This window comes from Medicago sativa, chromosome 8 (genome assembly GCF_051527215.1).
Source record: "Medicago sativa cultivar Bolivia chromosome 8, Bolivia_mono, whole genome shotgun sequence".
Taxonomy (NCBI): Eukaryota; Viridiplantae; Streptophyta; class Magnoliopsida; order Fabales; family Fabaceae; genus Medicago; species Medicago sativa.
In genome coordinates this window covers 56,053,292-56,114,239 of record NC_140756.1, presented here as the reverse complement: position 1 = coordinate 56,114,239, position 60,948 = coordinate 56,053,292, and the positions used below count along the sequence as shown (strand labels likewise).

The window sequence follows — 60,948 nt, the reverse complement described above, 5'->3', positions numbered from 1 at the left end:
ACAACACATGGGTTGGAAAAGCAGTACCCCGGCAATAAGACATGGGAGTGAGATGCCCCCTAACAACAGAATCAGTTATAGCTCTACTAAGAACCTCTTCAGCCAAACAAAATAGCAAAGGGGAGAGAGGACCTCCTTGTCGAACCCTGCGAAAGAAGCCAACCGCCTTACCATTAACCAAAATAGATAAACGAGCTGAATTTAAAATGGTAAGAATCCAGTTAATGAAAGTTGCGGAGAAACCGAAATTGCTTAGGACCATCATCAAAAAATTTCAATCTAAAGTATCAAATGCCTTGGATATGTCAACCTTGAGAGCAATGTTCCCCTCATACTGATTTTTTCCGAGAGTGTTAATCGCTTCGGAGGCAATAATAACACAATCAGAAATGTTGCGATCTCTGACAAAACCCCGTTGCTCCATAGAAATAATACGTGTAGTAATACAGGCAAGTCAATCCGCCACTATTTTTGTAACAATTTTTAAGTGAAAATTAGCAAGCGCAATAGGATGATAATTTCCTATAGAACTAGAACCTGGCACCTTCGGAATTAAGACAATCATATTTGAATTAATGTTATGTGGCAGCAGCCCACCATGAAAGAATTCTTGAACGAATTTTACCACATCTGGACCAATAATGTCCCAATAAGTTTGATAAAAATGTCCTCCAAACCCATCCGGACCCGGTGTTGAATCACCATTGAGGGCAAACACCGCATCTTTGATACCCATACTCGAAGGGAAGCGCAGCAACATTTGATTATCTGCATCTGTCACTAGAGAAGGGATTGTATCATCAACCAAAGTATTTTGTGCACAATTGTTCTCCATGCTGAATATTGCCTGAAAATAAGATAAAATATGCATTTCTATAGTCGTGGGATCAGTTATAGTATTATCACCATCCTGTAAAAAAGAGATAGATTTTGTTGATGCCCGGTTTTTAGAAATCCTGTGAAAGTATGCAGTGTTATGGTCTCCACTAACAAAATGCTGGTCTCGAGCTTTTTCTCTCCATAATTGTTCCTGAAAGTTTAAAGCTTTTGTTAACATTAGTTGTGCCTCAAGGTCTTGCATGTACAGCTGATCAGAAAAACCATCTGAGTCAATTAATTGCTGAATTCTATTTACTTCATCCATAGCAAGTTTAACTTGTCTGCCAACATCTCCAAACACCATTCTGTTCCAAAGCTTAAAAGCATTTTTTAAATTCTGAAGTTTAGCTTGAAACCGAAGCATACATTGGCCTCGAACACCTTGATTCCAACTATCCAAAACCAATTCACGACAGCCACTATGGGAAGACCATACCTTAAAAAATTTGAAGGGGGTAGCATGCTTCATCGAGGAGAAAACAACAAAAACCAAGAACGGGTTATGATCAGATTGGTGCCGCACCAAGGTTGAACAGGAAATACTACGCCAAAAATTAATCCAATCTTCGTTGCAAACTGCCCTATCAAGACGAAGAGCGACATTTTCATTACCAAATCTGCTATTTGTCCAAGTAAAGAATGATCCCAAAGTTGGCAAGTGATTCAGAATATTCGAATTAGTCCAATGCAAGAAATTCTCACACGACAAAGATGGGGGGAGGACGCCTGCCCCTTTTCTCATGGGCGCCCAAAACAACGTTGAAATCACCAATAAAAAGCCACGTCCCTTGAAAACATCCTTGAAGATGAGTTAAATCAGCCCAAAGATGTCAACGACCAATGTAGTAGGTGCTAGCATAAACAACGGCTATGTAAACAGTGGACTGATAACAAGAAATTTCCAAAGCTAAACATTGATCAAACATAAAAATTACTGTAGCAATTACATCATTCCCCCAAAGAGCCCATAGATTGGGCAATAAAGTTCCTCTATTTAGTAACACCAATTGTCGGCCAATACCAAGCAGGAATATTTACAAAGTCAATCTTTGGCTCCGCAATAAAAATAAGCATAGGTTTGTGAGTCAAATATAAATTTTTCAAAGCAGTGCGAGTCTCAGAGTTACCTATATTTCTAATATTCCAATAAAGAATATTCATTAAGCAGTCGGATGAGTGTCACCCCGTGCACGGGATTTGGGAGGCTGCTTTGATACATGTTGCACCTTAAGTTTTTGCTTCTGATTTCTAGTAAGGACAGGCATGAAACCCGCGGAAGCTTCGGCAGCCGACCTTGCATCATACTCACGGACTCTATCCCACAATTCTAAACCATGTTGGATATTCTTGCTAGGATGAACCTCTTGTCTCTGAGGAAAAAACTCATTCTGATCCTTAGCCAATGACACACCGCCATCAATCACACTAGAATCTTTGGTAACCAAAGATGTTTTTAATGCTTGTGAACCAGCATATACATCCACTATATTTTGAATAGACCCATCAGAATTTGCAGTTGTAACAATTGGGTGATCCGTGAGAGGACTATCTTGATGGTCTGGTAAAATAGCCAACACCTCTTGCATGTCATCATGCTCATCATTGGATGGTCTTGCAACACTTTCACGAGCACCCTTGGGACTCTCCACCAGCTCTCGTGGGCTCACATGATCATGTTCCACACCATCCTGAAGCGGTTCAGAAATATCATCTATCACGGGGATCTCCAACTCCTCCCGCAATGTCTGATGTATCTGTTCCACTCCGTCGGGTCGTACGTCCTCACGCCCAATAGAGGATGAATGTGTAGCACGCTCAATAGAACCATTGGGACTCTCCCCCAGCTCCCTCTGGTTCACATGATTGTGTTTCACACTATCCAGAAACGGGTTGGTAACAACAGTCACCGTGGGGTTCTCTAACACCTCCTGCGATGTCTGATGAGACCTTCCCACTTCTACGGGTTGCACGTCAACGTGCGCTACAGGGGAAACAACCTTCTCCAACACCGGCATATTCAATGCTAACTCATCAGTCGAGGTACGCTTAATACGGTCGAAAACATTGTGAAGCGGCGAACTGAAAGAGCTTGATGATATGTCTGAAATCGGCACTGCAGGTAAAGAAACCAGAATTGATTGAGTGGTAGTGTTGACAGGGAGCGGAGCTGAAGTAACGGGTTGTGGAGCTGGGACCGTCATCCTGGTAGTGGTCGTAACAGTGGAAGTAATAGGAACCCAAGGCCGAGGTAGAAGCACCCCCACCAAAATGTTGTCGTTTAGGGGGCGCACCAATATTCTCCTTTGCCGGCTGTTTCCCACGATCAAGTTTCTCTTTGGCTGCTTGCGGATGTAACCATCGACAAGTAGAGATGTTATGCCCAATGGAATAACAATGATGACAAAACAAAGGCCTCCGTTCATATTGTATCTCCACCTTGAACGCAAACCCATCACGTTCAACAAGAACCTCATCATATGCTTTCTTCGATAAATCAATGTCCACTAAAATGCGAGCATAATGACCAAAGGTACGATTTCTACTTGTCCCATCGATATCTATAGGTGTTCCAACTGCGCTTGCAATTTCCTTCAAGGTTCTCTCTCGCCGATATTCTTGCGGTAATTCTACCAAACGGATCCAAAGCGAAACATGAGTTTGTAATTGCACCAAAAGCTTAAAGTATTTGGTCCATTGAGAGAATCTCAACAAACTAGGCTTGAGATTAACCGTGCCTGCTGCCCAAATTTTTTTTAAATCCTCCACCGATTCAAAATTAAAATCGTAGAAACCCTTACCAAGCGGCACCATTTTCCAACCTACCGTTGTCTTCCAAACCTTCCCAATTTTTGCACCGAGTTCACATGCAGAAAAAGGCTTATCCCCTTTGTTGAGAGTCAGACGCGCCCTCAACACTTTCCAACAATCTTTAACTCCATTTTGGTACTCTTCCTGACATATTTTGATGCTTAACGCATCACCCTTAATGCACGGAGTAGGGAATGGTCTATCGTCGACGTCCTTCGTCCCCGCAAGAGTTGCTGCAAAGTATAGCAGTTGTGCTGAACTAGAAATAATTATTGTCGATATTGGAGCTGAAACAAGAGGCACCATAGCTGAAGAATGCACCGTTATCGAAGATGGTGCAATTTCTGACACACATGGCCACTAACACGCAAACGCCATATTGTTGTTTCGATCCACCGTGCCAATTCTAGTATTGATACACGCGTGAGTCAACCTTTGTAATGCACAGAGGCATTAACGCGGTTGCGCGACCCCAATTTTAAGAATCAGTCACAATGAATGAAACGAAGCAATTGAAAATTTCTGCCAATAGGAAGCGGTACCCAGGAAACGTAAATAGAACAATCCGAGAACAGAAAGAATGAAATGGAAACAGAATCCAGAGCTTGCAATCTCAGAACCCTAAATCGCCCAGAACCTCATCATCATGTTTGGAGTATAATAATTATTCTCAATTCTAGTAATATAGTATTTAAAAGTATTTAAATTTACTAAATTTTAAATACTTAAACAATAATTGTTAAAAATTTAGTATGAATTAATAATATTCTTTTATGTCATTTTACATTTATCAGAGAGTTGAACCGCTAGTTTTACCAAACACCTTGATTAGTTTATTAACTATAAATCACTAGCCATAATCTAGCAATCATAAACTATCAATCATCAATCATCGGCAGTAAATTATAGCTTTACTTTTACCAAACAACTCAAAAGGGGCATCACGGTCATGAGGACGAGCAAAGCCAGAAGTTTCTAGTTTCTACATTTACGGGATGGCATCCATCATGGTTTATACAAATCGACTCACTTTAAACCATTTCTAACATTTACCCTCATAGAGATAGCAATTTTTTTTAGGGTACCAAATATAAAATTTAATTTAATTCATAAGAAAAAAATTCACACAATTCTTTTTAATATAAAATTTAAATTAAAGAAAAACCAAGAAAATAAAAAGTGTTAATAGCTTTGTCAACAACGAAAAAATGGCAAGACAAAATTTACAAAAATATATTTTAATTTTTTATTTATATTTATTCACGACACTTATTAACATGGTATACAATTAATATCAAAAGAAACCCCATAAATTAAACAAATATAAAGCCATTATAGTTTTTTTTAAGGTAAAGTCATTATAGTTTTAATACAGTTAAAGCCAATTTCTTTTGAAAACCTGAAATGTTGGCATATAGGGATTATTGTTAACATGCTTGATAATATTTTGATAGTGTAAATGTACGGACAAATCAAAAGAACGAGTAAATTTAAATATAGAGATTAACACAAAAAAGATGACTAACGTTGACTTTATTAATAACTTTTTTTTAACAAACAAAATAGGATAAATTTATCGATAAAGGCATTAGATATGCTAGAGAAACCACATAATGCTAAATGTGTAAAAAGCTGTATCTATACAAAACATCATCTTGTGTTTTATTTTTATTTTTTAACAAGCATCTTGTGTTTTGACTTTATAGTTTTCTAAATACGAAACTTCCTTCCCGTTTCCTATCTTGGACAATACACAATAAATAAATGTTTTTTAGGGAACAATAAATGTTTCTTGAAATGCAAACGTGAATCAAAGAAAAATATTAGATAATACTGTTTAATTTAGGGATGTCAATGAGTATCCATGGGTACGGGTAGTATGATATCCGTCCCCGTCCCGTTAGATAAATATGGTACCCGTGCCCGTCCCCATACCCGTGCGGGTATCTCTATACGGGTAATCCACGGGTATTTAGATACCCACGGATATTCGCGGGTACCCATGGATTTTGGAATTTTTTTTTTCTAGTACAAAGAAAAATACTTTTTTAATTACCTACAAGCTTCAACTTTTAAAGATCCATACATAACATATTCTATTCAAATTTCATAATCCATATACCATAATCCAATAAATATCATGATTCTTACATAATCTCAAGCAAATTTATCATACCATAATGCATATGATTCTTACATAATCTATACAAATTTTTGAAGTAAAATAAAAGGATAAAAACATCCAACATCCAAAAACCATAAAAACCTCCAAATAAAAGCTAGAAAAAACTAAAATCTAAATAAACATCCAAAAATTCATATGCATTCCAAGCTATTTTATATATACACATAGATATTTTAGTAATTTATTTAATTTATTAACGGGTACGGATACCCGCGGGCACGGGTATCATTAAATCCTTGTCCATGTCCATAAAGTAACGGGTGTCATACCCCAATTTTTGACCCAAGATATTACAGACACGTGTCCTCGAACCCTAATCAGTCTTTGACTTTTCAGCGAAATATTCGACAGAGAGGTATTTTAAAATACCTCATATTTGGTTCCGAGTCGGGCCCTCTTCTCTCATTTTCTTATTTATTATTACTTTTATTATTATTATTATTATTATTATTATTATTATTATTATTATTATTATTCATTTATTATTTTTTAGTCCAAATTAAGTCCCAAAATATCCAAGCCAGCAGAAAACAGGCTGTCTTTGTCCCCTCCAAACCAAGCAAGGCAGTTTCGGTTGCTTCTTAACAGACCATATGTCTCAAACCCACTCTATAAAATGCAATCAGCAACACACAACAAGAGGAGGAGAATTTCGACACAGAAAATTTTCCAGCAAAAAAACCAACACACAAACAACCATTTTCATAGCTATTTTCAATCAAAAGAATACCTGCAAAAAAAATTATTACAACACAAAAAAGGAACACAGCCGATTCATACGAACTCCTCAACACAAAAAAACGAATCTCATCACAAATAACACTAACCAAACCGCAAATACCACCAAAACCAACATCAAACCCAAAACCTGCAGCAATACACACAGAGAGAAATCAACATAAACAGACCCATCATCATCGAACCTTTCACAAACTCACAACACAGCAGCCTTAATCACAAATCCAAACAAGTAAACACACACACACTGAACCGCAACACAACAAAACACAATAAAAGGTAGTATTTATAATTCCTAGATCTAGGTTTCTTGGGTTAGGTTTTGTGAATTTTGAGCTTGGAATCGGATAGAGGGAGTGAAAAGAAGTAGAAAGGACAAAAAAAAAAGGGTGGCTCTAGCGGCGGCGCCGCCACCTAAGGTGGTCGGCCACCGCGTCGGAGCCACCTCCGGCCGTCGCCCTCCTCATCGGAGAAGAAAGAGAGAGATGGGAGTCTCTCTCTCTAGAATAAGGGAAGAGAGAAGGAAAGAAGAAAAATGAGAAAAAAACCGGTCAATAGCATATATATAGTGCTCTGAACCGGTTCGGTTCTCTTGAACCGAACCGGTCTAACCAAAGCCCATGTGCGCCCCAACCCTTTCTTGAAGCCCAGTTTGCTTCTTTTATTTTCTACACCCCCTTTACCACTTGCACACCCCTCCTGCTTATTTATTTTGTTTCTTGCATACATTTTTTGGCACTTCGTTTTCTTTTCTTTTGTATCTTTATTTACTATTATTAGTTTAAGTTTGTCATCATGCATTTTTATTTCTTACTCACATCTCATTTTTATCATTTATAAATTATCGCATGCATTTTAATTTCTTTAGCATTTTTACTTTCGTTCTCATGCATTTTTTATTTATTTCTTGCTCGTATCTCATTTTATTATTTATAAATTATCTCATGAATTTTTATTTTATTTTCGCATTGCATTCCATTATCTACTATTATTATATGCATATTTAAATTTTGTCATTAAATACACACCTCAATCCAGAGTGCTCTGGTCCTAATTTAACTATTAATATTATATTATTCTCCAGAACAATCTGGTCCTTGTTAATTAAATTAATCCAGAGTGCTCTGGTCCTAATTAACTGTTAATATTATATTTTTGTTTAATTTAATCATTCTCCAGAACGATCTGGTCCTTGTTTAATTAAATTAATCCAGAGTGCTCTGGTCCTAAATCAACTTTTAATATTATATTTCTGCTTATATAATTTTCATATCATTATTCAAAAAATAACAAAAACATTCAAATAATCAAATCGCAAAAAAATATTTTCACAAACAAACCTTGATCTAAAATCAAGTGATCGTTCTTTTTACTTTCTTTCTTAATCAAACATCAAACAATTTAACTACATTTCGAGTCTATTTCCTTTCAATATTAAAAATACAAACAAATTCCGATTTGCCACTTGGCTTTTTATTTCAAACCTTTTTCAAAACTCATAAAAAACACAAAACCCATCAAACGTCAATTTCTACCCCGAACTACGAGGTTTTGATCCTTCACGGGTACGTAGGCAGAGGACGTGCGTCCTTCCAAATCAATAAAAACGTAGATAATTTAGGTCTCTAATTTTCTTTTATCATTGCTAATTCCATTTTTTAAAGCAAGCAAGTTTATAGCACAAAAGTTAAATAAAATCAAGAGGTTCTCGTAGAGTACTACGAATATTTAGGGTGCTTAACACCTTCCCTAAATATAACCGACCCCCGAACCCTTAATCCCTAAAAAATGTGGTATTTGAACCTTTTTCCACTTTCTTTTTGAAAAGAATTAAATGTTCAGTCGTGAAACAATTTAGTGAGTCAAAGGCTAATGAAATGGCCTGATCACCGAAAAATGACGCGACAACGGGTATTTAAATACCCGTTTATTATACCCGCGGGTACCCGTTTAGCTACCCGCCCCGTGCCCATGACGGATTTTATCCGCGGATACCCACGGGCACGGATTTTTTTGCCACCCCTAGTTTAATTTCTTCTTCAAAAGTCATATAGCGACGGACAAATCTACTTGTTAAGATGTGGGACACTAGCCTGCACTTAACTTTCAACATTTTTTTTTACATAAATTATAAAGTAGTATAACATTTTTTTTCGTGGTGGTCGGGGTTCGATATGCATTGTCCATACCAATTGAGCTAAGCTCACGAGGACATGGTAGTATAACATTTGAAATATGGAAACTATTTTGAATTTCACTTGTTAAATTACATAAATGTATGTGAAGGAAGGAATTGAAATTCCAAATCTTTGATCTACTAGTAAAAAAAATATGTCTTCACTTGAGATGTCTCTAGTTCGAGCCTCTTTAGTATTGTAACAAGGTAAATATAAATATATTTTTTTGAGTACGAATGTCTTCCATACTTTCAATTGAACATCATCCCTTCCTAGTTTTAAAAAATAACAACAAAGTCAATTTCCCATTCCCACAACACAAACAATAGGCACATGTTGTCTTAGTCCGACATACAAAGCATGTAAACTTATATCTTGAGTCAATCATAAATTTACAAAGAAAAATAAATATTGACACGAAAACCAAAACAATATAAAGAAAAAATAAAAAATATAACATAAATATAAAATAAAAAGTTGTCACAAATTAAAAAAAAAAAATTTGTTGTCCAAATTTTTGTTTCTTTTCTCAAATTCTATATAGGTAATTGAAGGAAAGAAGCGACGAAGTCAAGTCTTCCTTTGAGTATCCACTCCCACATGCCACGCAGTGCTGTCTCTGTTTGATGATTATCATATAGTTACAGTGCAATTCAAGAAACAAAGTTATACTTTGAGTCAACCAATTAACAAAGGTAAAGTAAATGCTATTACTACTAAATATCCAATTTCACGTAATATTAGATTTACTTCTCTTAAGAAACCAAAATCATAATCACAAAAGTAGAAGTGGTAATTAACATAAACCAACCATGATGATGTCATCATCTTCTTCAGGCGGAGGAGCATTCAGGCTACGTTGGGATGTGTTTTTGAGTTTCCGAGGAGAAGACACTCGCGAATGTTTCACCAAAAAACTGTATGAATCCCTACACAAACAAGGTGTTCGTGCTTTCATGGATGATGAGGGTTTGGACCGTGGGGACCACATAGCTACCACTCTTCTTGAAGCCATTGATGACTCTGCTGCTTCCATTGTTATCATTTCACCTAAATATGCTGATTCTCATTGGTGTCTTGATGAACTCAATAGGATTTGTGATCTTCAAAGGCTTATTATTCCTGTTTTCTATAAGGTTGATCCATCTGATGTCAGGAAACAATTGGGTCCTTTTGAAAAAGGGTTTAAGGATCTTCAAAACAGGTTTGGGGAAGATAAAATTTCGAAGTGGAGTCGCTCTATGCTTAAAATAGGTGGTCTTGCTGGCTTTGTTTTCAATTCTAGGTATATCTATACTTTGTTATCACCATTTTTTTTTTTTTTTTTGTAATTGTAGTTGAAGTAGTGTCACTTACACAGACACCACACACCGATACCACTAATAACTCAAGATCAGACACCACAGATTTCAAGTAGATGCTCATCTTGAAATCTGCATTGTCTGATCTCGATCCAACGGTCCCTGACTGTGTGAATGCGTAACTTTGGTGACTACATAGAATTATATATCAACATGCGTTGCCCCCTCAATCTGAAGTGTCGGTGCTGCATCACTCTTTTTCGTATTATGCTCGTTGAAGCACGCTTAATTTTAATTAAAACTATTGTTGAAATTACTTGAATAACAAGTTTTATTCAGTGTTGCTTACTGTCTATATTCTCAAGGATTGTTCTTTTGATTCTGCTACACTTTCTTTTTCTGTTTGTTTAACTCTTTGTATTTTTTGTTGCTCAGTGATGATGGCAAGCATGAGAATCTGATACGTCGTTTGGTGAAAAGGGTTTTGAAGGAGTTGAGTAATACTCCAATGGTTGTGTCTGAGTTTGCTGTGGGGATCAATGAACGTGTTGAGAAGGTGATGGATTTGTTACAACTCCAATCCAACAATGTCAAGGTTTTGGGGTTGTATGGGATGGGTGGTGTTGGCAAGACAACCCTTGCTAAGGCTCTCTTCAATAGTCTTGTTGGTCGTTTCGAGCGCAGATGCTTCATATCAAATGTGAGACAATTTGCATCTAAAGAAGATGGTTTGGTTTCTATTCAAAGCAATATAATTAAAGATCTTGCTTCTCAAGAAGGAACGCAAAGTTTTATCAGTGATGTCAGTGCTGGTATTTCTTCCATCAGAAGAATAGTTCGTGAAAATCGAGTTCTGCTAGTGTTGGATGATGTTGATCATGTAAATCAGCTTGATGCTTTGATTGGTAAAAGGGAATGGTTTCATGAAGGAAGCTGTATAATAATTACAACAAGAGATACAACTGTTTTGCCTGAAAAACTTGTCAATAAGCTGTTTGAAGTTACAGAATTGTATCCTAAAGAAGCCTTAGAGTTATTCAGTTACCATGCATTGAGGAAAAAGGATCCTCCACCAGACTTTCGGAGTTGTTCAGAGCAAATTGTGTCTCTTACGGGAAGAATGCCATTGGCTTTGGAAGTGTTCGGTTGCTTTCTGTTTGGGAAGAGAAGGGTGGAAGAATGGGAGGATGTTGTTGAGAAGCTGAAAACAATTCGCCCCGGGAATCTTCATGATGTGTTGAAGATAAGTTATGATGGGTTGGACGAACAAGAAAAGTGTATATTCCTTGATATTGCATGTTTCTTTGTTCAGATGGGCATGAAGCGTGACGATGTGATTGATGTATTGAGAGGCTGTGGTTTTAGAGGAGAGATAGCCATGACGGTCCTTGTAGAAAAATGCTTAATTAAAGTAAGACAGGACAATACCTTGTGGATGCATGATCAAATTAGGGATATGGGAAGACAGATTGTTCTTGATGAAAACCATGTTGATCCTGGGATGCGTAGCAGATTGTGGGATCGTGCTGAAATCATGTCTGTTTTGAAGAGTAGGAAGGTAAAGATTCAGAAACATTGCAAAATGCATGCATGGATTAAGATACAATAGTTGGATTTTATATAAAGAAAAAGAAAACAAATCCTACACAAAGTGCTTCAGCAGCCATATAAGACACTTTAAGCTGCAAAGCCTTAGATATAATTAAACAAAAAGTGTCCAAAATCATTCATTAATATTTTATTCAAAAATGTATTTTCATTTTTGCTGGTGCTCTTGTGCAGCCAAGTGGAGAATGGGCAAGACAATAAAATAAGACAAACAGACAAAACTGGACTTTTGAGACCAAATTTTTATAATAATGCAGAAACACAAGAGACTAACTTTGTTGGGCTTAGTGTTTTGCTAACGGGTCTTTTTTGGATAATATAAAAAAACTGCATGCTATTGTTTTATAGATTAAAACAATTCAAATATGTCAATTTTCATAAGCATACAAAAACTTCGATCCGTTTGAGTTTTTTTTTTTTTTTTTTGGAAAATGGTTGTTGTCATAAGAGTCAACCAACACATATGATTGGTTCATTACAATTTTTTCTTTCCATATATGGTTGTTGTCATAAGAAGGAAGTAACTGAATTTGGGTAACTTGTGGTTACAAATTACACGCATTGACGCAGCCAGCACATTGGTGGCTATTGGATCAAGATATCATAATTGAAATTTAAAGTTCAGTATTTTAGAGTTAAAAATCTGTTCGCTTTTTGGACTGTCCGATCTCAATCTAACGACCACCGATGTCCTGACGGCGTGAATACATTAAATAACTGTATGATAATGCATAAATAAATATACATATATGTTTGTGTTTCGTGAAATTCATGAGAATAATTCTCTGATATTCAACACTCCTCTTTGTTTTTTAATGTAGGGAACAAGATCCATACAAGGAATTGTACTAGACTTCAAGGAAAGATCAAACCAGTGGAGTAAAAATTATCCTCCTCAACCTCAAGCAGAGAAATATAACCAAGTTATGCTTGATACAAAATCGTTTGAACCGATGGTTAGCTTGAGATTGCTTCAGATCAATAATCTGAGTTTGGAAGGTAAGTTTCTTCCGGATGAACTTAAGTGGCTACAATGGCGAGGTTGTCCTTTAGAATGCATACGTTTGGACACTTTGCCACGTGAATTGGCCGTCCTTGATCTCTCAAATGGCCAGAAAATTAAAAGCTTGTGGGGATTGAAAAGTCACAAGGTATATGCTTCAGCTATATTTTGCATAATTTAATCATGATTGCACAATCTTTGGTGATTGCAACCCCTTATTCACAATTATTTTCTTTAGTGAATCAGGAGTATGTTATACCAGTTTTTGAAATTTCAAAGTTCACTTCAAAATAATTTTCTGACATCACAGTTGTTAAAAATGCTTAACAAGGCGGTCAAGATTCTCTCCATTTCTCACAAGAAATGAAGCGCTTATGAGAGATAGACACACATGAGGAATTGGTGGAACTTAATCTTAAAAATATTATTAAAAATGGGTTCTATCATCATCTCGTTTGTATATATTTTCACATAAATGAAGTCCGCCATTTCCTTTCCAAAACCGAGAGGATCTCAACTCCTTCACTAGCATGGGTGTAGCCTTGGCTACTCAAAAAAAGAATTTAGTTTAGTAAGTATATATTTTATATTTAGCTACTCTAATAATAATGTATTAGTAGCTACCCCAAACAAGTTTATTTGCCAAAGGAGATAGACTATTGATAAAATCCTTTCTTTTTTTTTTTTTTTTTTTTTTTTTTTTGTTACCATGCTTATGATTTCCTTATTTAATAGAGTCTAGTACTAGAATAAAATATAGATATCAGTGGTCTTTTGCATACAAAAAATATATCATTTCTTATCAAATAAATATCATTTTCGACATCAATAACATCATCACATTGTTTAGCAGGTGCCAGAGAACCTAATGGTCATGAACCTCTCCGACTGCTACCAACTTGCTGCAATCCCTGATTTATCTTGGTGTCTCAGCCTAGAAAAAATTAATTTGGCGAACTGCATTAATCTAACAAGGATTCATGAATCCATTGGCAGTTTAACTACTTTGCGTAATTTGAATTTGACACGTTGTGAAAACTTCATTGAACTTCCTAGTGATGTATCTGGACTGAAACATCTGGAGAGCCTCATTCTTTCTGAATGCTACAAGTTGAAAGCATTACCAGAAAACATAGGCATGCTTAAATCACTGAAAACACTTGCTGCTGATAAAACTGCCATAGTAAAATTGCCCGAGTCCATTTTTCGCTTGACCAAACTTGAACGACTTGTTTTAGATCGTTGCTCACATTTGAGAAGACTACCAAACTGCATTGGAAAACTATGTGCTTTGCAAGAATTATCTCTTTATGAAACAGGTTTACAAGAATTACCCAACACTGTCGGTTTCTTGAAAAACCTTGAGAAATTAAGTTTGATGGGGTGTGAAGGTCTCACTCTAATGCCTGATTCTATAGGAAATCTCGAATCGTTGACAGAACTTTTGGCTTCCAACAGTGGGATTAAAGAACTCCCTTCCACCATTGGTCGTTTATCCTATCTGAGGACTTTATTAGTTGGAAAGTGTAAACTCAGTAAATTGCCCGACTCATTTATAACTCTGGCCTCAATTATTGAACTTGACTTAGATGGAACTTATATCAGATCTCTGCCAGATCAGATTGGAGAGTTGAAACAACTTAGGAAACTTGAGATTGGGAATTGTAGCAATCTTGAATCATTACCAGAATCCATTGGCCACCTAACATCTCTTAATACGCTGAACATAATCAATGGAAATATCAGAGAATTGCCAGTGTCAATTGGATTATTGGAAAATCTTGTTAACTTAACATTGAGCAGATGTAGAATGCTTAAACAGCTTCCAGCTTCTATAGGAAACCTGAAGTCTCTATGTCATTTAAAGATGGAGGAAACAGCTATGGTAGACTTGCCTGAAAGTTTCGGTATGCTCTCAAGCTTGAGAACACTCAGAATGGCAAAGAGGCCTCATTTAGTTCCAATGTCAGTGGAGAACACTGGCTCTTTTGTGTTACCGTCTTCTTTCTGTAATCTGACCTTGCTGCATGAGTTGGATGCCCGTGCCTGGAGATTATCGGGAAAAATTCCGGACGATTTCGAGAAGCTATCACTATTAGAGACTTTAAAGTTGGACCAAAACAATTTTCACAGCCTTCCTTCTAGCTTGAAAGGCCTTTCCATTCTCAAGGAATTCTCACTGCCAAATTGCACGGAGCTGATTTCTCTCCCCTTACTTCCTTCAAGCTTGATCAAGCTAAATGCTAGTAATTGCTATGCATTGGAAACTATTCACGACATGTCAAGTTTAGAGAGTTTGGAGGAGTTGGAACTAACAAACTGCGAGAAAGTGGCTGATATTCCAGGTCTTGAATGCTTGAAGTCCTTGAAAAGATTGTACCTGAGCGGTTGCAATGCATGCTCCTCCAAAGTATGCAAAAGACTTTCAAAGGTTGTTCTCTCATTCTCTTTGCTCATAAATTTCGATTCATTGAAAAAATGTCAAAATTGTTTTTAATATTTTGGGAAATGCATTCTCTCTGGTTTGCTTCAATCTTCTATATTTCACAATTAAAAAGAAAAATCTATAACAAAATGTCATTTCAGCCACCAACATATGTAGTGAAAATTGAAAATGCTTTTAAAAAGTAAACAGACTGAAATTGCTTCTTGTTGGTTATTACTTGTAACTAATGAATGATTTGTATTACAGGTTGCACTGAGAAATTTTGAGAACTTGAGCATGCCAGGAACCAAGTTACCTGAATGGTTTTCAGGAGAAACTGTAAGCTTTTCCAATCACAAAAATCTCGAGCTAACAAGTGTAGTTGTAGGTGTTATTGTTTCAATTAATCACAATATTCATATACCTATAAAGAGAGAAGAAATGCCTGGAATCATTGATGTTGAAGCAAAAGTTTTCAAACTTGGGAAACAAAAGTTTAGTACTGCGTTAAACATACGTGGGGTGCCAAGGACAAATGTAAATCACATACACTTGTGTAGGTTCCAGAATTACCATCAATTAGTAGCCTTTTTAAAAGATGCTGATACATTTTGTGTGACTACGAGAAGTCCTCCTTTTGATAAAGGATTGAAGTTGAAGAAATGCGGAGTTCATTTAATCTTTGAAGGGGATGATGATTATGATGGAGATGAAGAATCGTTGGACAAAGGCTTACAATCTGTTTCAGAAAGGTTGGCCAGGTTTTTTAACACTTGTAATGAAGGTGGTGATGCTACCTGTGCCACTGAGAGTGAAGATGAGTTTCAACATGAATTGGAACATGAAAATGGAGAGCCTGGAACCAGATCACTTCGTGTTAAAGACAATTAGATTATTCTCTTCCTGTTTAGTCTATTATTTGTGTTGTTTAGTTGGTTTTGGTTGAGGTGTATGTCAAGTTCTGAATGAAAAGATTGATACATACTATCTATCTAGTTCATTGAGATAATGATTGCTTTTCCAGCAAAAAGAGAAATCAGTTATGTCAAAAGATGATCCATTGATGATCTATGGTGTGTAACAGAAGACATTGATTTGTAAGGTTTTTCTTGTAGGAATGAACGTGAGAGACCTTGTCTATGAGGTATTAGCTTTGTGGTAGGAGTTAAAATTATTCTAGTAAATTTATTGAGCTGAAACCAGATGGTTTAGCAATGAGCTGAATGAATTGATTTCTTGTGTCAACTAAATGCTATGAAATATTTTGAAATGGAAACCAAGTCCAGCATCACCTTTAGCATGTCCCTTTTTACAACTTGCGTTCATGTCCCTTTTGTGTTTAGGACTAAATTGTCACTTTTTTGCCTTCTTACATTGTTCATTTCACATCACAAACTTTGCTGTCTACGTCATTGTTAACATTGTTAATATTGATTCAAGAACTAAATTATTTTGATTTAGTTTTGTAAAGGATCAAAAAGGTTTTGATCAAAATGCATATCAAGTTATCAAGTGGTTTTGATTTTATTCAAGCCTTTAGTGGCTAAACGAGGTAGAGGTTAATAATTAAAGTTCTAATGTTCCTTGCCTTTTCTTTGAAGCTCTGAAATGTTTGCATATATGGATTATTGTTTTTTTGAAGAAATACATATATGGATTATTGTTAACATTAGATAGTGTAAATCTTGCTGATCAACGCAAGTACTACTATTTGTAATCATCGATTTAGTTTCTATAGCAAATTTACATAGGATGAAAACTAAATATCCTACAAAATGTTCACATTAGAACACAAGCTATAAGGGCAAGACTTAGGTTGTCCAAACTGTCACGAGCAGACTCGAGCCATCCCTTCTAAACAACCAGAACACAACCAGATCCTGTTGCTGAGTATGGTTCCCCTTGAATGCCAGGAGTTTTGAAAGTTCACTAATTCTACCATCTTTATTAAAGTAAGGTTTGACGATCCAACAACAATAAAGCAAGGTTTTTATAAGTGATTCCTATGTTCTTAATTACTGCCACAATTATTTGAGCTATTCATATACAAAACAAGCTTAGCGGCATCATCAATGTCATTAAATTAAAAGTGCAAGCTCAACAAACTATCATTAAATTGACGATAATGCTTAACATAAGCAGTTGAAACTCCATCAATATGACATTTCAATTCCATCATTTCATCTCTCAAACCATTCATATCCGAAATCTGCAAAATTATCACAATCCAGTGTGCATCAGCTACTGTCCCCATCAGCAGCATTAACTCAATCAGACACGGTACTTTCAAACACAACTTAAGCCTCACACAAGCATCAAGAAAAAGGTTAAATATCAAAGTATCTGGCGTCAACACAATTGCATGTTGCGCCTTTTTATCCCTCAAACTACTATTAAAATCACAAACTCGAGACAAATAATTAGATACAAGACATGTTCCAATTACTGTCTTCACAATATGAAAAACAATCAAGGACAAAAATTGCACAGATGGCACAAACCCTTTGTTAGGCATCAACCTAGGTATAACTGTTGCAGGAGACGGCATTTGCATTTTAGCCAAAGATAAATTACATGGATCAACATGGATCAAACCTGAATTCTCTTCAACAATTTTCACAGTTAAATCACATGATTTTCTCACCAAAACACGATTTGAAATTTGAAGAAAAATTATGGTTCACCTAACTTGGCAGAAAATTCCAATAATTGAGAAAGGGCAAAGCAGAAGCAGAGTAACCAGTAATGTATGCTGCTGCAACAATTGCTTCCTAAGATCAGCTTAGTGGATTTAATTATTTTCAATTCAAATTTGTCCAACAACTACCTTAGATGATGAATGTATAATGATCCCATTCCGACTTAATATTCTTTGGCTAGTAGTTTTATGAATTTCTGACAAACTACCATACTAAAATTCAAATGCCAAGGTCAAAATTTCACATTAAATGATATAATAATTATTTTGAAAAAAAAATTATATTTTGTAACATATAACAAAAAGTCGTCCGCCGTGACTCGTGAGCTTAACTCACATTGCATATTATATGCAGAGGCCGACGTTCGAACCCCATACACCTCACTTATTCCCCTTAAAAAGGTGAATTTCTGCGGAACACCTCTGGAGCAATATATCCTATAGCCCTCTTCTCAGCAATGGTGTTTTGGGCAAAACAACTCATCTAACAGTATGTAATGATAACTTCGAGGTCCATATGCAAAGACATGCTAAAGTTTGCAATTCTAAATGAAAAATGATAATTCCAAGGTCCAAATGCCATTTGAGCTTTTCTTGTTAAAATAAGCAAATTAAAAATCTGTCATTGACACAATGGGTTCTGACATGATAAAACATAAACAGCATTTCTACACAAAACTCTGAACATCTATTGGCCTTGTGAAGGTTTAACAGATTCTAAGCTTATACTGTAACTGTATATAACACAAAACTCTAAACTCAAACTTCGCCTAAGCAACAAATATAGAACAAAATATTGTCATTGCCATCATATAATTTCAAACTTCCATCCTATGAACACATTGGCATTGCCCTTTACGGGAATTGCTGCTTTCAGATAACCAACAGTAATTTTAAGATCTCTGGTACAAAAGAAATCAGTGCAAATGTTAAATTTCATATATTGTTTATCCATTATCTATATAGTGACTTAAATAATGACATGAGTTCATTTCTTGCAACATGTTATTGAATAGAATAGCAATGGTGGAGTAATTAAGGATGATATTCCTATCAAAGGATAAAAAAAGTACTATCAAGTATAATATAATTGTAAAGCAATATTAAACCAATAAAACTTACAATATCAACATGCGGAAGCACATTCAAAATAAGCATAAACAACTTAGGAGGTTTGTTCGTGCAATTGAGAACATTGGTTTTCTCACCCATAGACGAATTAACTGCCTCCTCTGTTGCAAAAATATATCAATTCAGATTTCAGACCAATGGTCTGAAGCATGTTTCCTCATTTTCATTGACATTTGTCTCCATTGTTTCTACATCTGAATTTAAATTGGCCTTGCCAACACCTTTTCGCACCCTCTCAGCCCCAATATCAAGTAATTTCCACATAATATTTTGAGCTTCTTTGCTGTCTTGACTTTCCGAAACTAGATGGTAGAATGACTTCATAATAGCATTGCGATAAAGAATACCGGCATCATCATCATTGATCACTGAAATGGAGGTAGAATCTTCTCCCATACCCCTAGGCATGTGCTCATAAATCACGGACCTTGCATTTTTTGACCATCTTTTTAAGAAGTATTGGTCAGGTATTCTTAAAATACCTTTAATGTTATAAATCCGCAAAGCATGACTACAAAGAATGCCCATTGAATCAAACTTGCGGCAACTACAATTAATCTTCATATTGGAAGAGTCAAATGTCACCACATATTTTTTATTAGGCTTATGGTTCAACATGACTTCATGATTTGACAGATTATTAGATTGACTAATCTCTATAGAAGTGCTTCCACCTGTTCCTTCAAGATACTCATTTAGAAAAATATTGAAGACTTTGTGAGTATATACCGTAGATGCATGCCGTAATGTTTCACTAATATTTATAACAAGAGGAGGTGTACTTTGGCTGTTTTTGAATTCCTCCTCAACCTCTATGCGGCGCCACTTTTTCAACATCTTCTCAAATGCTACTAAAAATTGTGTGAGAGTTGTCGTTTTCTCTCTAATCTCATCCAACACATTGTTTGTACTCTCAATCCTTTGGCAGGACTTGATACCAGCAGAGAATACATTCTTGCTATAAGCAGTGCTCCACTTATGGCGAATTTCATACATATTGATCAACCATTGATGATCTTGAAGCTTATACACATTCACCATCTCATCCCAAGTTCTTAGAAATTCTTCTTCTGAATCACAACCTTCCATGCATTTACTAAATAAGTTTTGAAATTTTTGATCAGAAATGAGAGAACCCAAATGTGAAGGAGCATTCTTAGCTATGTGCCATAAACATAAACGATGACATGCATTTGGCATTACCTCTCCAATAGCTTTAGCCATGACTGGATGATGAGCTGTAAAGATTGTTTTTGGTTGTTGGTTTCCCATACTCTCCAAAAATGCTTTGAACAACCAAGCAAAAGAAATTTCACTTTCATCAAATAACAAAGCACAACCGAACATGACATTTTGCCAGTGATGATTTACACCAACAAAGGGGGCACAAATCAAGTTGTATTTATTACTACGATATGTAGTGTCAAAAATCACAACATCCCCAAAGCAATTATAATCAACTACAGATTTACCATCTCTCCAAAAGACATTGGTCAAACGTGATTCATGGTCTAACTGTACACTGTAATAGAACATGGAATCTTGTGCTTGTTTACTTTGTAAGTGATTCAATAAAGATTGAGCATCTCCGGCTTCGATAAATTTCAACTTTCCAGTGGAGACATAATTATGCATATCTTTCAACATTACACCATGTTTGTCAACTCCACCAACTTCTTTCCCTAAATAACCCCCAATATTTGTAACTCTAATGGCATCATTCACCAAAGACTTTATGCGGTCTTCTTTGAGATTTGACATATTTCTCATAGAACGCAACAAATATCTTTGCTGAAGTGGTACAAATTCATGATTGTGATCCAATATCAACTTGGTAACTTTCCACACTCCTTCTTTGGTCACATTAAATCTGACCATAGCTAAGCAATTTGTTCTTGAATCAGCTCTTTTATAAGCCACTTCACCATCAGGTTCATTGTTTTTAAACCCTTGTTTGGAACAATAAAAGTCCTTCAAACGTGTTTTCTTTTTCTCATTATCGTAATATAACTCCTTCCCCTTTCTTACACTAAAACCTGTTTTGAAAGCATGCTCTTGGTATAAGTCATAAGCTTCATCTTTGCTATTTACAACTTGACCAAGATAAATATCTCTAGGCTCATCAGTTTCAATTGGTTGACATTCATTTATCTCCATATTTTCCCTACATAAAAATGAAACATACATAGACTTAAAAGACAAAGAGCAAATATATATCCAGAAAATGCAAAGTCACCTTCAAATCTAGTTTATATAAGTTGAGTTGGAAAACATATTTTAAAAATGTAAACATTCATTTTGGTTTACTGTAGTTGGGCTTGGGCCTAACACAGTCCCACAAAACCGGCTTGTAAGGTTGAAGATTGCCCCGTTTATAAACAGTTACTTATTCAGGCCAACCAATGTGGGACTCTTTTTAACAGTTTCCGAACATGTGAGACAGTGTCATTATAGTCTACTAGTGTATCGAAATTGCAAATACATCCTCAAGTGTCTCTTTAGTTAGTCATTTTGGGTTTAGTCCATAAAATTACAAACAAATGTGACCCGTGAGGATCTATTCGCAATCAATACTCTAACTACAGCGTCTCACACATTCAAATTCAGGAACAAAATTGGTTGTTACCAAAAACCCATGCCCTAACTGAAATCTACTACTGGTGATACTCAAGAACGAACAGTGAATTGATAAATTAGGGGAAAAGGAAATTTATACTAAAGTTTTGAATTTAATTTCACATCGAATTCATCATATCTATGGTCCAAAAAAAGATAATATTAAAAAGAGAAATGTATAACTTACTGTATGAGGGGGGAAGAACGAGAACGTGAGAGCGACAATCGACGACGGCAATGGAGGAAGAAAGAGGGGAACTTATGATTAAACTATCAAAGAGGGGAAAAATATTTTAAGTTCTTAAACTTTATAAATATTTTAAGCAAATATTAAATTCACAAATTTTATATGTTTTTTTTTTTTTTAAGGAACAAATTTTATATGTTGATCCAATTGATAATAATGATTTAATCCTACAAAAATTCAGGTTTACGTTTTTTTTTTTTTTAGAGAAAATTTAGGTTTACTTTTTGTTTTCAATGTATGAAAAAAAAATGTAAGTACTCTATATACCTTAAAGTTATTTTAAATATTTTAAGCAAAAATTTATAAAAAATATATATATTTTAAGCAAAAATTAAATTGTCAAATTTTATATGTTGATCCAATTGATAATGATTTAATCCTACAATGATTTAAGTTTAATTTTTGTTATCAACGTATGTCCCTTGATAATGATGTTATATGTCGGGAATTCATAGATGAATGTTTGTTATTGTCTTCTACGTAAAGAGCCTCGGGTGTGTGGGAACAAGCGTGAGGACTTTAACAGACAACAAACGGCGTTAAACAAAAGATTGAGGTATTTGTCAATTGAAAAGTTAAATAAGGGAGGCGAGTGTCTAATTTAAAATTAGAGGGGATGTTTGTGACATTCAATGAAACTTCAAGGGGGTGAGTGCAATTTCCCCAATTTTTTATGATTGCATATTATTATTCCCTCTATAATATCCATGAGAATAATCACATTTGTAAATGAGTCGCATAGTTTTAAATGAAACGGTGATCATAAAAGAGTCATGGACCTTCCATCAACACCCTACACCGAATTTCTAGATTCGTAAAAGTGACTAAGAAAAACAAAACAAAAAGTGAGATCTACTATTTGAATGACACCTTTAGGAATTCACAATAACAAGTTCCTGTAAATATGGAATTGTGATTGATAAGAATAACATTAATAAAACATGAGAAATGATACATTGACAACCACTTTTTGACAATTTTTGGACAACTTTCTCTCTCATACTCACATGATGTTGTTATCCTCTCTCTTCCTTTTTCTCTCTCCATTGTTTTTGACCAATAAGAAGTGAGAAAAACAAGGTTATCAACAAAGTTGTCATCAAATGGATGTCAAAATATCATTACTCATAAAACATCAACCATTGAGAGGGGGCGAGTTGTCCTCACCTAACAAGTGGGTTGAGACACATTGACAATGGCTACATTGGCTAGAAGAGGGAGCATGAAGATTGGGTCAAAAATTTGATGGAGCTTATAATTTGGGTGTATCTCAAAACATTAAGTTAGTTATGTTTATCGAATTATCGTAGTCATCCTAAATAAAATGGCTATGGTGGGGACTCTGGAGGTAGTGACAACAGTAAACTTTTGATAGAATTGTCATTAGCAGTGACAAGCTTGTGACACTTGATATGCTTCTTGTTAGATTGCATGAAACCAAGTATCGTGTTAAATGTAGGATACATTGGCACAGTATTTCTCACTTAGAGGGTTTCAATTTCAAAGACTTGATGGCAGTACAAAATCTGAACATGAGGGTTTGGTTGCTGGTTTTTAGCAGTTCATAAGATCATGTTCCAAACCCTCATGATCTTTGGAAGTTTGATACCTTAGAGGAATTTGGTTCATTAGCTAGAAATGTAAAATGTTTTCTATTTTTTCTCCTACAGTGGTTGATATATAACTTTGATCTCTTCAGAAATTTTCTAACTCAAATTTATTGTCTAAAATGAAGACAAAGACCCAAAAATAAAATCCTTCAAGATGCAATAATAAGAATATTGGTTTACATGAACAAATGACAGGTCTTTTGCAAAAAATGAAACAAAAAACCGAAATAACTTGTTCCTAGATTTTTGGACTCAAAATAATTCCATTTTCAAACAATATTAACCATTTTGACTATATATAAACTTTACAAACCTTATTCAAAGAAGTTTATAATAATCACAAAGTGAACATGATTGAGATTGTCAACATTTTTTCAACAAGCGAAAATGTTATTGTACTAAGTGGGGGATTCAATTTCACTTCATGGATCAAATGACACTAACATCTGGTCATGAATTTATTAAATCACGACAAATTAAAAATTGACGATCTTTTTCTCTCTGAAGCTTTCCACAGTCTCCTTGAGGCTGACTTCCAAAGGAGTAAACTCGATTCCCAAACTCTTAGCCTTTTCCTTAGAAATCTGATACGTTGGCATATATGGCCCGTCATCCTCACACCTTATAAAGTTGTAGAGATTGCATATGTTAGTACTGAACTTCTATAATATAAACTAACTGCTAGGCCGAACCAAAATAAACAAAAATTAATTGATGAATCTTTACTGTCCATGTTATTTTACGAACTTAAGGTCCATTTGTGAAAATATTTTCTATTTTTATGTCGAGTGTTTCAAACAAGAATCAAGCAAAGAACTAAAAACAGCGGTTTTCAAAAAATGCAGATCCCAATTCATATTTTATATGCAATCTTGAGAGGTATAGCAGTTGAACTTACTTGTCTGAAATTTGTAAAGTTGGGTACAGATCACGTAAAATCATAGCAAGTTCTGAATAGTGTGCTACTCTCTCAGCCAAACAATATCTTCCACTAGCTGAAGCAGTCTCATATGCCAGAATATGGGCGTTAGCAACATCTTTCACATTGCACCATCCATATGCTTTATTTGGAAAAGGTATACCTGCATCCAAGTTGTTATGTTATGCAAGAGGACAATTCTTGTCTGGAATAAATATGACATTACTTAATATGTCTCACATTGCAAATCCACTATTATTGATTAATCAAAGAAACATATAAATTAATCAATCAGTAACCATTCAATGACATATTAAAGACAAATATTGGCAGATTATGACTGATAGCAAGAGGGAAAAAAGATCTCCAACAATCACTATAAATGCTATTCACCTTCAATAGTTGTAACAATGAATCAGAGATTCTTTAGTCATTAAACACCTAAATCTTATCTAATATCAATACAAAATTGATAAAAATAATATTTGGTAATACTCTTGTAGTCTCAGTCAGGCATGACAAGAAGTGTAATTATTATAAAATTGTACATACGTTGAGGTATAATGATACGAACCAGGGAGTAACTCAACAGGAAAAATAAGGAAAATAACACAAATGAGAGGAATTAAGAGCTTTATTGATGATAATGGAGTAATAACAGACTTAGGACTCAATGAACCTAATTCTGACCAGAGCAAGGCTCCTATAGGGTAGCTACAGCCCCCTATTCATTTCTGACAGATCTAGCAATAATCTTGGATCCCCTCTCTTCTAACTGCCTACTCCTTATAAAGTGGAAAATGACATGCTCTCCTCACTCTCTGCCATGTTACTGACTGCTAGCCACTATTGACTTTCTTACCCCTTCTAGAATATACTTGCCATATCTTGGGCCCTCCTGGTGTCAGAAGTGGGATTACAGACTGTGATTCATTCACTTGCCATATCTTGGGCCCTCCTGGTGTCAGAAGTGGGATTACAGACTGTGATTCATTCACTTGGGTCTTATCAATACTTCCCTCTTCAATTTCAACCTTGTCCCTAAGGTTGAATTTAGGAAATTGACTTTTGAACATCAATAAGTCCTCCCAAGTTGCCTCTTCTATCGCCTTCCCTTTCCAATGCACAAGCAATTGCTGCACCTCCTCTCCCTGATTCTGTACCTTCCTGGAAGCGAGCACTGCTTCCGGTTCAGCTGTGTCAGTCATATCTCCCTCCATATGATCAGGGAGTTCCTCCTCTTCATGATATTGCCCTACTGCTTTCTTTAACAACGAGACATGGAAAACTGGATGGACTTTTGATCCTTCAGGAAGCTTTAACTTGTAGGCTACAGCTCCAATCCTCTCTATAATGGGATAAGGCCCATAATAACGAGCAGCTAATTTGGCGTTGATCCTGGAAACAACAGAGTTCTGCCTATGTGCTCTGAGTTTCACAAAAACCCATTCTCCTATGACAAAGCTTATGTCACGGCGCTTCTTATCAGCCTGGCTCTTCATTCTGTCTTGTGCTCTTTTTAACTGAAGTTTTAACTGCCTAAGTGCTTCATCTCTATCCATGAGGTCTCGCTGCACAGCCTCTACCCTTGTTTCACCTTGTCCCCACCTGATCATTGCTGGCGGTGGTCTCCCATAAACTACTTCAAAAGGAGTCTTCTCAGTGGTACTATGAAAAGTGGTATTAAACCAATATTCTGCCCAGTGAACCCAGTTCATCCATGTTCTGGGCTGATCAGAAATGAAACATCTGAGGTACGTCTCCAAGCATCTGTTAACCACCTCTGTCAGCCCATCAGATTCTGGGTGATAGGCAGAGCTTACCCTCAGCTGTGTCCCCTGCAGCTTGAACAACTCCCTCCAAAAACTGCTCATGAACACTGGATCTCTGTCACTTACTATAGAGACTGGAATTCCATGCAACCTGACCACTTCCTTGCTAAAAACCTCAGCCAGACTTCTTGCAGTATAAGGGTGCTTGAGGGGAATAAAATGACAGTATTTTGATAGCCTGTCAACCACCACAAATATGGCTTCATACCCTTTAGATTTTGGCAATCCAGTGATGAAGTCCATTGAAATGTCCTCCCATATGCGTTTAGGGATGGGTAATGGCTGCAAAAGACCCCCAGGTGAGCAAGCTAAGTACTTCTGCCTCTGGCAGACATCACAACTCCTGACAAACTCCTGAACCGTGCTTTTCATACCTATCCAATACACATTCTCAGCTATCCTTCGGTAAGTCTTATAGAAACCTGAATGTCCACTTTGAGGGGTTGCGTGAAACTCATGTAACAATTGCGGGATTAAAGTGGAATGTCTGGATATCACTACTCTATCTCCATAGTATAAAACTCCCTGTTTGTACACATATCCAGGTCGAGAATCAGGTTTTTGCTGTACCTCTCTGATGATCTTCTGCAATTCTTCATCTTGACTAACTTCAGTCATAACGTGCTGCTTCTGATCCCACTGTACCATTGTAGTGATGTTGCTTAACTCCATTCCCTCATTGACTCTGGATAAAGCATCAGCCCCTTGGTTCAATTTTCCTTGCTTATACACAATCTCAAAGTCATAACCAAGCAATTTGGCTGCCCAGTTTTGCTGTTCTGCAGTGACTATCCTCTGCTGTAACAATTGTTTCAGACTCTTTTGATCAGTGGATACTGTGAACTTTCTCCCCAATAAATATGGCCTCCAATGCTGAATCGCCATCACCACAGCCATTAACTCCTTTTCGTAGGCAGATTTGGTCAAATTCTTCACTCCAAGAGCTTTGCTAAAATAGGCTATGGGTTTCTTCTCTTGCATCAGAATAGCACCTACTCCGGTGCCCGCTGCATCACATTCAATCACAAAACTTTTGCTGAAATCAGGCAAAGCAAGTACTGGAGATGTGGTGAGTTTCAACTTCAATTCTTCAAAAGCTTCCTGAGCTTGTTGTCCCCACTCAAAATTGTTCTTCTTTGTAAGTTCGGTCAAAGGTCTTGCTATCCTCCCATAGTCCTTTATGAATTTTCTGTAATAACCAGTGAGCCCCAAAAACCCTCTCACCCCTTTTACATTCTTTGGTATTGGCCATTGTGTGACACTTTCTACCTTACTAGGATCTACTGCCACTCCTTCCTTGGATATGATGTGTCCAAGATAGTCCACCTTGGTTTGAGCAAATTGACATTTTTTTTTATTTGCCACCAGTTTATTGTTTGCCAAAATCAGTAGCACTTCTTCTAAGTGCTGTAAATGTTCTTCCCAGTTTTGGCTATAAACCAAGATGTCATCAAAAAATACTAAGACGTGCTTCCTCAAAAACAACCTGAACACTTCATTCATGAGGCTCTGAAACGTAGCTGGAGCATTCATGAGCCCAAAAGGCATCACAAGGAACTCATAATGCCCCTCATGAGTTCGGAAAGCAGTCTTATGCACATCAGATTCCTTCACCCTGACCTGATGATAGCCTGATTTTAAATCCAGCTTGGAATAAAACTGAGCCCCATGCAGTTCATCTAACAACTCTTCAATCACTGGGATAGGGAATTTATCTGGAATGGTTACTTTATTAAGAGCACGATAATCGATACACATTCGCCATGAATTATCTTTCTTTTTGACTAATATTACTGGGCTAGAGAATGAACTGGTACTGTGACGTATGATCCCAACAGCAAGCATTTCTTTCACCTGTTTTTCAATCTCGTTCTTGTGATGGTGGGGATACCTATAGGGTCTGACATTCACGGCATTCTGTCCTTCCACAAGGTTGATAGCGTGCTCCTTACCTAATGGGAGGTAGGCCAGTAGGCTCTTGAAAAACTTGTGAGAATTTGTGGAGCAACTTTTCCAGTTCTTCTTGTTGCCTTGGTGTTAGTATCTGATTCTCCTTCTTTTGTTCGTGTTTTTCCACCTTCCACAATCCACCCTGTACCTCCTGTTTGGGCTTCCTTAAAATGCTTTGCAACGCCACCATAGACTCTCTACAGTTTCCCACCCCTTGCAAGGTAACCCAACTCTTGTCCATCCAAAAACTCATCGTTTGTTTCCTCCAATTAATGATTGTATCCCCCAACGTATCCAGCCATTCCATACCCAACACTACATCAATACCTCCCAACTCAAACAAATGCAAATCTGGGCTCAACGTGAAATCCCCAATGCTCATTTCTAGTTTCTTGCATATACCCTTGGTAATGGTTTGATATCCATCACCTAGCTTAATCTTCATATCTGGAGTATCCTCTACTGGCCAGTCCATCTTGTACACTAATTTCTGTGAAATGAAATTATGTGTGGCTCCACTGTCCACCAAAATCAACACAGCAACACCACGCACTATTCCTTGGAATTTTATGGTCTGATGATTTTTTTTGGGCAATGTGGTGTAAATTCAGTATGCTAAACTCCCCATTTCCCTCCTCATTTGTCTCATCTACTTCCACTGCCAGGATTTTTGCTTCCGCGTTTTCTTCCTCATCGTCCTCCATCACCAAAACCCTCAATTGCTTGTCAGGGCATTGATGCATAGGATGAAAAGCTCCTCCACACTTGAAGCACAGACCCTTCTGTTTCCTTTCCAGTAATTCTTGATAGGATAAATGTGTAAAGCCTCTATCACGAGGCCCCTGCCTCTTTCTATCTCCATGGGCAGACCCATCTTTCTTAGGCCCAGTAGTGGACCCTTTGGATCCTGCAGTTTCCTTTCCTTTTACCAACACCCAATCAGTACTGCCCCGTCCTCCACTAAACGAACTGGGTCGTTGTGACCCGTTTCCGAATTTGGAGCTCCGATTGAAACCCGACCCGTTTCCTCCTTTCACTTCCTTCTCTACTGCACGTGTCACTTGCAGTAGTTTAGAACGACTCATTTCTCCCATTGCTGCCAAGCTTCTTACCTTTCCTCTGATTTCGGACTTCAACCCATGTAAAAAAATACCCCAGAAATTGCCTATCTGGAAGTTTGGGAATCTGAGCAATGAGATACTCAAATTCCATGATGTACTCCTCCACTGTTCCTTCCTGCTTCAGTTCCGTTAGTTGTTCATATACATCACCATCACCATGACCTCCATACCTTTCCAGCAGTGCTTCTTTGAGATTTTCCCATGTCAGTTCACCGTCTTCTCCGATCAACGCGTTGAAGAAGTGAATAGTGGGTCCTTCCATGCATAGCTGAGCCAAGTTTACTTTCACCTCTGGAATGGTGTCTTGTACCTTGAAATAGACCTCTGCACGCGAGATCCAACCCGCCGGATCCTCGCCGTTGAACGCCGGTAACTCTACCTTTTTGACGGATTGACGAAATTCCGTCATCGCATCACCTTTGAGGTTGTTAAACGTTCCACCGGTATTCTTCATCTTCTCCGGTGACTCCAGATCCACTGTCGCCGCACTCTTTCCCGTACTTCCTTCATCGTCCTGCAACTTCTTCCCCAAACTTTTTTCCAGCAACGCGAACAAGCTCGCGTGGTTTTCCTTCACTGTGTTCTGAACATCAGCTAGTGTCGAACGAACTTCCGAGAGCTCATTCTCCAACGCTTCAACCCTCGCTTCCATTTGTTTGATCACGTTAGCTTTCCTTGGTGGCATCCACTGGCTCCGTCGTTGGAAATCCGGCAGGTCGGACCAGTTTGATACGAACCAGGGAGTAACTCAACAGGAAAAATAAGGAAAATAACACAAATGAGAGGAATTAAGAGCTTTATTGATGATAATGGAGTAATAACAGACTTAGGACTCAATGAACCTAATTCTGACCAGAGCAAGGCTCCTATAGGGTAGCTACAGCCCCCTATTCATTTCTGACAGATCTAGCAATAATCTTGGATCCCCTCTCTTCTAACTGCCTACTCCTTATAAAGTGGAAAATGACATGCTCTCCTCACTCTCTGCCATGTTACTGACTGCTAGCCACTATTGACTTTCTTACCCCTTCTAGAATATACTTGCCATATCTTGGGCCCTCCTGGTGTCAGAAGTGGGATTACAGACTGTGATTCATTCACTTGGGTCTTATCATATAAATAACTAAAAATGTTAGTAATTATGCCCTCATTCTCTTATGAGGAATGGACAAACTAACACATTTTTTTGAACACTCCCTCAACCATTGGTCCAAGTCACTACGTTTTAAAAATCACTTAACTGGAAAACGGCTTAGCAGGTTATTAAACTTTTAACTCTGGAAAGTGAAAACTGTTCTGATAAACTTCCTTTCCCATCCCCCCGCGCCATCAATGAACTTCTTCGTACCCAACCCACCATCGACACAGAGTTTCTTTTAAATTTCAATGATCAATTTTGTTTCATTTCCCTAGAGAGATTGATTGTGTTTGAATACGAAAGGGCACCATTAATTTTTCGTTGGTTCAGACCGATGAAGATTTCATTGGTTCGGACCTTTTTTTTTTGACCAAAAACTGATCCAAACCGAACCGTTACATCCTTATCAACTATGATATTTATCTATGCAAAACATTTGTTCACTGATTTTATGGAAAAATCAGAAATTGAATATTATGCCATTCTTTATCAAATTTATCATTAACAAAATCACAAAGGGGTCTCATATCCAGAAGTGTAGCATAAAGAGAAAGCTAAGTTATTATCTTGTTGAGACAGGCAATGCAGATAATAGAAGTCTTTTCCAACATAACTTTGCTAGTAAGGGCATGTCAAGGTAAACAACATGATTAAATTAAGCATTTAATGAGTAAAAATTAAGCATTTAATGAGTAAACTATTCTACAAATCCTTTCATACACAAAATCTCTGTTTGATTATATAAGTCATTACTTATTTTGTATCCGCAAACTAATATAAGCTTTTTATGTCATGAAATAAGTCAAAATAAGCTTTTCCAAATACCTCCTAAAGAAAAATTACCATTTATTAGGTTTAAAATTAGTTCTACACTTTCGTTAAGCTCTGATTGTAAGAGAGGTCCTGCCACCATTGTTGGGTTAATAGCAACCATGTCAATGCTGTTTTCATTTACAAATTTCCAGGCAGCAGCCTCAGCCAAAGTCTTCGAGAGTGTGTACCATAACTAAAAACACAAACAGAAGTGGTCAAGAAAGTTGGTGTTAATTTATGAAAAATTATCTTATGATATTAATTATATCTTAGAGTGATTTAGCGTAACATAGGTTGTTCCTTTGGATTTAGTTCCATATTTCATTATATATTGACTTGTTTCCTTATTTAATTAGGAATCTTTTGTAATATCATTCAAGGTTTTATCTCATACAAACAAAAAGCACATTATTCAATTCCTAACTTCCGATAAACCACATTTAAATAATTTTTAGGAAAAACAGTACTAACCTTTGATTCCCTGCATAAATCTGGATTTGAAAACCATGTCTCATCAACTATGACTCCAGGATTTTTTGGCCTTGTATCAAATACAACTGCAGAAATAGACGACGTTAAGATAACTCGTTTCACAGATGGTGATTTTGCACATGATTGAAGAACATTAAGAGTTCCCTTCAGTGCTGGATCAATCAACTCAGCCTGAAATACAGAAATCAAAAGTGAACAGTGCATTTACCAGAACTTCAATTTGAAAGTGTTAGTTGTCAGTAAGCTTTGCAAATTTTCCCGACAGAAAAGGATGAATTCTCGAAAAGAAATAACTACATTTTAATTTTAACAATATATTCATCTTGTTTTCATCCAAAAAAAAAGTATATTCATCTTGGTACATTATGCAGACACATGAACTGAAAAGTCATAACCAATGTCCTTAGTTATTAATTTGAAGCAACTTCATGTGTTTTTGTGCATGAAAGGATCTCTTATGATCTCCGCTAAACTGGTAACCTATGAAAATCACTTAACCAAAATTTCATTTACAGTTCTAGAAAAAAAATACTTTCTTCTTTCATCATAAAGAAATAAAAAAAACATGTATGATTGTATTAAAAAACAAACTACTTTTTAACAAATAAAAACTCAAGTCACATATCGAAAGGAGATAAGACCCGAAATATTTTTATAAAGAGTGAGCTAAGCCCAATATAAAACCTAATAACAAGCAGACCAAATTCAACGATTTATACACAATAGCATGGAATGAACCTGTGGGTCATTTACGACAAAACGAACAGGTGAAGCAGTATGGAAGACACCATCACAACCCTCAACAACAGAGTCAAAGGAACCTTCTTCCAAAAGATCTGCCTTAAAGAGTTGCAACCTCTCCTTTGCACCGTCAAGTTTAAGCAAGTGGTCAGCCTTTTTAGGATTACCTGCTTGCACACCAATAAAACCAATCACTCATAATGGAAATCAAATAGCTGAAACATAAAGGACAAGAGAGTTGTGTTGGTGAATTTATATAAGGAGAAAGAAGCACTTACTTGGGTCACGGACGGTGGCTCGGACAGTGTAACCACGTTGGAGTAGGAACTTGACAATCCATGAAGCAATAAAACCAGAAGCACCTGTCACACACACCACCTTTCCTTCCCCACTCATCAGCCTTTTCCTTCTTTTCCTTCAAAACTGTTTACTTCCCTTAACTCTTATACTAAGAAATTAATACTCATACTTTATAGTAAATAATATGGTCACTTTTATCTAATTTCCTTGACCTTCTGCAACTACTTATGATTGGAATTAGCCCTATAACATGACGGGGATGAAGTAGGTGATTTTACTATTATTATTGTCTTAATGTTAGTGCTAAAAGAAATGAAATAATGCTGATTCTTGTAACATACTTCCCAGGACATTTATTGCAATTGGGTACATTTGTGCATCAATAATTTAGTTTTCTTATATACTTTGTTAATTTGGTTGGCTTCAACAATACTTTTTTATTTTTCACATGTGTAGTGCTAGGAGCACCCACTTTAACACTCTATTTTCAACGCTCACTTTTTTATCGGGAAAATCATATTAGTCCCACCATTTTATCTCTGATCATTTCAAAAATGATGGGTCAGGCATAAATTTCATTCAATATGTTTGGATCCACTTCTAGAGAGGTCATAATCGATTCCAACATGTTTGGTTGCTTCCAAGTAGAATTGATTCTGCCTCTAGAATTGGTTCTATTTGAAGCTAGGAATTGTAGCTTTTGATTCTATAATTGATTTTTACACACAAATTTATGGTTAACTACTCACTTTTACATGAATGTATCCCAAGACAAATCATTTTACCTTTAACTCATTTTTAGTCACGGTTAATTTTACAGAATCAATTCATCCAAAATCAATTCACGTCACGGTAGAACCAAACATACACCATGTTAGTGTTGTTGGAAAGAGTATTAAAATGAGTATATGTATATCCGATATCAATGTATGGACTAAATAGGTTACAATACAATACAATTCAATTAGTTTTTTCATATAAAGAACCTAAAAGAGAAGAACATACAGTTTTTTTTTTTTTTTGAGAGAATTAAGATGACAAGTTGGTTTACCTTAGGTGTGGTTGAGGAAGACTGTGTATCTGAGACTTTAATCCAAGTATCGCAGAAGCAGAACAAGAAGAAGAAACTACTCTTGCACAATTACCAAACAATGAGTCAGTGTTAATGTTTGGTAAACTTGAAACATTATATAAAAGAAAAATGAAGTTTATTAAAGAAAAATGAAGTCTAATTCTAAATAGATATTAGGGTTAAATATGTTTTTGCTCCCTATAAATATGTCAACTTTTCGTTTTAGTCCCTCTAAAATTTTCCTTCAACTTTTAGTCCCTATAAAATTTTCAATCTTCATTTTTGGTCCCTCTTTTAAAGTAAACTCATATGTAGAATTCATATTTTTTAATAAAATTTTCCAGAAAAATTCAAAATATTATAAGAATCACTCCCAAAAAAATTTAGAATTTTTTAACAAAACATGAATTTAATAAGAATTTTTATATTTTTTACGGTTAAAAATTCATATTTAATTTGTGTTTTGTTAAAAAATTCTAATTTTTTTAAGGAATTTTTGTAAGAATATTTTACACATTTCTGCACAATTTCATTAAAAAATACAAAAATTAAATTAAAAATAGGGACCAAAAGTAGTGATTGAAAATTTTATAGGGACTAAAAGTTGAAGGAAAATTTTAGAGGGACTAAAACGAAAAGTTGACATATTTATAGGGACCAAAAACATATTTAACCCTAGATATTAATACCCATTTTGGTAATTTTGCATTCAAAATCAATTTTGATTCAAACTATCCAAAAAACATCAACTCAAAGTGTATCCAAACATAAATCAATTCACATCCAATTCACTTTTAACTAAAATCAATTCTTTCAAACTCAATTATATCAAAATCAATTCTCGTCGCCGCCAAATCAAACCCACACTAAGTCTATTGTGTAGGGAAGGCAATGGGTACCCAATGGGAAGGGTACTATAGTACCATTCCCCATACCAGCGTTTGTAAAAAAATGCCCGTGCCCAAACCCGTACCCTCATGGGTAACAACTTTAGTGTCTTTCCCCATACACTGTGGGCACCTAAGTGCACATACCCGTACCCATTACCCGCACTTTAATTATAAAAAGATAATAAAAAACATCACAATTGAAATAAAACTATGAACCAATTTTTTTAAAGCAACTCATAAAATAGTAGAAATCGTAGTATTTAACCAAATAAAAAAAATTCAAAATATACCTCAAAAATTAAAATAAAAACATTCAAAATACATATAAAAAAGTGCATGCTAAAATAAACATCAAATTGATTTAAATCATAAATTTGTAGCTCGTAAGCTTATGAATGTAAGGATGAAATGATTAACGTATTAGTTTTTAGGTTTAGGTTTATCCTTAAATAGCTAAATAAATCAAATAATTGTACACCAAAAATAAATAAAATATTTATTATATTATATAAATATGTATATGCTGGTTGCGGGGCTGGGTAGTATAGTGCCCTTACCCGCACCCATACCCATCTAAATTTGCGGGTAATTACCCGGACCCAAGCCCATACCCATAAAAGCGGGGTTTTACCCTACCCATTGCGGGTATTTTTTTGCGGGTGCCCATCGGACCTGGGTCTAATTGCCATCCCTTTGTGGGCATATAATATCACGTTTTTTTTTTAAGGATATAATATCATGTTGTTCCTTAAAATATTTCAAAAATATAAAATATATATTAAAATATAAACTTAACCCTCCAAAGCCTTCTAAAAATCAATTTTTTATTAATAAAAGGTGAAAGTAAAAACATAAATTAAGCAAACAAAGGTTAAAAAGCAAAATTCATACAAAATCGATTATTAAAAACCGAAAATTGGGGTAATATATAAAATGAAATACTAGAAGATAAAGATTATTTCCTACAACAAAAATTTTAAAAAAAAATATATAAAATACAAAATGAATGAGAGTAACAAGAAAATATGATATAACTAACTATATGCCAAATTAGATAAAATTGAAACGGCTGAGATTGTTAAAAAATATAAAATACAAAATGAATGAGAGTAACAAGAATATATATATATATATATATATATATATATATATATATATATATATATATTGTGTGTGTGTGTGTGAGTGTGTGTGCGCGCGCGAGCGCATGCGTGCGTGCATGTTGAAAATACTATTTAATATTGATATTATTTACCAATTGTTAGAGATCTTAAAATATAAAAAATAATATTGAAATGATACAAATATAAATTAATTTTTTTTTACTTTTACAAACTTTGATTACACTATTTGTGTTAATATATTTAGAACAACCGACATCAAATTAGATTGATAGAAGTTTGAAAACAAAAAGAATTTGGACTGTGTTGGACAACCATTGAATAATTGAAAGAGCCCTTCATCAGTTACTTCGACGTTTCCAAGAAGTAGCCATCTCACATTTGGACTGTGTTGTCCAATGTAACGAAAGTCGGCATCGGTCAAGCCTCCAGATCGGACGTATAGTACAAGTCGTCTAAGGTTTTTTACAACCTTCCAATAAAGCTCCCACCCCATCGTCAATTGGTAAATCAGTGATATTTAGTTTGTAGTGTAGCAACTGGAGGCGAAAATCACACAGGTGTCTCAAGTTAGCACAAATCTGTCGTAGCGCTGCATTTGTGATGTTGTAAACACTAACATATATGTATTCGAGTTTTGCACAGCCCTGTGATATGGAAATTAGTCCTTCTTGGGTAACAACGCATTCATCTTCTATTTCATCATCATCACCACCCAGTTCAATTCTTAGCCTTCTCAGCTGCTTATAGCAGCGAGCAAGTTCTGCTAATCTGTTGTCTCCAATTACATACTTTGCATGTCCACGAGCAAAAGATTATTGGTTCATTGTCAATATTTAAAATGTACTCCTGGTCAAACTAGACTAAATTAAAGAATCATAGCAAAGATATGAAGGGGGAGCAAATTTAACTTGATAGAGTTGTAGAATCTTACCACGATGATTTCCAAGTTAGGCATTTTCTGATTAATTTACAGTGATCTTGCGTATCCAGACCTACATAGCAAAGATCCAACTCTTTAAGTTGGTTTGCATAAGAGTACATAAACTCCAATTGCTTCTTTTCTAGAAATCCCAAACCCAGTCGCCTCAAGTTTGGCGGTAATGATATATCAGTAACATAATCCTCTAGATCTTTTTCTTTAACTACCTCCACATAATTCTTCTAGAGAAGATGCAGATCGAAAGAAGTTCGCCAAATCAAAGAGTTCCCATTCCATAATTTTCACAGAGACCAAGTTGGGGCAGTTTTGCGCTAAAAACTCAAGGTCCTGAATTGCCATGTTTGGCCCACGTTAATTAAAAAACATTAATTGACGTGACAATTTAGAATGTTTTGATTGGTTGTTTGTGCAAAACAGTTTTGGACGGTCGACACACCACAATTAAACTCTCTCTCTCTCTCTCTCTCTCTCTCTCTCTCTCTCTCTCTCTCTATATATATATATATATATATATATATATATATATATATATATGCGCGCACGTGCACGCGCACACACACATATCGCATGCGCGTGCGTGCATGTGTGTTGAAAATACTATTTAATATTGACATTATTTACCAATTGTTAGAGATCTTAAAATAACAAAATAATATTGAAATGGTACAAATATAAATTAATTATTTACTTTGACTACACTATTTGTCCTAATATATTTAGAACAACCGACATCAAATTAGATTGATAGAAGCCTGAAGGCAAAAATAATTTAAGGTTCAAATAATCAATAAAATAACTAGCATTGAAATCGAACTTGCAACATAAACTATGATTCCTCGTTTACATACCACTTGAGTTTCGAGTGAATATGTTTACAAAATTTGACGTAAGAAAATATTTTCAAAGACAAAAATATGAGGCCTAATATGGGGCCTAAAAACTCGGGGGCCTAAAGCCCTTGCTTTGGTGGAAGCTCCCTTGGGCCGGCCCTATTCAAGTGCACCTGTCTATCATGTCACCAATTGCTCTTTTTATTTTATCGTGTCTTTATAGTATATTTGAATATACATCACCATATGCATTAAACAATAAATTTGACTGTGACAATTATGTTTGAAGCAAATAGACCAAATACCATCTCAAGTCTTTAAGTTAGATGTTCAAAATAAGTTAATTTTTTAAGTTATTTTTTGTTACAAATTAATCCTTTATGTCAAATAATATCTCTTTTATCAAACTCTGATAAAAAATGTTCATATAGACATTTAATGTTAAGTTGATATGTTCAGATTCACCGTTCTCAAAATTAAGGTTCATAAGTTTATTTTTCAGTCTTTGATTTTAAACAAAGTTGATCAATTACTTGATTTATAATACTGCTAACGAAATATTTATCTGCAAAATTAGGCTTGAATTCAAAAACAAGAAAAGAAAAGGTGAGTAAGTAACGTGTTGAAATTTGCTTTTCAGACGTACAAAAGTTCACATTGACACAAGTAAATCACTAAATTACCCCCAGCGGTAGTTAACTGCCGCTGGCTCCAGAGGCAGTTGGCTTTGCTGCTTTTTAGTGCAGTTTCAATTGTGATTTTACGCGTTTCGGTCGAAAAATCAAAATAAATCGAAACCTATTCAGAATTCTACGAAAATTTACAGACCCTCTCTATATATATATTTTTAGAGCTATCTGCAAAAAACCGGCTTAAAATTCAATTTCTAGGTCGTCGTTTTGATGTTTTGGTTTCTTGAGTTATTGGAGCATTAAAAATTCATATTTAATCCATCCGTTGTCGAAAAATTCTAATTTTTTGCGGGAAATGTTTTTTTTATGTTCTTAATATGTGTGCAAAAAATAATGAAAATATTCAACCTCTATATAACTTTTCCGGACGCGCAGTTGGAAAAATATTGCAATTTTACGCGTTTCAGTAAAAAATTCAAAATAAATTGAGGATTAGTCTAAATACTAAGAAAATTTTCAGATCCTCTATATGTATTTTTATAGAGGTGTCTGCAAAAAAACAGCTTAAAATTCAATTTTTAGGTTGATGTCTTGGTGTCTTAAATTTTAGGCGCGTTAGAAATTCATATTTAATCCGTCCCTTGTCAAAAAATTCAAATTTTTTGTGGGAGATTTTATTTTTTTGTTCTAAACATGAGTGCAAAAAAGCGTGAAAAATTTCAACCTCTGGGACACTTTTTCGGACTCGCACTTGGAAAAAATTGCGATTTTGCATATGGTTCAGTCGAAAAATCAAAATAAATCGAGACTTAGTCAAAATGCTACAAAACTTTATAGATACCTCTATAAAAATACATATAGATGATGTGCAAAGTTTCGTAACATTCTGAATAAGTGTCAAATTTTGTTTTCAATTGCGAAAAAATAAAAAAAATCGAGACTTATTTGGAATGTTACGAAACTTTTCACATCATCTATATGTGTTTTTATAGAGGTGTCTGTAAAGTTTCATAAATTCTGAATAAATTTCGATTTATTTTGATTTTTCGACCGAAATGCATAAAATCACAATTGGAACTGCACTAGAAAGCAGCAAAGCTAGAGGCAGTTAAGCTGCCGGATATGTCAGAGGCAGTTAACTACCGCTGGGGGTAATTTGGTCATTTACTTGTCGCGTTGTGAACTTTTGTATGTCAGAAAAGCAATTTTCTAACGTGTTTAATGTCATAAACACTTTTGAACCTACCATCTCAATGTTACATGGTCCATTAGCACTTATTAACAAATGATGCTATAAAAATGATAACAAAAGTAACTATTCTAAACATGACCAATTTGTAACAAAAAAAAATAAATAAAAGATCGATTTGTAAGATGCAAAACATAATTTTTAACGAAACGAGTAAACAACATATTGAAAAGTTTTAATCAAGTAACATAAAGAATCACAAGTTATTTCAAAATAAGATAAAATAAAGACTGACATATGATATTTGACTGAGCAAATATTATTAATTACATGTTCAATTTATTAGTAATTTTTATGCATTGTTATTATACTTTTTTTTATCTGTGCATTTAATCAAATTACATTAAATAGTTGCTTATGTCATTGAATTAAGAAAAATACATACACATAGCTCAGTTGGTATGGACAATGCATAAAAATATGCAAAGGTCCGGGGTTTAAACCCCGGCCACCACCAAAAAAATTAACTTTTTTAATTTTTTAATATAAGAAAATAATATAAGAAAAAACGGAGAGACGATATTTATAAACTGTTGTAAATGAATCATCGATTCCATATGATCCCAACAGTAAAAGAGTTCGACACATACTCCTTTATATATATGTGATATCAAATGCAACACTTTGAATACTTTCATTCATGGCTTTTTTCAAATGCGTCAAGTTATTCGTCATACAGGTCTACAAATTTTTGTTGCTCTCAGAGCTGACATGGATGCTCTTCTCATACAGGTCTACAAATTTTTGTCTTGAGTTGTATTTCTATTTCTACGAGAATAATATTTAATCTATATTTTATTTTATTTAACATTAGGAATTGTTGAAATGGGAGCATAAAAGTAAAATACGTGGAAGATGCATCCCATGATGCACATGCAGCATGAAAAACAGTTACAGGTATGGTTTTTCACTTCTTTTTATTTATTTATTAATTTTTTTTTTTTATGTTCATTCTCTTCAAATATATGAGATTTCTTCATGCTCTGCTGTTCTTTTTATGCTTTGTTTAATGTACTGCTTTTGAAATAAATTTGAAATGCAATGAAGTCACTACAATATCCTCTTCGGTTTGAGAAAAAAGTTTTTATATGCATTTTCAGTTTTTATTTTCAATGCAAAACTGTTATCTTGTTTTTTACTACTTTGTATTACTTTATTTTCAATTGAAAAAAAAGTAGTGTTATTTATTCAAACCAAGCATTATTAAATTGCAGAAACTACAAACATTATGATCCTTGTGAAGTGAATTGTGTTCTAGAAAATTCTGAATGTCTCAGGCTGACGTGAATTTGGGTTGCCGTAGTGAATTGGTGAGCGTTAGTGCGTGCATTGGTGACCGTTAGATTCAGATCAAATAGTTCACAAAATATGCGGATTTTGTTCTTTTTGTTTTTAATCCAAATTACCGAGCTTGAAATTCGGACAATCCGATCTCGATCCAACAGTCAACAATGTGTTAACATTGTATCGCGACTCTAGGGAATCTTATCCTTTAAAGCACAACACTCCTCTCTGGCTGTTATGCACATTTACTGTTTAAGATATATCTGTTTTTAATTCAATCATGCCAATTTCAAACATGAATTTTGTTTTAAAATCTGCATATTGGCAAACTGATGCCAAATTTTGAGTGCTCATTATGCCAATTTTGTATGTTACAGTTATTCTATCATATGGCATACCACTTAAGCCTTTGAAACATAACTTATTGCATCAATTATTATTGTAATCGTAACAAACACAATCAAGAAGAATTGGAAAAGAAAAACCGAAAAAAAAGTGACTCATGCATATCATATTTTTCTTTCTTTCTTTCAATCCGAGTTATCTTGTTCTACTGTGTTTCAATCTTTTATGGATCCATATATCATTCCTTATTTTGTATAGGGGAACTGTTGTTCTTGTTTTTCAACCAGCAGAAGAAGGTGGTGCTGGGGCTAAGAAAATTTTAGACGCTGCCAGAGTATTATTATCATATGTGGGGGATTCTATAAAAATTAACCCTTGAAGCAAATCAGAGTATTATTTATCATGTGGGGGATTGATACTTGATAACAAAGGACAAGCAGACAGGGAATCATGCAGGCAACAGTAGCCAAAAATGACTTACCATTATGAAACGGGCTAGAAGCTGGGGTCAGTCAAGCTTGTGGGCCGGTTCTTGAAATAATGGGCGACGACAGATGGTGGTTCAATAGACACCTCAAAATTGTTCATTTGTTGGAAGTGAAAAACGATCCGAAGTTATGACCCGATCGGAAGCAAAATTGAGGTGTCTATTGAACAACCATAGTGATGATGTATGATGGTTGTTCTTTAAACTCGAAGTGAGAAAATAATTTATCGAAAATTAACTTCTTGTAGGCATCTTAAAAATGAAAGTGAAAATACATTATATAAACTAGTTTCCAGTAGAAATGAAAATGAGGGGTTTCAGAGCAACACTTAGCCTAAAGAACAATTATCATGATGTATGGTAAAAAAAGGGGAATACGTATGCTTTGTTATATTCATTCAGCCAATCACGTTCTTATGTCATTGGTTACCCAACACCCATGCCATGTATCATGGTTGTCGGAACCCAACCGGACTAACCTCTAGATTTGGGAAAATTGAGAGCCATTAATCCAACTATAATGTACCCTTACTATAAATTGAATTATTGACCTGATCTATATTCAGAGTAAGTCTCAATAGAGTTATTTCATTTATTAATTTGTTATAAATATCGAAGTTATTTGATGAAAGTAATATTATGCCCTCTTATTAGAAAATAGAAAAATTATCCTCGACGTTACGGCCAAATGGTTAAGCTATGATCATATTTTAAGTTGAATTACAGGTTTGAATCTAAGTCACAACATTTTCCCCTCCCAGTATGTATATTAATTTCAATGTGTGGTCACTAGGCCAATTGCCAAATAAAATATATATAGTTTGAAAGTAATGAACATTTTGATTAACTTTTAAATCAATGAGGGAGTTGAGACTGTCTGTTTTCAGACATATAACAATGCATTTTCAACAAGGAACTTGATACTAAATGTCTTGGCCATCAACATATGAAAGTTCCTAATCATGAAGGAGCATGACACCCTCATCTTGGAAAATACCATCGCGATCTATATTTCAAGTAAAGTACCTAGACGGATACAAGACAATTATCATTGCTCTATAGCCTAATCTAATCTAAATGCATTACATCTAAAAAATTCTCATTGCCGTATTACAATGGAAGTTTGGAACAACAAAAAAGCGGATTGCTTTTTTTATTAACTACTACAAGTAATGCTACATCTACAAAACTTGGGATTTCCGAAAACTAGATTTTGACTAAGCTACAATGTCTAAAACTTCAAAAGTAACTGTACATGCAATTCTTCAACAAGTTTCAGTCAATTAGCTCGAGAAGAGCCTATGGACTTTCACCTTCAACTCCAATGTCATCGTCATTGTCCTCGTCAGAACTACAACTGTCACCCATGAAATTGATTTGGGATTGCTGAAATTTATTGATAGCATCTCTAGCTTCAGAAACCAATGCAACTTTTGCAGCTTTAACAACATCAGTTTTCCGAATGCCTTTTCCTTCTCCAGCTACAGATTTGTTTGCCCGTGTAGAAGCTGCTCTTCTCCTAAGGTCCCTAAATCTTAATTGATTGACATATTTCTCATGCTGCACCTTGTTCTTTACTTGCTTTAGCACAGGTGGACTAGCAAGATCTTTAACACCTGATGAGCCACTAAATCTAGAAAGAGACTTCTTATGAATTGAAGATGATGACGATCTCTCATTGCAAATTTGTAGGAACCCTTGATTTTCCTTTTGTTGCTTGGGAGTACAAAGTTCTTCACTAGGCAGAATAGCATTAGTAGAAAAATCAATGTTGGGTTCAAGAACAGAAAATATGTCCCCTTTATGATTTTGATCAACTTTAAGATGGCGCTGTAACAGATTCTCAATAGACTTCTGAGTAACGATGCTCTTTGGTTTGAGAATATTTGATTTGCCGGCCTTCTTTCCAGTAGGTATGAGCAGTTTACTTGCAGATATTGAGAATTGATGAAGGGGTGATGAGTTAATTGCCTTTGCCCTTGATCGAGGCTGACATTGAGGTGGTGTGTGGAAGTCGTGGTGAACTCTATCGAAGCAATCTTGTTTAGACTTCCCAGGTACCTGCAACAGATTTTGTACAGCAATTTCAATGACCAGAGCAAATTAGCACATATGCATTTATCTGGCAATCAATTAACCATCAACAAATTATAATTTAATTACAATTTTCTTTGTGATGGTTACAAATAACAATCATTAACCAGTAATCCGAAAAGTAAAAGTGATTCTGTCATTTCATAAAGATGTATGAATGGTTTTATATCTAACATATCCCCCCATGCAATTGAAAGCTTGACCTCTGAATAATGCAAATGCTCGCCTAGATAGATCACTTGGTCATGGAAACTCTAATATCATATCATAAATAAACTATTCCAAAAACGATATTCGATAGACATGAAAGATTTCATATTATTTTTTTTATTTTTTTCAAGGTTTCATATTTTATATTTAACAGTTACCTTTAGGAAATAAACACAAAGATAGCTTTTCTATAACAACAGCATATTAGAAACGGTTTACATCCCAAACATCATACTGGACATTGTGCAGCCTCTATAAAATCATTGGATCAAACACTATAATTAGATCCAACAGTTCTACAGCAACCGGCAACCGCACTCTGTGCAGCTCTACCACTGTAAGCCCTTGCTGCAATGCCATCTTTATCATTGTGTGCCACATCGCAGCGGCTGGACTGTTTTCAAGTGACATTTCAAGCAATGTATTTGTTTTTTAACATTCAAAAGAACAACAAAACAAAGGCATAAGATAAGGTAGTGATAAACCAAAGTCATCGTCTTTGAGTGAATCTTTAGGGCAAATGGTGAATCACTCAGAAGTTTCAAATCTCACAATTGGAGACTAATCCGCTCTGACTCTCCGGACACGGCCTTTCTATAAACAACCTAGGACACATGATCCAGCTATTTACCAATTGTGTTGAACTTTGCTGATCCTTGACGGGTTCCATAGTATGCCAAAAAAAGTTTAGCTTACTGAAGTCATTTAGACACATCAGCAGCAACAACCAAGTCTTATCCCACTAAGTAGGGTCAACTACGTGAATTAAACAAAGCCATAAACAATATGTTATATATTAAATCTCTATCAAACTCACTAATCAATAGGTTTTTCTTAATAATTTCTCATATAGTATTTCTAGGTCTTCCTCATTTGGACACATAATTCTATAAAATAGTCATACATGAATAATTAACTTCGTTTTTACTTAAGATTCTTCTCCAACTACAGATATTTTTCATAGATTCAACAGTTCTACAGCGACTACATTGTGCGACTCTACCGCTGTAAACCCTGATGCAATGCCTTCTATAAAACCATTGGATTAAACACTATAATTAGATTTGATAGTTCTACAGCGACCACCACACTATGTGCGACTCTACCGCTGTAAGCCCTGCTGCAATTCCTTCCTTATCATTGTGTGCAGCATCGCAGTGGCGGCACTGTTTTCACATGACATTTCAAACAAAAGTATTTGTTTCCTAACATTGAAAAACAACTATAAAACAATGGCATAAGATAAGTCCGTGATAAACCAATATCGTCATCTTTGAGCGATTATTTTTGAGCAAATGGTTAATCACCCAGAAATTTCAAATCTCACAATTGCAGACTAATCCGCTATGAGATTAAGGCATCACCTGTGTTTTGACTCTCCTGAGAAGACCTTTCTATACAAACACACTACTAACTAGTTTAAACCTAGGACACGTTATCTAGTTATTTACTAATAGTGTTGAACCTTGTTGATACTTGACGAATTTCATAGTATACCGAACAAATTTAGCTTACTGAAGTCATTGAACACATCAACAACAACAACCAAACCTTATCACACTAAATATGGTCGAGTACATGGATCAAATGAAGCCATAATATGATGTCACATATCACATCTCTATCCAACCCATTAATCTTAATAGTTTCTCATATAACTTAACAATTCTCATAATTTTTCTAGTTCTTCCTCGTTAGAAACATAATTCGATCAAATATTCATACATGAACAATTAACTTTGTTTTCGCTTAAAATCAATTCTTCTAAAATTGCAAAAATCTTACACAGAGAGAGATAGCATACCAGTTTCGAAACGTTGTTCCAGAAATGTGGACTAGGCTTTGCAGTAAAATAAGCCGTTCGCAGAGCCAATTCTTGTTCCTTAGTCCACCCTTGTGCAACTTCACCACCACCGCGCTTTCTCTTCCTTTTCACACCACATTCAACTTCTTCCTTCCTCAACTCTTCCACTATTTCACAACCATCGTGCTTCCTTTTCCCTTCTTCTCCACCTTCAATCTCTTCCTTCTTCCCCCCTTCCTCAATTCCATCGCCACCACCGCGCTTTCTTCTCCTTTTTCTACCACCTTCAATCACAACTCCCTCATCACAGGAACCAAATTCACTCACTTTAACATCATTTTTCTTGGAGAATCTAGGAGATCGTCTATGTGAGGGAACTTGTTCATCGCTCAAATTGGGTGATTTTCTTACCCTAACGGTTTTGGATCTTGACCGGGTTGAAGATTTGTTAGTGGATTTGGGTTTTGGGATTGTGGGGTTGTTGTTTTCATGGAGGAGCACGAGTCTCGGTGATCTTCGCGGGGTGCCAGGTGGGTACACGACGGTGGGGTTTCTGTCTCGCATTTTCACAAACACTTGGTAGGGACGATTCTACTGAACGGAGAGGAAATAGCTTGTTGTTGTTTTTGAGAGGTAATATCGTGATTCAAACCTGTGATTGTAAGCAAATGAGAACCCCTTTTCAGATTAAAACTACAAAGCTGAATAAAGCTGTGTGAACCCTAAAACAAAAATATGAAAAATTGAAGAGTAATTGAGTGAAATTGACAAAGGAAGAATGAAGATGATACCTGGAATGAAGAATTGAGTATTGACAAAGTTGGAACTCGAACTCGAACAGGAACAGAAAGAAGATTGAGATAGAGGTGGTGGTTTTGGAAGATTGATGGTGATGAATGAAAGAACCAGAGAAACGTGGTTATTATGGAATGTGAAGGTTTTGTGGAAAACTAGCGATCTAACCCGTGCGTCGCACGGTTAATTTTTTTTTTGTTCATTTGTCTTGAACCGGATCTCGTTTGGTTTCCTTCAACGGTTCATCTGCATACCGTGATAAATATTGATGTACACAAACAAATGTAAAAATATAATATTGACTCGCACAAACAAATGTAAAAAGAGAAAATAGTTCATATATAAAACGAAAGATAAATTATACACCCTCCTGTCACAAATATAAGCAAAAATCCATATTTTAGATTCATTCAATAAATGATGTATATTGTCTACAATAAAGGCTACATGCATCATTTAATGAATGAATCTAAAACATATATTTTTTCTTATATTTGTGACTAGAGGGTGTATGTTAGACACAAAAACAAAAAACAAATGAAATAACGGAAATTTTGGAATAGAAATACAAATTACAAACATTATACCCAAAAAAAATGACGTCAAAACCCCCACGTTCAACTAAAAACTTCACATGCTTTAACACAACTAAAAACAAAATAAAAAATCATATTTTTTGTGTAAAAAATAATTTCATTTAGGTTCAAAGATGAGCTACCACTACTAAATTAATTGGGTTCAAGTGATTAATGAGTTCGACAAAGTAATAAATTGTTCGGGGTTCAGTTTGATTCTTGGATGAAACAATTTTTGACCAGACTATACTTACCTCACGATCGAACTCCAAATTACCAGTATGCATGGCAATGAGGCGAGGTGGAGACAAATTTTACCTTCCCCGTCCCTAATTTACTTATATTTACCTATTACCCTACCTATACCCAACAGGGATGAGAAATTGAATCTTATCCCCGTCTCTGACGGGTTCGAGTATCACATCCCCGTACCCAAAGCTAATAATTTATTTTAATACAAAAAGAAGTTTTCTCCAGCCCCTATGATAATGTTGTATTGTAGAAAATAGAGACCGAGGGTGTGAGATGTGGAAAAAGAAGAAAGAGAACTCGAGTGAGTCCAAATACACTGACATTCTTACTGATTGAGTGAAATGATTTAAGATTTGAATTTTTATTTATATAAAAAAGAGTAATATACTAATTTTTAACATCCGAAGGACGAGTTTGGGTATGGGTTCCGAGTGGGTATATATATCCTTGTAACATGTCTCGTACCTATGTTTTGAAATCGAGAAAAAACCAAACCATATCCAAACTCAATCAAAACGAAAAAACCCAACCAATCGGGGTGTGTTTAGGTGGGTACCCACAGGGTATGGGTTTTGGTACCATGCCTAATTACCGGGATCCATTCTCCTAAAAACCATATGGTTAACACACAATAAAAGGTCATGTCAAATAATAGTTGGGAGGTTAAGAATCAAGCCACATCTCAATTCAACATAACTTTTGGCCTATTAGAGCATAATAAAAATACAATAATACAAATATCTATAATTAAAGAGTCAGGATCCATATAAGGTGTAAGGAAAAAGACTTATACTAAAGCTCAACCATTAAATCAAATTGATTCAACGGTTCATAAATTTTCCATAAGAAAGGCATGTGAGTCATGTTTCTATTTCTTTTTGTGTTTCTTATTTTTCATAGAGAGCAAAATGATCATCATGTCTATAAAAAGTTCAAGGAAATGGAACACAAGTTGTGCAGGGACTAAAATCAATTTGGCAAAAAAAAACATGATGTTGATGAAAATATAAAACGCAATAACCTACTTGACTAAAATCAATTCTAAATTTCAGTTCAATTGTTTAATTCTTATGGATTCTTTGATTTATGATAACCCATAATGTGACCAATTAGTCCCCTTTTTTGCCCATTCGTTTTGGACAGTGAAAAATCCCAACATAGGATTCAAGATGAAATTTAATTACAGTGTTGTTCTCTCTTGACGTATTGATCAAACTATTATTCAAAAACTGATTTTTTTTGTGAAGAATAAAAAACTTGAGTGCCTCATTCGTAATCCAGGTTCCACAAATCAAACAACGTTTGGATGACAATTAGTTTGTGATTGATTAGTGGAACTTAATGTCTTGACTATTGTTCAAATATATTTGATTTTGTCTTCCTTGATGACACACTATGGGTTTACTTGATGGAAAAGGGATGTCAAGGGAAGAAAGCAAGTCACGGAAAATTTCTCATGTCACAATTACTTTTAATTATTCGGTTTAATATTTTAAACCGCATGATCTATTGAATTTAACGGTTCATATCTGGTATAAGTCAGACGACTTATACCCAACGTGTGACTCATAATTAAATGAGACTACATTGAAATATGTCTAAAAAATAATAATAACAACAACTTGTACAGTTCACCTGAAATCAACATCACATACACTTAAAATTAAAAATACAATCGATGAAGTCTGAAATAGGAATAGAAATTTCATACCGAAAAAAGCAAAAGAAGAAATTTAGGTACGACTAAACTTACATACACATTACACCATTGAATGTGAAAATGAAAGCAATCGATAAATTTTAAAAACATTACATCTCAAATGAGGATCTTTTATTGTGAATTTAAAACAAATAATGTCCCGGGCTTTTAAATCATCTGAAGCACGAAAATAAATTTAGCAACTCCATACATACCTACGGTTATTTTCCATTACTATTTTATTAATGGTTGGTGACGATAACAATGCCAATGTACAGAACAAATGAACATTTGTGATGAGGAGCTTGAAAGTCAATCTCACAATAAAACTTCGTCCAATCACTTCCAAAAATGACACTTGATATTGGCTACTCCTTAAACAATAATCTGTAAGGTCGGTTTAATATTAAGGATTTCAGCACGTCATCACAAATTTTAGTTGTTATATAAAAAATTTAGTTTGGTATATAAAAGAGATATTATAAGGTCGGTTTAATATTAAGGATATAATTGTTTCTTGGATTTCAAACTAATTTTAGTACTTAGTTGGGTATGTTTTGACTCGATACCTAATTCAATCAAACTTTATTAATTTGCCTATATTAAAATACTCAATTTATTATTTCAATCAGAACCAATCAAACCTGATCATAAACTTAGTTCATATTGAATCATGATTGAGTTATGACACATAATTTATAAAAGAATAAAAAAAGTTAAATTAAATAACTTTTTCTGTCAAAAATTAAATAGCTTTTTATTTAATAAAAAAATCCAACACTCGATTATTAACTAATCATTCCCCTAAAAAAAAAAACATATATGTCCTTATGATTTTATATTTATTTTTTTTCATATAGTCTAGTGTTAGAAGTTCAACTTTATAAGATGAATAAATAAGGTGTTTGGGGTTCGAACCACGACCTCTGCATATACTATATAATATCTTTATCAATCAAGTACAGTCACGGGAACTATAATTTTATATCTACTGGTCATTATATTTCAATAATTTTTACCTACATATCACACAAAAGAAAATAAATTACTATTAGTGTCGTAGTCAATCAACTATGAGTATGACTTTGCACAGAACAATGATAAATCCTACTTCCAGACATGTAAAAAAAAACTCATAAATAACTTTTCTTGTTCATGTTTCTCGTGTGTCCGGAGTTTATGCAATGTCCTCCAATGTTCCATGTGGTTTTCTTGGATTTTAATTGATTTTCTTTTTTCTAAAAATAAATCATAAAATTAGTTTATCACAATATGAATATTTCAAAAAAAGTATTTAAAATTTATATTTTAACAGTTGACTAAGTTCAATTCATATAGTTAACCATTTACTATTTTGTTTTTGTTGGTCTAGTGGACAAAATTTTATCTTTTAAGATGATCAAACCACTCTCCATATTATAATATTTCTACCAATTGACTTAAGTTTATGGAGATATGTTTACTATTAATTTAATTCCATTAATAATTTAGTAAATAACCAACAACAGATTAGCTCATGTGGTAAATAACTTGAACCCCTTAAATACGTGGTTAGGAGTTTAATTTTTATCTTATGTATATATAAAAAAAATTGAATAAGAGATGAGAATCCTGTTAGTGTACTCCACGGTTTCTTCGACGAAGATTAATAATTGTTAATCGGCGGTGAAAATTTTGCATCAATATCATGATAAAAAAATTAGTCAGTATAATAAATCTATTAAAAAATATATCTCAAGATTGTAAAAAAAAATATATCTCAAAAAAAAATATAGAAATAAATATAACAAAAATTCCTAAAAAAAGATAAACATAAGAAATAGGAAAAGAAAATAATAGGGATATTTCAAAATAAAAAATAAAAAGAAAAGAAAAGGGATATGCGTTCCTCTCTTTCATGTGAAAAAAAAATAAAAATAAACATAAGAAATAAGAAAAGAAAATAAAAAAGATGGTCACATGTGATTTCTGCACCCTCTATCTCACGTGTCAACACAACAAAATTAACCAGCATTTTTTTTTTTTTTAATTTAAACTTTTACCTTTTCTTTTATACTCATTTCCTCCCTTTCTTCTACTATATTCAGATTTTTTGAACAAAACTGTTATGTTCTTGAATGGCAATTTTATCATTAGTGTTGTGTAAAAGATGACTTTTTTATCCATCGGCCGAATCTCTCTCCACCTTTCTTCTCTTGACAATAGAATAGATGCTACCAATACCACTATAGCCTACTTGTTTAAATCATTAAAAACTCAGCACTATAGACTCTATTAGCAGGATTAACTGGGCCACTCCCTACTAAAAACTTTTATAATTATTATAATCTACTTTAATCAATGGTTCTTGATTTTGTGTCTACAGTGTGGAATTTTTAAGTGCAAAGATAGGTGTTTTGATTGATTTTGTTGAGGATCCAAGATATTATTAGCACTTTTATTTTTAATAAATAAATGAAAAAAAAAAGCCTAAAAAGTTCTTTCCTTTTATTTCCATGAGTTCAATGATACTCCTTCCGTCCTAAATTATAAGAAGAAAAAAAAAACTCATTTTTTTTGTCCTAAATTATAAGGAAAAAGGACCAATTATAAAAAATAAGGTATGCTACGATGTCGTTCTAATATGTCAAGACATCTTGTCCAACATCTTGCTAGAACACTTGTTTTAACAAAATGCGGTCAATCACATAATACAAACCTAACAAACTGGACCGTCATTATATTTTTTCACTTCTTTTAACTTTTATTTTTTCATGTTCATTCTCTTCAAATATATGAGATTTCTTCATGGTCTGCTATTATTTTTATGCTTTGTTTAATGCACTGCTTTTGAAATGCGATGAAGTCACTACAATATCCTCTTTGGTTTGAGAAAAAAGATTTTATATGCATTTTCAGTTTTTATTTTCAATTGCAAAACTATTATCTTGTTTTTTACTACTTTGTATTACTTTATTTTCAATTGAAAAAAAGTAGTGTTATGTATTCAAACCAAGAAACATTAAATTGCAGAAACTACAAACATTATGATCCTTGTGAAGCAGGGGCGGAGCTACAGCAAGCATTCTGTGGGCACATGCCTGCACTAAAATTTTCATTCTAGTTCTAGTATATATGGTATTGTGTTATGCCAACTAACTGCCGCCATTACTTGAGTATAAAAAAAATACCCATCGTATCAAAACTAGTCCAAATTCTTTTTCTAGAGTAATCTATTCCAATTACTTAATATCTAATAGATCAATTAATCATAATATATATTTCTTCCATCTTATAATGAGTGATTATTTGTAATAAAAATTTTGTTACAAATTGAATAATCTTTTCAATGCAATCTTAATTACTTCGTCTGTCTTAAAATGTCTAGTCTACTTTGTATTACTTCGTCTGTCTTTTCCATGCACGTAGTTTTTTTTTTGTTGGTAAAATATTATTTTTAGTATTAAAGTATGTCAATATTGCCCCCACAATCTAAAATTTCTGGCTCCGCTACTGTTGTGAAGTGAATTGTGTTCTAGAAAATTCTGAATGTCTCAGGCTGACGTGAATTTGGGTTGCCGTAGTGAATTGGTGAGCGTTAGTGCGTGCATTGGTGACCGTTAGATTCAGATCAAATAGTTCGCAAAATATGCGGATTTTGTTCTTTTTGTTATTAATCCAAATTACCGAGCTTGAAATTTGTACAATCCGATCTCAATCCAACAGTCAACAATGTGTTAACATTGTATCCCGACTCTATGGAATCTTATCCTTTAAAGCACAACACTCCTCTCTGGCTGTTATGCACATTTACTGTTTAAGATATATCTGTTTTTAATTCAATCATGCCAATTTCAAACATGAATTCTGTTTTAAAATCTGCATATTGGCAAAATGATGCCAAATTTTGAGTGCTTATTATGCCAATTTTGTATGTTACAGTTATTCTATCATATGGCATACCACTTAAGCCTTTGAAACATAACTTATTGCATCAATTATTGTTGTAATCGTAACAAACACAATCAAGAAGACTTGGAAAAGAAAAACCGAAAAAAGTGACTCCTGCATATCATATTTTTCTTTCTTTCTTTCAATCCGAGTTATCTTGTTCTACTGTTTTTCAGCCTTTTATGGATCCATGATATCATTCCTTATTTTGTACAGGGAACTTTTTTTCTTGTTTTTAAACCAGCAGAAGAAGGAGGTGTTGGTACACTCACCCTATTTCAAAGTCAACGAAGATGCACTTCCTTATGGTGTTGCGCTTTACGCCTCGTTAGCTGCTAGGTATCTTGCGAAGCTTCAGCAAGAGGTACCAGTAGTAGAGAGGAAAATTCATGATGAATTATAGGCAAATATTATTTAAAATAGGCCATATAATTAATGCCACGAGGTTGTGTGTATTTTGAAATTACTAATTGATACCAAGATCTTGTACAAACGTAAGTTGTAACAATCTCAATGTTCCTTTCGATTTATTCTACTTGTTTTTAGATGCATTTGTTCTGTTTGTTAGTAAACCAAGTTGGTATTGTGAGAATTTGAGGAACTGAATTCTGAAAGATGGAAAGTGCTCTATGTTGAGATACATCAACAGACATAATAAAAGTAAAACACATCACAAACATGCTTGAAGTATGCTTGGTGTTGAGACAAATATCAAATTTAAAAGACTTACACTAAAAGTTAATTTGCACATAATCAGAATGTGCAGATGGTAAATAAATTTTCAAAATTTACTTGGTCAATAAGCAATGGGTAATGCAACCAAAAATTATTCAAAGGATGAGTACTCTAATAAACAAACTAATAATTTTTTTTTTCTAGATTACATTAACAATAACTGGTAAATCTTGATGAGGATATATAGAAAATAAATTTAAAAATATTTCAAAAAGGTCTTCCTAAATTGTGGACACCATAAACTCCAATCAAGAACTTGTAAATACTAGCCATGCTAGACAATTGCAATTCTAAAACCAGCACATTAAAACTCTTTAAAAACGTAGTGTCTAATAAGCTCTCTAAAAACGTTGGGACTCATTTCTATACCTTTTCAATATGGTTCCTTACGAGAATTTCTCTCAAAAAAGCTCACATAGCTTCCTTTTTTTTTCTTCCTCTCCACCTCATCCTCTAATTTCCACCTGAACTATGTAATTTCTTACCTTCATAGTATCCAATTCTTATTTGATCTAGTTAGTTTCTCATTATAATACTTAATTGGATTGAACCTCAGTATTAAACTAAGTTTCTAATTTTAGACTATATTTGTTTTAGGATTTCAAGCTTTCCAAGAGTTGAGATTTGCAATATTTATTAGGTTGAAGAAAATGATAATGTATACAAATAGGATGTCACAGATAAATTCAACACTTTAGTCAAAGATGCATCTTCCCTTCCCAACCCCACCTAGTTATATGTAAGACACACCTAAGTGTAACATCTTTAGTTGATTTAAATTATAGTGTAGTAAAGGATACACGTAAATTTCAAGTTGTTATAGCTCAATAGCTACATAGCATGCAATCTCAAACAACAAATCAATGTCCCTTTCTAGGACTAACTGAGGCAAGAGTATTAAGTTGGATGTGATGATTGATCCCTTTTACAGGTTTATTGAAGAGAAGATGGAGTTTCATTGACCTTACAGCCCATAAAACATAACCAGAACATCACAACATATGCACACTATCAAGGAATATGACTAAGGAAACCCTTGAATCCCTCCTTTTTCTCTTTTCTTCTCCAAGTTTTCCCTTTCTCTTCCTTTGAGCATCCAATTTCCAAAACAATACTGACACATAGATAGTAGATACTAGTGCACCCTCCTAATTAATCTAACCCTTTGAGCATCCTTTAAGTAAATAACTCATCAATTTTGGGGATGTTGCATTGGGCCCACCCTATTTCCAATAAAACCAAATTAAACATCAAGAGACCACTATGAACAAGGATACCTATAGTGTAAAGATATAAAAAAGATATGATCAAAATATGCAGCGCAGAAAAAATTTAGACGCGATAATTTCAGTAGCATTCACAATATTCTCAAAGGCCAAAAGATTCTTACTATATAAGTCACATAAATGGTGGAATTTATAGCGCGGTCAACACGGTAAGCAAGGGAAAGGAAAATCCATATTTAAAGCAGAGAAATATAAAAGTAATTTGGATACTTTCCTCTGTTCTTCACAAAGAAAAAAACCAGTAACAATTTTTACGAACTATTTCACTAGGCCAGAAAGTCATATTATTAACTGTAGTCTATAACCAATAACTAGGACCTTTATGTACCATGCTTAAACCTAGATATTTGTCTACCAGAGAACATAGTAGTAGTTCCCAATGTCTTCTTTTCAGCGAAGCCGAAAGCATCTGAGCAAACATTATTCTGCCAGCATCAGAAACCAACCAACCATTGCAATGCAAATGCGTACTGCCAAACATATAGCAGAAAGAGTTATTAAAAGCCCATAAAGTTCGTTATAAAGAAGTTTAAATAATCAGAATTTGAAATGCCTAATATATCATGCTATAAGTACAATGTGACACAAATTTATCAGCAGCAATTCGTTCAATATCAATCCAAAGACATAACCAGGTTTCAAACGAAAAATCATAACACATCATTTTATAAACATTTGAATCCGTTTAGTCACAAGATAACCAAAACGAAGACAGGACATAACAAATTATTAGAGCCTATTTGTTTTTCTGTTACCCACCCAAAGTACCTTTACACAACAAACATTTGTTGCTTCTCTAAAAATTGAGTTTTGTGACCATGCTACGTTTTCATATTGTGTCACTCTTTATAAACTCATTTCATGCTTTAACGTTATCCTATGTGGGACTAGGGTCTAGGATTTTTCCCAATACACCCCCACTCACACCCAGCACTATTGGCTTGGTGGTAAATGGCCTTGATTGATAGACTTTGATAGTATATTAGGTTATTATATTGGGCCTAACTCATCTTTACAAACCAGGTTGTAAGATGAGGGGTGCCACTCTTTATAAACTCAATGCAGGGATTATCATTATCCTTGTCTGGCTTGAGTTTTTCCCAATATGATCAACCAACTTTAAATCAATGAAATTGAAATTTACAATATCCAAATCTGCCACAAAAGCTATGTCAGTATATCTCAAACTACTTATATATTATACGCAATATCTACTTGTGTAACCTTTGTACTCATGGTTTGCAGGAATTTGTTAACATCAAAATTGATTGATTATTTTTACCATATAAGCCAAATAGCAGCGTAACATATAGAAGAAATTTGCCAATAATATTATAAGCATGCCAAACCATTAAACAGTAGCGTAGAATGAAAGATTACAATATTAAGCAATTGATAATAACAGTTCAGTGATAGCTTGAAAGCATGCAACACATTAACAAACAGATGGTGACAGAAGGTAGGGGGGAAAGGTTATATGTATTGTTTCTATCAATCTGCTAAATTGACAGATTTCTACGAGACACATTCCAACCATTACTGTGTATTTAAACAAGAGAAAAATCTCTAAAATCCTCACAAATGTAATTTACATTAACTAATTAATACTTCTTATGTGATAGAAAATATGTACTCAAGAGCATCGCTGTAAGACTTGGTCAATGACAAAAACATCATAATGTAATCTAATCTCCCATATGGAAACTATTAGAAGAAATATTGATGTTGTTGAATTGAAGTCACTAATTTATCACATAATAATTATCACCATTATATAAAAATGTAAAAACACTTGCAGAGAAAGAAACTCTTAACTGCTTCATGAACATCAAAAGTTTCACATGTTTCACAAAAAAGTGCAAGGTAATATTGTATGTCACAGTTCAATTGAGTGCAAATGCTACATAGAGGTGGCCTATTTTCTTGAATATTAGTAAAAAAAGATAATACTTTATCTTATTTTAGATTTTCTGGAAGATAAATCAAATTCATGAATATAGAGGTGATATTGATTCATCGAAGTAAAGACTAATGCCCCCCAAACAACACAGATTAAGTAACACAGACAATTAACGACAAGAACACACTGTAGAAAATCACTAAGTGGGATCACACATATCAAGCCTTATCCCACTAAGCGGGATTGGCTTTTTTTAACGCATATTTTGTCTTATTTTAGGTTTTCTAGAAGATCAATAAATCTAATCAATACGAAAAATCATAATCAGATTATAACAAAGAGAGTGCTTCATGGACAAAGATGACGTGGATCCGTCAAATCGAGCACAAAATACCCCAAATAAACAAATACTTGTTAGCAATGATGACCACACGAGTACAAAGCAAAAATTACTAAGTTACAATAAGTGGCATGAAATATATCCGTCAACTTCTGTAGGCATATAAAAGTTGTCACTTTCTTCAACCTTGTAAATATTGCAAAATTCAGTAAGCATGAAATCCTAAAAGAAACATTGTTTAGGGGAAAGACTATAATATTTTAGTTTAGTATAAATAGCCAATCCAAATCAGGCTTTTTTATAATGGGAAAAAATAGATAAAAGAAAATGTGGATACATTGGGGTTATGGAATTATGTAGTTCAACCACAGTATAGTTGAAAATGTGCGGATAGTAACATGTATATTGTAAAAATACATGGCATGTCTAATTGTCAACTAAAGCTAGCATTAATCAACTTTGATTCCGTAAGACAGATAAAAAAGAGACATTCAGACTTTTCACCTTTAAGAAGATACAGCTGGGTCAAATCTAATCTGGCACTTGGCAGAGCCCCTGGGAATTTCAAGTAATCTTTTGACAGAACAATACTTATTTGTTGGGTCCATTGAAGCATCGACATAAATAAGCATCGCCTCCAAAACAAGTCCATTCCGCAAAATATATTCAGCAAATGCCAACTCATCTTCACATCCTTGATATTCTTCTATCTGAATATAGGTTAGGTGGGATTTGAGACATCTAGGAACTGTTATTGACTGTGGCTCCAAAATGTTCTTAACGGTGAGTGTTCCTCCTATTAGCAACAAGGGACACCGTGACTCAAAAAATATATTTGATTGTGTATATATAGATATATACATGCATACATACATAGACAAACCAAATATTTGATTCAATTAAAGTTTAAAAGTCAACAAACCTTGTCGCTCTGAATTATGAGAAATTTAAGCATATGACATTTATCGAGCACAGTGACAAGAAGATTTGAGTTGAAGCAAGGGAGAATGAACTTTACATGATCTAATTGGCGAAATTCTGGATAATCTAGTACAGGGGCATGAAGTGTCCACTGCTTGTACATGATAAAAACAAGTAATGGCACAATATCAGTACAAAACTGCATATATGAAATTGAATACATATAAACCATAATAATAAAACTCCACCTTTGATGTCGAGTGACACATCTTTAGATGAACATAATCGCCGCCATCGTCTTTGTAATCTCCAAAGAGGTAAAGAATCGGGTCGAAATATTCACTTTCATGCAAGGAAAAGACATAAAGAAATGCCTCCAACATACTATGAAAGCTGCCAACGATACCCAATTTGATAAACTTGGAATTTACATAAAACTCAAAGTAACTCCAAGTGAAATTGTGATTGGTGGATTTCAACCTCGTAACTTCAGTCAAAGGTATGTTATTTAAGTAAAAGCCAATCTCTAGAGTTTCCAGCATGGGGCAGCCAGAGAGAAAGGAAACTTCTGAATCTACAATGAGTTCGCCAAGTCTCAGCCTCTTGATTGATGGAAAATAAACTGAAGAATGTTTAACCTCCACCTCGATTGCACCGTCAAGACTATTTGTTTACACATTAGAAATTCTATAAATACCAAGTAAATATGTTTGTAACATGTTGTATGTTGATAGCTTTAAATGAAGTTACCTTAGGGAAACGAGGTTGCTGCAGTTCATCAATAAGGAAGGAGAGAGTTTTACGATTTGATCAGCATATGATGGAATGATGAGAGATAGTTCTTGAAGGTTTGGCCCAGTGGCGGCACAGATCCACATTTCAACATAGTTGTTTTCAATGTTGCCCATGAATTGACAATCAGAAGTGATAGTGAGATGGAACTTCTGAATGTCGCCGGATTTGCGGAGGGCAAGCACAGAGTTAACCAAAAACCTAAACCTTTCATATACTATTTTTCTCCTTTCATGTCTTCTTCCAAATTATGTTGGAATTAGTCTTCTAATCACTTAATCCATTGAGTCTTCTTACATCAAGTTAACTAATAGGTGTGCTTCATAATCAGCTACCATGTTAAACACATGTTACATCAATACATTGGGCAAAATAGAGAAAAATTTATCCAAATTTATCCAATTCCCTTTAATATGACATCAATAACCCACACAGGTAAAATAGAGAGAGGGAATGAACGAGAGAGGCAATACCAAAGGAAAAATGAGATCGTTGTTAGCTTACCACGAACCTGTTCTTCTGCCGTCGCGATTAACAATCACAACATCATCAAGAACTTCGTGGTGGAGTTTTACGGCACTGACAAAGAGTGGACAAGACACTTGAGCGACTTCCGTCGTCTGTTGAGTCTTATGCAGAAGAAAGGAACTATGTTTTATGGTCGATATCATGAAGAAGAAGAAGAAGAAGAAGAAGAAGAAGAAGTAGAGAAATGGGTTTTCTAGAGAAGAAGGGAAAAGTGTTTTACGAAGATGAGAGAATATGACTGAGAACTACGTTACCTCTCTTCTCTCTTGTTTAGGGGGTAATTACCCTCTCATGATATCAACCAATCAAAATGTAATATGCATAGACAACATTAAATGTCAAATAAATGAATCAATTTTTTCTAAAAATAAAAGAGTTAATCTTAATCATAAGGTAACTTTTAATATTTTTAATTTTTATTTAGAGTAAATTACACTCCCCTCCACTTTTATGTTAAAATATACACTTCCCTCCCTTTAAAAATAAAATCTACACTCCTCTCCCTATAAGATGCTTGAATTACAACCCTCTCCCTTAATAATTAAATATGTACTACACTTTAATCTATTTTAACATAAATAAATATTTTTATGATATATACTAATTTTGAACCACCATTTAAGAAAAATAAATTCATTTCTTTATAATTTAAATATCAATGGTAATTAAACTTAAATATTTTGCTATTAAGTTTATAATTTATAGTATAAAACTAATTTTTAAATAACCATATTTTACTGTATTTAGTAATTATTGTAATTTTATTTTTTGGTTGTTTCATATTTTATAATAGGGTTTAAAACTATATGTTAATGTAATTGTGAATAAAAAATAGCGAAAAATATGTATTCAAATTTTGATTATGTTAAAATAGACCCGCAGTACTTTTTTATTTATTTAAGTGTGTTAGATTATTTTATTTTTTTTGCTAGATTATTAAAAAAAATATTGAGGAAGTAAAGTGTAGATTTTAACATAAGAAGAGAGAGGAATGTAATTCAAGCTTCTCTTAAGGGAGGTGAATGAAATGTTTTCTAATATGTTTGGAATAAGGGGGGAGGGGAGTGTATATTTTAACATAAGAGGGGAGGGGAGTGTAATTCAATAATCTTTGAGGGAAGAAGAGTGTAATTTACTCTTTTATTTAATTATATTAAGGTGTTCAATCTTAATTAATTTACACTACAAGACTTATAACAAATAAAATTTTTACATCAAATTTCTTTCATCTGGATGTCCTTAAATTCATCGCTTACATTCATAAAATTTCTTCCATTCCACAACCCCGAACGTGAGAACAAAAACATCTCCTTCATTCAAATTTCTTCTTTATTCTTCCCTATTGATCAATTCTTGTTTCTTTTTCGTTTTCTTCCCATTTTGATTGTTCAATTTTGTCGTTCCAAACTGCTGCAATTTCAAATTATAGTGAGAATTGTCGTTGTTTCTAGAACCGCGTCAGGTATCGTGACTTTCTTTTATTTAAGCAGCCAACCTAATAA

At 34.5% G+C, this 60,948-nt stretch overlaps 7 protein-coding genes and 1 pseudogene across 19 annotated transcripts; 1 reads left to right on the top strand and 7 right to left on the bottom strand.

The window, feature by feature from the left end:
• Window positions 1-578: 578 nt before the first annotated feature.
• LOC146899721 (uncharacterized) lies at window positions 579-1,621 on the bottom strand. Its single transcript, XM_085736840.1, has 2 exons — window positions 678-1,621; window positions 579-630 (listed from the first exon to the last, which is right to left on the bottom strand). Exons 1-2 carry the CDS (start codon window positions 1,619-1,621, stop codon window positions 579-581), a joined length of 996 nt encoding a protein of 331 aa, XP_085592966.1.
• A 418-nt stretch (window positions 1,622-2,039) lies between these two features.
• On the bottom strand, window positions 2,040-3,993 carry LOC146899720 (uncharacterized). Its single transcript, XM_085736839.1, has 2 exons — window positions 3,075-3,993; window positions 2,040-2,992 (listed from the first exon to the last, which is right to left on the bottom strand). The coding sequence occupies exons 1-2, from the start codon at window positions 3,991-3,993 to the stop codon at window positions 2,040-2,042; spliced, it is 1,872 nt and encodes a 623-aa protein (XP_085592965.1).
• A 5,542-nt stretch (window positions 3,994-9,535) lies between these two features.
• Window positions 9,536-16,400, top strand: LOC146899719 (uncharacterized). Of its 2 annotated transcripts, none has more exons than XM_085737965.1 (5): window positions 9,536-10,072; window positions 10,524-11,646; window positions 12,518-12,847; window positions 13,553-15,130; window positions 15,392-16,400. In XM_085737965.1, exons 1-5 carry the CDS (start codon window positions 9,600-9,602, stop codon window positions 16,013-16,015), a joined length of 4,128 nt encoding a protein of 1,375 aa, XP_085594091.1. In that variant the 5' UTR covers window positions 9,536-9,599; the 3' UTR covers window positions 16,016-16,400. The 2 variants fall into 2 exon arrangements, with proteins under 2 accessions (XP_085594091.1, XP_085594090.1); XM_085737964.1 differs by having other exon boundaries at window positions 13,550-15,130; window positions 15,392-16,352.
• Window positions 16,401-18,385: 1,985 nt separating this feature from the next.
• On the bottom strand, window positions 18,386-21,825 carry LOC146899718 (protein FAR1-RELATED SEQUENCE 5-like). Its single transcript, XM_085737966.1, has 3 exons — window positions 21,757-21,825; window positions 18,945-21,117; window positions 18,386-18,724 (listed from the first exon to the last, which is right to left on the bottom strand). Exon 2 carries the CDS (start codon window positions 21,108-21,110, stop codon window positions 19,083-19,085), a length of 2,028 nt encoding a protein of 675 aa, XP_085594092.1. The 5' UTR covers window positions 21,111-21,117; window positions 21,757-21,825; the 3' UTR covers window positions 18,386-18,724; window positions 18,945-19,082.
• A 1,844-nt stretch (window positions 21,826-23,669) lies between these two features.
• LOC146899716 (cinnamoyl-CoA reductase CAD2-like) lies at window positions 23,670-33,915 on the bottom strand. 8 transcript variants are annotated; one of them, XM_085737956.1, is made up of 7 exons: window positions 33,784-33,915; window positions 32,711-32,855; window positions 32,430-32,599; window positions 31,671-31,862; window positions 31,212-31,392; window positions 24,325-24,508; window positions 23,670-24,047 (listed from the first exon to the last, which is right to left on the bottom strand). In XM_085737956.1, the coding sequence occupies exons 2-7, from the start codon at window positions 32,826-32,828 to the stop codon at window positions 23,903-23,905; spliced, it is 990 nt and encodes a 329-aa protein (XP_085594082.1). In that variant the 5' UTR covers window positions 32,829-32,855; window positions 33,784-33,915; the 3' UTR covers window positions 23,670-23,902. The 8 variants fall into 8 exon arrangements, with proteins under 8 accessions (XP_085594082.1, XP_085594086.1, XP_085594088.1 ...); XM_085737960.1 differs by having other exon boundaries at window positions 31,230-31,392; XM_085737962.1 differs by having other exon boundaries at window positions 31,230-31,392; window positions 32,711-32,867; window positions 33,784-33,889.
• Window positions 28,531-29,976, bottom strand: LOC146899717 (uncharacterized; annotated as a pseudogene).
• Window positions 33,916-42,487: 8,572 nt separating the features above from the next.
• LOC146899715 (uncharacterized) lies at window positions 42,488-46,643 on the bottom strand. Its single transcript, XM_085737954.1, has 3 exons — window positions 46,485-46,643; window positions 45,694-46,345; window positions 42,488-43,646 (listed from the first exon to the last, which is right to left on the bottom strand). Exons 2-3 carry the CDS (start codon window positions 46,255-46,257, stop codon window positions 42,885-42,887), a joined length of 1,326 nt encoding a protein of 441 aa, XP_085594080.1. The 5' UTR covers window positions 46,258-46,345; window positions 46,485-46,643; the 3' UTR covers window positions 42,488-42,884.
• A 7,653-nt stretch (window positions 46,644-54,296) lies between these two features.
• LOC146899714 (uncharacterized) lies at window positions 54,297-59,683 on the bottom strand. 5 transcript variants are annotated; one of them, XR_015023657.1, is made up of 6 exons: window positions 58,877-59,683; window positions 58,375-58,789; window positions 58,128-58,277; window positions 57,710-58,001; window positions 55,294-55,435; window positions 54,297-54,902 (listed from the first exon to the last, which is right to left on the bottom strand). XR_015023657.1 is itself a non-coding variant. In XM_085737952.1 (4 exons), the coding sequence occupies exons 1-4, from the start codon at window positions 59,032-59,034 to the stop codon at window positions 57,957-57,959; spliced, it is 768 nt and encodes a 255-aa protein (XP_085594078.1). In that variant the 5' UTR covers window positions 59,035-59,683; the 3' UTR covers window positions 57,443-57,956. The 5 variants fall into 5 exon arrangements, 2 of the variants coding, with proteins under 2 accessions (XP_085594078.1, XP_085594079.1); XR_015023656.1 differs by lacking the exon at window positions 54,297-54,902 and having other exon boundaries at window positions 55,120-55,435; XR_015023658.1 differs by lacking the exon at window positions 54,297-54,902 and having other exon boundaries at window positions 55,120-55,435; window positions 58,224-58,277.
• Between the last annotated feature and the right edge of the window lie 1,265 nt (window positions 59,684-60,948).

Coding starts and splice junctions, on each gene's coding strand:
- LOC146899721 (XM_085736840.1), bottom strand. CDS start 1,621: ATGAGAAAAGGGGCAGGCGTCCTCCCCCCATCTTTGTCGTGTGAGAAT. Junction 631..677: donor TCAACACCGGGTCCGGATGG/GTTTGGAGGACA, acceptor TTATTGGTCCAG/ATGTGGTAAAATTCGTTCAA.
- LOC146899720 (XM_085736839.1), bottom strand. CDS start 3,993: ATGGTGCCTCTTGTTTCAGCTCCAATATCGACAATAATTATTTCTAGT. Junction 2,993..3,074: donor CGACCACTACCAGGATGACG/GTCCCAGCTCCA, acceptor CTTTACCTGCAG/TGCCGATTTCAGACATATCA.
- LOC146899719 (XM_085737964.1), top strand. CDS start 9,600: ATGATGATGTCATCATCTTCTTCAGGCGGAGGAGCATTCAGGCTACGT. Junction 11,647..12,517: donor CTGTTTTGAAGAGTAGGAAG/GTAAAGATTCAG, acceptor TTTTTAATGTAG/GGAACAAGATCCATACAAGG. Junction 15,131..15,391: donor TATGCAAAAGACTTTCAAAG/GTTGTTCTCTCA, acceptor TTTGTATTACAG/GTTGCACTGAGAAATTTTGA.
- LOC146899718 (XM_085737966.1), bottom strand. CDS start 21,110: ATGGAGATAAATGAATGTCAACCAATTGAAACTGATGAGCCTAGAGAT.
- LOC146899716 (XM_085737956.1), bottom strand. CDS start 32,828: ATGAGTGGGGAAGGAAAGGTGGTGTGTGTGACAGGTGCTTCTGGTTTT. Junction 32,600..32,710: donor AGCCACCGTCCGTGACCCAA/GTAAGTGCTTCT, acceptor GTGTGCAAGCAG/GTAATCCTAAAAAGGCTGAC. Junction 24,509..31,211: donor TGGTAATTTTTCTTTAGGAG/GTATTTGGAAAA, acceptor ACTTGGATGCAG/GTATACCTTTTCCAAATAAA.
- LOC146899715 (XM_085737954.1), bottom strand. CDS start 46,257: ATGCGAGACAGAAACCCCACCGTCGTGTACCCACCTGGCACCCCGCGA. Junction 43,647..45,693: donor GGAACAACGTTTCGAAACTG/GTATGCTATCTC, acceptor AATCTGTTGCAG/GTACCTGGGAAGTCTAAACA.
- LOC146899714 (XM_085737952.1), bottom strand. CDS start 59,034: ATGGGCAACATTGAAAACAACTATGTTGAAATGTGGATCTGTGCCGCC. Junction 58,790..58,876: donor AGCAACCTCGTTTCCCTAAG/GTAACTTCATTT, acceptor GTAAACAAATAG/TCTTGACGGTGCAATCGAGG. Junction 58,278..58,374: donor TGTGTCACTCGACATCAAAG/GTGGAGTTTTAT, acceptor ATGTACAAGCAG/TGGACACTTCATGCCCCTGT.